Source organism: Stegostoma tigrinum, chromosome 12 (genome assembly GCF_030684315.1).
Source record: "Stegostoma tigrinum isolate sSteTig4 chromosome 12, sSteTig4.hap1, whole genome shotgun sequence".
Taxonomy (NCBI): Eukaryota; Metazoa; Chordata; class Chondrichthyes; order Orectolobiformes; family Stegostomatidae; genus Stegostoma; species Stegostoma tigrinum.
The window spans coordinates 75,201,060-75,273,148 of NC_081365.1; the positions used below are offsets into that span (position 1 = coordinate 75,201,060).

The 72,089-nt window shown below is 41.3% G+C and overlaps 1 protein-coding gene across 1 annotated transcript; it reads right to left on the reverse strand.

Annotated features, from left to right (window-relative positions):
• Nucleotides 1-6,869: 6,869 nt before the first annotated feature.
• Nucleotides 6,870-55,215, reverse strand: LOC125456801 (coiled-coil domain-containing protein 122-like). The gene is made up of 5 exons (XM_048540208.1): nt 55,112-55,215; nt 48,087-48,205; nt 34,550-34,948; nt 32,482-32,598; nt 6,870-7,019 (listed from the first exon to the last, which is right to left on the reverse strand). The coding sequence occupies exons 1-5, from the start codon at nt 55,164-55,166 to the stop codon at nt 6,870-6,872; spliced, it is 840 nt and encodes a 279-aa protein (XP_048396165.1). The 5' UTR covers nt 55,167-55,215.
• Between the last annotated feature and the right edge of the window lie 16,874 nt (nt 55,216-72,089).

Sequence of the window (72,089 nt, forward strand, 5' to 3'; positions counted from 1 at the left end):
CAATTTTGGTGGATGTGGGAACTTCAAGATCTTCACAAATCCTGAATAACACATTGTGCAATAAGTGCTTCCACTGGTTCAAACATGAGCCCTGGGTGTCACATCTAGTGATACAGCTGGAATAAGTGTAGGACATAGGAAGGCTGAGTGTTTCCTGTACCCCATATCCTAGGAGATGGTTACTTTGAGCTGTAGAAACTTCAGGAGGGTAGTGAATTAGTGGCTGTGTGGCTACGAAGATGCAAATCAGCAATCCTTTAGGACTGTGGCACTCATAAAAATTGTTTTCAGTGCTGGATATTGATGAGGGTGACAATATCTCAGAAAGGTGCAGTCTAGAATCCATGGGACTGCGAGGTGAATTCCTGCACAGGTAGGTACAGCAAAGTGTAAAGATGCAATGCTGACATGGGATTCAATACACAATAGGAATTGATGGATTCCCCCTTGCTCCTTGACAAGGACAACAAATGCTGGTTGACCTGTTATTATATTAACCATCTTAACGTGCAAACTCATCAACTTCTCCTACATACCACCTCATTGAAGTCCTACATTTCCTGTAGCAGAACTTATCAACAACAACAACAAAAACAAAGCCGCTGGAAAAGCTCTACAGGTGTGGCAGCATCTGTGAAAGGACGAAACAGAGTTAACGTTTCGGGTCTGGTGACCTGTCCTCAGAAGGGTTTTGCGGAAGGGTCACTGGACCCGAAACGTCAACTCTGTTTTCTCCTTCACAGATGCTGCCAGACCGGCTCAGCTTTGCCAGCAACTTTGTTTTATTTACAGCATCTGCAGTTCTTTTGGTTTTTATCTAAAACAATGTCTTTTAGACAGCTGGCACCAAGACCTGGATAAGAAGACATTTGACTTCCTAACTAGCAAATGAAATTGCATCTTAACCTTAAGAGAATCCTGAAGTTTTGTGAAGTCTTTTCCCATTTAGAAAATAATCTACACCTCTGTTTTTCCTACCAAAGTGCTCTGGAATGATCAGTGCTAGGACCTCTATTGTTTGTAATATGTCAATCATTTGGATGAAAATGTAGGCATTCAGATTAGTAATTTTGCTGGTAGCATGAATTTTGGAGGACTTGTGAATAGTAAGGAATATTATCAAAGTATGCAACACAGTATAGAGCAATTGGAAGATTGAGTGGATAAATGGCAGAAGGCATTTGATCCAGACAAGTGAAAAGCGATGCATCTTGAAAGGTCAAATGCAAGAGGAAAATACACAGTGAATGGCAGGACCTTGGGTGTATTTATATACAAAGGGTTTAGAAAGCAGTAACATAAGTGGATAAGGTGGTAGACAAGATGGATGGCATGCTTGCCTTCATCAGTTGCAGCATTGAGTATAAAGGTTGGCAAGTCATGTTGCAGCTTTATCAGACTTCAAATTGCCCATTAGTTGGGTATTCTGTACAATTCTGCTCACCATGCTCTAGGATAGATTTGGAGGATTTGGTGAGGTTGCAAAAGAGGTTTACCGGGATGTTGTCTAGATTGGAGTGTATTAGCTGTTAGGAGAGGTTGGACAAACTTGGATTTTATTTGCTAGAGAATCAGGGGCTGAAGGGTGCCATGACAGAAGTGTATAAAAGTATGAAGAGTGTTTTTTTTTCCCCCAAGGGTAGAAATGCCAAATACTTGGGCTGTACCAGTTGGCACAGAAATGGTGGCTCAAAGGGCCTGCCCCTGCGCTGTACTGATCTATTCTATGATTGTTCCCCATTGATACTTCAACCACTTTCCCAGCTTCATTGCCTAAAATTAAGTCCACAATTTCCCATCTCTGTATGGCCTCTATTTACTGGCTTTAAAAGCTCTCCTCGATACATATTAAGAATTCTGCTGCCTCTAAACTTTTCACACTATTATGGTTTCCCCACTTAATGTTGGGGAAGTTGAAATGCCCTCTATCATATGCCTATTACTTCAGTTCTTCTCTGAAATTTGCCTTTATAACTGCTCTACTATTTCTCTCAGGCTATTTCAGCACCTATAGTACACACCCAGCAATGCAATTGCTCCTTGCTGATTTTAAGTAATAACCATATAACTTATTTGATGAGAGATAATGGGAACTGCATCCTGGGCCTCCTGCAGTGCCACAATGATGCCACCCGAAGGTTGCAGGAACAGCATCTCATTCTGCTTGGGAACCCTGCAGCCCAATGGTATCAATGTGGATTTCACCAGCTTCAAAATCTCCCCTCCCCTGACTGCATCCCAAAACCAGCCCAGCTTGTCCCCGCCTCCCTAACCTGTTCTTCCTCCCACCTATCCCCTCCTCCCACCTCAAGCCGCACCTCCATTTCCTACCTACTAACCTCATCCTGCTCCCTTGACCTGCCGTCCTCCCCGGACTGACCTATCCCCTCCCTACCTCTCCCACCCATACTCTCCTCTCCACCTATCTTTTCCTCTTTGATCCACCTCCACCTCTCTCCCTATTTATTTCAGAACCCTCTCCCCATCCCTCACTTTTCTGATGAAGGGTCTAGGCCCGAAACGTCAGCTTTTGTGCTCCTGAGATGCTGCTTGGCCTGCTGTGTTCATCCAGTCTCACATTTTATTATCTAAGAAGTCATTGTCCCTGGTTCTTCTTCTGTTTCTGAGCCACCTTATTCCCAAATCTCCAAACTTTAACCCTCCCTTTCACATGCTTAGGGTGCTTGGAATTGGGAACCTTGGTGCTCTTTGTAGCAGTTTTATACAACTGAATGCTTTGTTAGTATATTTCAGAGTGTCAGTCATTTGCTGTGGGTTTGGAATCCCATTTAAGTTGACAGGTAAGGATGAAAGTTTTCTCCCCCAAAGAGATTTAGTAATGCTGACGCACTTTTATTGAAATCTGGTCATTTCAAAGTCATCACTTCTGCCAATCTATAGTTCTTTTCAAGATTTATTTAAATACTGAATATAATTTCTCCAGTTCTTATGGTACAATTTGAACTCTTGTCTCCAGTTCAAACGTCTGAATTAATAATCCAAAACACAATCTAAGAACACTCTAGGGGTGTGTACCACAGTCAGGAAATTTACTGGTTCTGGAGAAAATGCCTCTAAATACAATACTTTTGTTCCAGGGTGGTGGCTGTTTTGGAGTCAGGCCTGCAACTGTTGGAAAGAGTTTGGTGAGCGACTGCTAGGTGGACAGTGGGCTGTTTAAAGAAGATAACAAAGTGTGGAGCTGGATGAGCACAGCAGGCCAAACAGCATCTCAGGAGCACAAAAGCTGACGTTGCGGGCCTAGACCCTTCATCAGAGAGCCTGTTTAAAAAGCTTGTCTCAGTGTTCTGGTACTTTGCCTCAGTTGTAGTGAAAACAATGGAAGAGAAAACAACCTATAGTCTTTACTGCTCTGCCACTCCATGTGTGCTCTCTACTGCAAATTTATGCCCTCCAGCCACCCTAATAGTCCTTCAATACCTTCCGTGTGAACCCGTCTTGATTCAATAACGCAAAAGCCCTTACAAACTCCATGCCAAACTATACTCCTCCAGCCACAATCCCTGGTCCTTATATATTCCATGCTAATCCATGCCCCTCTGGGTCACAACCATGGCCCCCTTCACACCCTCCATGCCAAACTATGGCATTTTAATGCCGATCATCCAGAATATACTCTCAACAGAACCAATGGGCCTAAATTAAAAATGCCATGTGTGAAAAAGCTTTTAAGAAGTCATTCATTTACAACTTGTGTAAAAAAAATTATTTTACTACAAATTCACAAAAATGTCAATCAACAGCCCTGTAATGTTTCAATAAATTGCAAAGCACTTGACATCTTTCTTTCGTGTAAAAAAATGTTGAGCAATTGAGAAATCAATCTTAGGGACAAAGCTTTCAAATCAAGCAATGTTTTATCTTAGGTGCAACTGCTTGAACATACAAATGGACATCTCAGCTTGCCACATAATGAGGTCTTCTGTCTTCATCCTTTAGCCAAAATAATCCAATTTTCATTTGTTAAATATTAAGCTAAGGGAAGAGTCAAACAGAAAGAGAGAAAAATAAAGGCAATTGGAGAGAAAGATATAGTTTGCATCACTTGAACCTGATTTCCTAAAAATGAATAAACTGAATGGTGAAAATAAATCAAGTCCCAACAAGGGAACCAGAGAAAAAAAAGCAGACTAAGAGAAGAGGAGGAATGAATTTCACTGAGTGTGAATAGACTTCTTGTTTCTTGGCATCCACTTATAATAGGAGGGTGAAAGAATACTAGTAAATACAATAGAGCCAAAAGAAGAATAAGCTTAAGGTTTTGAAGATGTAACTCCAACATGACAGTGATAGGAGTGAAGGGAATGGAAGGAATGAGAATAGGTAGTGGAACTGCTAATGGGCAAGGAAAATACTGGGGAGAAAGGAATGAAAGAACTACAGATGTTTAGAGGAGGAGTGAGCAAACAGTTGTTGAGGATAACATTTTCACTTCAATGTTTGAAACAACTCCACAGAGGCTGGTGTCCCATCACCAAGTCACCCTTTATTTACACATGAATAGTTCTTGACTATAGTATTGCCTCATACAGAGTCAGGCACCAGGGTGTCAGTGTCCATTTTACATCAGCCAGCGCTCCATCATTGGACCAGGTTAACTTCCCCAATCAGAGAACTTATTGTATGAGGCCCAGTTGATTACAATTACTACAATGTTCACCTGAAATGCATCTCCTTTACACGCTACATTATATAACATAGTTCAATACCTACCACCTGAAATGCCTGAGAAGATGATGGGTACAGACAGAAAGAGAAGTAAACAGTGATAAAGGTACAGAAGCAATGGAGGAAAGAAAGAGAGGCAGATATAATAAAAAGAAATACAAACTGACATAATACCAGACAGTTTGATGCATGTTTATTAAAATTATAAACTATGTAAAGGATAGTCATGGTCTGATTAGAGATAATTAGCATGGATTGTACACAGGAAGTCACATCTGACAAATCTTATAGAGTTTTTCGAAGAGGTAACCATGAGAAGGGTAGGGCAGTAGATGTTGTCTATATAGACTTTAGTAAGGGCTTTGATAAGGTCCCGCATGGCAGGCTAGTCATGAGAGTTAGGTCGCATGGGATCCAGGGACAGCTAGCTAATTGGATTCAAAATCGGCTCGACAGTACGAAGCAGAGGGTGATGGTTGAAGGTTGTTTCTTGAACAGGAGACCTGTGACTAATGGTGTGCCAAAGGGGTCTGTGCTGGGACCTTTGTTATTTATAATTATAAATGATCTGGATGTGAATGTAGAAGGCATGATCAGTAAGTTTGTGGATGATAAAAAATTAGAAGGTATCATTTATAGCGAAGAAGGTTATCAAAAATTACTGAGGGATTTTGAACATATGGGAAGTGGGCTGAGGATTGGCAAATGCAGATCAATACAGATAAGTGTGAGGTTTTGCACTATGGAAAGTCAAACCAAGGTAGGACTTATACTGTAAATGGTAATGTCCTGAGCAGTGTTGTGGAACAGAGGGACCTAGGAGTACAAATACATAATTCTTTGAAAGCAGCATCACAGGTAGACATGGTGGTGAAGAAGGCATTTAGCATGCTGGCCTTCTTTGGTTGAGACACTGAGTATAGGAGTTGGGACGTTATGTTACAGCTGCATAAGTTGTTGGCGAGGCCGGACTTGGAGTATTCTGTACAGTTTTGGTCACCCTGTTATAGCAAAGATATAGTTAAACTGGAAAGTGTGCAAAGAAGATTTACAAGGATATTGTCAGGACTAGTAGCCTGAGTTATAGGGAGAAGTCGGCCAGGATAGGACTTTACTGCTTGGAACGTAGGAGAATGAGGGGTGACCTTATTGAAGTGTATAAAATCATGAAGGGCATAGATAGGATGAATGCATATAGTCTTTTTCACAGAGATGGGGAGTTGTAAAATCGAGGGTATAGGTTAAGGTGAGGTGAGCAACTGCTGGGTGGACAGTGGGCTGTTTAAAAAGCTTGTCTCAGTGCTCTGGTACTTTGTCTCAGTTATAATGAAAACAATGAAAGAGAAAACAACCCAATAGCCCTTACTGCTCCACTACTCCCCGTGTGCTCTCTACTGCAAATTTATGCCGTCCAGCCCTTTCATGCAGAGAGTGGCGTGTACATAGAATGGGCTGCCAGAGAAAGTGGTTGAGGCAGGTACACTAGCAACATTTAAAAAGCATTTGGATGGGTACACGGATGGGAAGGGTTTAGAAGGATATGGAGCAAATGCGGGTAATTGGAACTAGCTGAATGCATATCATGGTCAGTGTGGACCAGCTTGGGCCAAAGGACCAGTTTACATGCTGTATTACTCTATGAGTCTATGTGTTCTTTGAATCTTTTGTTTGAAGACTAATAAAACTGAAACATTTTAACACAAATAATAACAAAATAAAGACACTCTTAGCTAAACACAATGTTGGTGGCATTATTAACTCAGCTCAAGGTTCATAAAATCTAAAATGTACGTGTATTAGCATCAGAACATTAACATCAGATGCCTACTTTTCGAATATTTTAAAGATCTCGTGAAATTTAACAAATTTAAGTTTCAACCAATTTGGCAACAAATTCATTTTTGTAATAATTTCATGCTTTAATTTTTATAAGCATTTCTGAACTGAAACTATTCCATGTAACATTTACGCAGTGAAATTCTGCCACATAAACAATATTACTGTTTTTGTTAAAGTAACTAACAAAGGAACTTTATTTGCCACTAACATTGCCCAGTTTAATTTCTGTCATTTTGAACCTCATTCATAACACCAACTTTATTGTATTAAACAGCATTTATCTCTTGCATTTTATATGTTAAATATAATATAATTTCTAAATTTTCAGTGATGGAAGCTATTTACTCTGTAATTCCAAGACGCTGTCTCAGGTGTGCTGCAGTTTTTTCCATCTGTTGTATATCCCATGTCAACTGCCGTTTGTTCGACTGAACTTTGTTCAATTGACAATATAAACGCTTAAGTATGGCTTCACACCTTTTGTTCTGCACCTGAAAAAATTATTTTTTTTAGACTGACCCAGAACAAGATGAAATAATTAAACGTGTATATCTTCCAAACTCTTGAGAAGTCTGTTAACTGACAAATGACATACATGTGAAGTACTGTTATAAAGTACAGGAATAATTAGATCAAAGCAAAGGATTTAGAAAGAGTTGGAACAAAGATGTAAATACGAGGGACAGGGATGAGACATATGGGGGAAATGGAGAGAGAAAGGGATGAAGGATGGAGCAAGAAGAGTAACAGAGTGAGAAAAGGGAGCTAGAGGCAAGGAGAGGGAGGGTCAAAGCAGGAGAGGCACAGGCTGATATGGTATGGTAAAAATGAGGTAAGATATAGGCTAGTAGAGACAGCAGGCAGAAAATCAGAATGGTGCAGGTTGAACGAATGGAGGGAGACAGAAAATGAGCAAGGAGAAGAAACCGACGGAGTGGACAAAAGGCAGAAAGCATGCAACGGAAGAAAAGGGTAAGTGATGGTGTTGTAGCTACACGTGGCTGAGCGTAACATAAAATGCCGCTTACTTTTTTTAAACTACACAAAATAGTTGAAGAAAACTGCAGCTGATGCAGTATTTCATATAGCTCAAATCATGGCCTTCACAGACAGATAAAAAAACCTCAGGGAATCTCAATAGAGTCTTACTAAGATGGGGTTAGAACACAGACAGTAAGATTCCTCTTTTCTGATAAGGTTAGCTCAGATGGAAATTGTCAGATTCAAAATTTCCTATTTTAATATGGAATAGAAAGGGAAAGCTTAACCCAGTTTAGATGAGGACTTTTAAATAATTCTAATTACATATTAGAGTAGATAGACATATTTGCACAATACTAGTTTTAATGTATTAGACAAAGAGAAATTTAATTAGATTTCTGTAGGCAGTCAGCCTTTGATGCAGCGAATACTTTTGACAAATACCATTGGTAAACCTTGATTAAAAAGCCTTGTAGCAGCTAATTTGAAGTTTGTTACTTTGTAAAGATTAGGAGAAAGTTCTGATCCCACAACAATGAAGGCTTTTTCGGTAATTGTCACCACATATTAAATATATGGGTATGTTAAAATTATAAATGCAACCAACAAACTAACATTAAAGGGATTTAACTGAATTTCCTTTAAATAAATAGCTATAGGCAACAGAGAGAAGTTTTCACTCCACCAGCAGGGAGATCAAAACAACAAAAAAAAGGCAATCATGTAAAAGAGTGCCAAATGACAAATAACATAGCAAGAGGGGTGAAACAATTATGAAACATGGTCATTACGACCTTGAGAGAATAAACAATCATAGCTTCATAACCTAACAAACAGCCTAAAGAACAAGAGAAGAATGACAGAGAAAAATGATAAGGCAAGGCTGAGAAAGAACCTTAAAGAATCCAAATAAGCTTCTTGCAACTACTTGATAAATCTGTAAGAGCGATGAATTTCATTCCTAAAGATCAAATTTGAATAGGTGCTACCTCATTTAGTAAACAGAATTAGTATGAAAAGTATTTAAAGTAATAACAATGTTCATCCTGGTATTAAACTTCTGTTTTAAACCATCTCATAGCATGCAAATTGAAGAAACTATAAATGACAGAGAGACTGTTTATTTGACATTTTAAAGTCAAGTGAAAAGGGAGCTGCTCCTGAAATTGTCAGATTTGTACCATTAGATGTAATTACGTACAACTTTATAAGTAACTTTATGTTAGAGATGATATAATAAACTTTATAATAATTGGTAGAAATTAACATCCTTTCTAATCTTCTGTACTAAGGTTAGTGAAGAATATAAGTTACAAAACAAAATTTGAAAAGTCATTAGTAATAAGCAAGTATACAATGCTACTGGCAAATTTCTGGGAAGGGGCATAGTAGTAAGTATTGGAATGTGCAAGTATTTAAGGCAAGGTGATAGGGGATCTGGCAAATATCACAAGTTGCTGGGAGGTCCTAGGGTTGGCCACAAAGTTATCCATCACTAACTGTGTATTCATAGGATTGGATGCGTAGGTCAGAGGGGAAGTGGCAAACACTGATGTCAATGTTGCATGTAACCATTGTGATGTGGTATGTATAAAAACTCCATATTTTATTGGGAAAGGTAGTGTCCTAGAGACCTCTTCCATGCTGCATTGGTAAAGAACTCTGAATAAGGACTGATTTGTGCTGCTGAACACAGGACTCCTCTTTGAAAACCATTTCCAATAGATGGGAAGATGGAAAATGTGTGAAAAGGGTAAAAGATGGTAGGGGGAAGGAGGAATAGAAATGACAGACGGACAGCGGATAAGAATAGGAGAAGGGAGGAAGAGGGCAGAAGGTGAGGAAGATAGTGAGGAGGGAACTAAGTGAAAACGTGTGAAGAGGAGTGTTACAGAATGGTAGGTGGTTGTAGATATTGTAAATGTGACAGAAACTGGGAAAAAGGATGAGAAGGACATATTGTAACTTTGGTGGGGTTAGATGAGAAAAAAAAGCTCGGGAACTCTGATGTTTAGATTAAGGCCCACCACAAAGGCTCTCTTTAGGAGTGGGAATCAATAGCATATTGTCTGCTTCAGTAGGGCCTGGGAGCCATAAGTCACCAAGGCTTTAGGCAGAAAGGCAGAGAAGGAAAATAATCTCGCAAAAGCCATTGATTTCTACCTCAAGAAAAACAGCAGACCAGTAAGCTCTGGGATGAATTAGTAGTCAGAGTTACAAGGTTATATGTATACCTGGTGCTCTTGTGGCACAGTGGTAGTATCCCTATCTCTGAACCAGGAGGCTCAGGCTCAAGTCCCATTTGCTCCAGAGATGTGAAAAAAATCCCTGAAGGGCTGATTAGAAAATAACTGTGCATTCCTCGATTCTTGTCCACAACCCCCAATCTCTCAACATCTAAATCTGTCAAAACTTACAGCTCCCCATGACTAAATCAAACATTAAAAAAACTGAGATAAAATCGGGTTCAGTAATGCATTTCTAGAGACTGTGCAGTCAAAGTGCCAAAATGGAGGCATGAAGGACAGGGGCACATTTTAGATATGAATTAATAAATGAGTGCACAGACCATGTGTTCACTGGCACTATGCAGGGTATGCAGGTAATGACATCAAGTCATATATCTGTATTGTTTCAGGGTTTCTTCAAAGAGATGAATCTTCAGCAGGTCACAAGATTAAACACTTGTGGCTTCTGTTTCTGGAGGTAAATTTATTTTACTGACAAACTTAAAGTTTTGGAAACGGGTTTTGACGATTAAAGACTTTAAAATTTGCATCTTCTTAAAGCAAAGATGGTATAGCCTTAGTGTTGCTTCTGTCTGTAGTTTTCAATGTTTTCTTGCAGCCTGCCTAAGTCTTTTCTGTGTTTTTAGGGCAAAACCTGTCAGGCTTAATTTGTTTTAGCCAAGTGTGAATTTGTGTCAAGTAGTTGTTCACAGTGAGGCTTAGCCCATTTTCTCAACCTATCTTACCAAACATGTCTCATTAATGAGCTATTTTGCTCTTAAAAGGCACCCTTCCCATCCAGTTCCAGCTCTACCTTACCACGTGTTGTTCTCAGAACAATTCACAACTGCTGGGATATCCTGGAATTAACTGGCATCCTTGTCCCCATTACTATCTTTAAACACTCATTGTGCACCTGGGCAACCACTGCTAATCCAGACCTGCCCTGTACAATACCTAACATCTACCTTGGTCATTACTGATAGGGGTAAATTGTTGACCCGCTTTGTGGGCAGATACCTGGAGGTCCTGTGGGATAGGACGGTGCACAGGTGGGACTTCCTCTTCTCCCAGGACCAGCAGGGGAAGCCACAACACTAGGGTTTGGCAACCTGGTCTGAGGTTGCCTCTCAGGTCAGAGCAGCCTCAGTTTACTGGAGGAGACCCCAGCTTCTCAATTTCACCAGCATAAATGTCACCATCTTGCCACCAATATCCCCCATGCACTCTATCTATTGCACCTAACTCTCAACAAGGATCATGCTCTACGACTCTATTTTCTGCACCATCTTCTCTCACTTGCTGTCACTTACTCCAACTCTATCTGGTAAGATAGCGGTGGCGTACAATACTCCGGCTGGGGCTCCTCTGTTCCACCCTTTCTTTTGTTTTCCCTCTCATCTCTCTGTTCTCTCAGCCTCAGTCACCTGACTCCTGCCTCTGACTCCCAACCTCTGACGTGGGGTTGGTGGAGGCATCAGTGGCTGGAGTGGGGACACCAGTGACCAGTGTGGAGCAGGGCAGCAGTGGCCCAGTGACAGTGTGGCAGCAGCCAGCAGTCAGACCATGTGGAGGCCCTCTGTCTTCGTCAGCTGAGGAGAGTCTCTGGAGAGAGACTGTGATATTTGTCTTTTTAACATTGATTCTTGTTTTTTCTGACGTATGGTCATACTGTGTACAGCTGGAATGTAACTTTTTTTTCTTCATTTCTCTATTCTGTAACTAACGGTTGTACTGCTGAACCCAAGATGGCAAAGTGGCAACTTATAAACTTTTCATTATACTCACTTGAGTACATGACAATAAAGCTAATTCAATTCAATGTCACTGTGTGCTCTTTGAGCTGCCTAGTCTAATTGCTTGGGATGCCTCTACATCTACACCAACAGTCACTGCTGTGCTATCCAATTTCATCTCCTGTACTACCTGCCTTATTCTTACTAGCCCAAGAGGACAGAAAGAATCATGCTGGGTGGTGGGCTGTCCGGCAATGAGCTCCACACCCCTTATGTAGACAGCATCCTTACTTTGATCGCCTACTGTGGCTGACTGACTGTATTCTATTGTTCTTGGACAGATATCGGGGTTTGCCCTTTACTTTGCACCAGGGCCCCCACAATAAAGGCTATCCTCTGCAACTTGCCTGAGGTCTGCTGACAACCATGTCAAGTTTCTTGCCTACGTTTAGGAACCAAATGGCACATCTTGACAACACTAATATGAGCTGGGTAGCTCTGGCTAAGGGGGCATAGTGCACAAAGACAAGGCACTGCAAGACAAATGCTGTGGACATCCAGATAGGCTCAGAGTAAGTGAGAGTCAAGGCAGTGAGTGAAAAGCCTGCAGGTGCATGAGTTAGATATGTTCCTGAACACACAGTATCTTTGCTGCAGCATTAAAATTATAGTTGCCACTACAGTCCGAGAAACAGCATTAAAATACATAAGCATCCTCTGTGGATTCTAGATGATTCATGAGGTTTGAGAGGCTAGCATGCATCAGATCTCATTGTCTGTGGACATGGAGTGCCTGTGGCTGGTGTCGATGAAGCATGCCATGAAATGTTGGTGTCTGGTGTCCAACATAAAGGCCCTTCAGAGTATGCAGCAAACTGAACAAACTAGGTATGCACTCTGATTTCCACGTTGAGATAACCTAATGTCCAGCTTATTTGGCATGTTTTGTAAGCGAGGAAGCTACTATTAGTGAGACAAGTTAAAAGGGATTTACCAGGCAATAAACACCCCTAAATGGCACTCACCGTTGCCGAACAAGAAATTCACCACACTGCTTGTCAAATCATAAGATGTATTGCAAAATGTTCCTGACATTGAGCTAAGTCTCAAAGTCTCACATAATTATGCGGCAAATCTCACCATAACCATGCTGTTTAGACACTCAAAAAATTCTACCCATAGTTCTCAGGCAATTCTGGTCACATGGACAATACTGCTAAATATAACTAGAGTGGTTTAGAAGACCAAAGTCAGCACTACACAACAGAAGATACCTGGTGGTTTTGCTCTGTTATTCTGTAGATAGCTAGCCTCTTTAGCTTTCTTTTGTGAAACAGTAATCATTGATGCAAGAAATGTAGAGATCTATTGATTGTGTTTGAGGTGGACTTCGCATTTTGGCAGGTATGGATTCCATATTGATATTTGGATTGGAATGTCCATTTTAGGAGAGATTCCCACTCATGTGATTGAACAAAAATTTTCTGGGGGTTTGAGATAGTCTATGCACTATTAAGCAAAGTTTTCCTCACAGGAGGCAGCCATTTCAACCATTCGTTGATGCATATTTTAAAATATAAAAGTCACTTTCAGTTCCAGGTGTGAAGCTGGGAATTTGGTGAATGAGGGAATCCAATGAAGAGGGGGAAGAGGTCCTTTGTTCTTTTTCTAATTTGTTCCCCTTCAGAAGAGTGGGAGTTAAAAAAATGGCATGAGCAAGAAAAAAGGGCTAGAGGGAGTTATATCCGTAAAATGCCCCACTGCACTTGGAGAAAAATAGAAAGTGACATCAAAGCGAAGCAGGTAAGTGATTAGTTGGTAGGTACTTTACTATTTTGCTCAGCCTTCTCCTAAAGTTCAGGAACTGTATTAGTAATTGTAAAATTATATTAATAAGGTTTACTCACAGTAATAAAACTTGAGTGATGGGTTTATTAATTGCAAATTAATTAATAAAATTGAAGATATCACATAATAAAAGTGGCCAAACAGCCGATGTGTTTTCTAACTACAGCATGTTGGAACTCCTGCACGCCAATGTAACTTAGGGCAAATATGTCAGCAATAAGCTTCTGCAACTTGAGGAGCTTGTCTCAGAGTTTATGAGTTGCTGGCTGAGCTACTTTTTGACTAGATGAGTGTGACCACAGATCAGGTGAAAGGGTTCAAAAATAGCAAAACAACAGAACTAAAGCCTCTTTATTTGAATGGATACAACACTGATACTAAAACCAATGAATTGACAACACAAAAATAAATATTAATGTATAATCTGGTTTCAATACAGAGAATGTGGCTACATGATGAGAAAGACTGGGACCAGATGGTCTATCTGGTTTCATTTCTTTGTCGGCACTTCACAGGATTTAATACAACTAAGTGGCTTGTTAGGCCATTTCAGAGGGCAGTTGAGAATCGACCACATTACTGGAGTCACATGCGTGCCAGATAACATGAGGATGACAGATATCCTTCTCTGAAGGATATTAGTGAGCCAGATAAGCTTTTCTGTCAATTGATAATCTCATAATTAGATATTCTTAATTGCAAGATTTTTATTTTATGGAATACAAATTCTGCCATCTGCTGTGGCGTGACTCAAACTCTGGTCCCCCAGAACACTAGCTGAGTTTCTAGATTAATAGTCAACTGATAATACCATCACCTCCCCTTCACCATCTTCTCTGTCTTTTGATAATATCATGGTTGAACTGATTATAACCTCAAATCCACATTCAAGCCTAGCCTGAAAACCTAACACCACTTTTCTTACCAAGAATTTATCCAACTTGGCCTTAAAAAATTCAAAGACTTTGCTTCCACACTTTTATACAAAAGAGTTCCAAAGTCTTACAACCCTCTGAAAGAAAAAAATTCATCTCTACTCAGCTTTAAATGTGTGACCACTCATTTTTAAACAGTGACCTCCTACTTCTAGATTTTTTAATTACAGGAAACATACACTCCACATCTTACCTGTCAAGACTATTTAGGATCTCACATATTTCAATCAAGTTGCTTCCAACTCTTCTAAACTCCAGCAGGTACAAGTCTAACTCATCAATCTTTCCTTACAAGACTGTCTGCCTTTTCCAGATAAAATCTTAATTAATTCTCACTCTAGAACTAAAGTCAAGTCTCTTCACTACACCAATTCTATCCTTAATTAACAGAACTACACTATCCATATTTTCCCAGCTTCCTGTTTTTTTGAAATATCATGTATCTGTGATACTCAGTCTTTAGTAGTTCCAGGCCATCTCCATACATGCCCTGTACACAAAAAGCAGACAAATCCAACCCAGCCAATTACTGCCCAATCAGTATACCTTCAATCAGTAAAGTGATGTCAAGCAGCAACCTGCTTGGCAATAACTTGTTGGCTAACGCCAGTTTGGGTAACTCCATGATTGGATTTGGGTGAGCTCCTGACCTCACTCCAGCATGGGTGCAAACACTGACAATTATCTTGAATACAAGAGGTTAGGTGAAATTGATAGCCCTTGACATCAAGGCAGCATTCAACTGTGTGGCATGAAAGAGGCCTATCAAAATTTGAATCAAGGGAAATCAGGAGGCAAACTCTCCACTCGTAGTCATAATTGGTGCATAAGAATTGGTCATGGTTGTTGAAGGTCTGACATCTTAATTCCAGAACATCTCAGCTGGAGTTCCTCGGGGTTGTCCTAGGCAGAATTATCTTTGCTGCTTCATCAATTACATTCCTTCCATCATAAGGTCTGAAGTGGGGACAATGACTGATGATTGCACAATGTTCAGCAGCATTCATGACTCCTCAGATATAGAAGCATTCCATGTTCAAATGCAGGATGATCTGGACATTATCCAGGCTTGGGCTGACAAGTGGAAACTAATATTTGCACTACACAACTGGCAGGCAACAACTATCTCCAGCAAGAGATGATCTAATGTCAACACCCCTTGACATTCAACAGTGTTACCATCACGGAGTCTCCCACTATCAACACCCTGGGGTTATGTTGACCAGAAACTCAACTGGACTCGCCTGTTCACTTTTACAAAGCACCATGTTAGGAGTGTGATGGGATACTCTCTTATTGTCTGGATGGGTGCAGATCCAACAACACTCAAAATGCCTGACACCATACAGGACAAAGCAGTCGACTTGATTGGTACCACATCCACAAACTTCCATTCCCTCCAGCACCAATGCTCATGAGTAGTAGTGTGTACTATCTACAAGATGCACTGCAGAAATCCACCAAAGATCCTTAGCACCTTCCAAACACATGACCACTTCCATCTGGAAGGACAGAGCAGCAGATACATGAAAACACTATCACCTACAAGTTCTCTTCTAAGCCACTCACCATCCTGACTTGGAAATATATCGCTGTTACTTCGCTATCACTGGATGAAAATGCTTCAATTCTCTTCCCAAGAGCATTGTGGGTTTGTGGGCTCACTAAGTCTGTACTGTGTGAGAAAATGGTAGAAATGGGGAGTAAGTGATTCTCCCGATATTAAAAAGGAAAAGAGTAATTAAAGTGTACATTGGTTCTCTAGAGAGTGAGTCTGAGGAATTAGTGATGTAAAGTAAGGAAAGTCAGATGAATTGAGCAGAAATAAAAGTGAATCAGAATATGAAAAGACGTGAGGTACGTAAAACAATTAAAATTACTAGTGGAAGTGTACTGAGAAGATTATCAGCAATAAAATTGGATAGGTTACCTTTATCCTAGCATGTTAATGTGTTTGCTGAAATAACAGATGCCATTGATTTTACATTTCCAAAATTCACTTAATTCTGCAAAGGTTCATTTGATCGATACCTGGGATGGACAGGTTATCTTATGAGGAAATGTTGGGCAGACTAGGCATTTGGTTGGCAAGATTGAACGGTTATGCTGTTGAGACATAGAAGATCCTGACAGGTTGTGACAAGGTAGTTGAAGAGGGGCTGAATGGCCCATTCCTTTGCTAATTTGTATGTTTTCACTGGTTACGACCCATAGCTGTACATACCCTTAACTTCAAGATGAGATTCTTTGCTACCCCCAACCACCAGTGTGACTTTAAGAGACTAACAACTGCATACAGGTTTGTTGCTGGTTTATTTCTTCCAGTAGCTGCAGCAATTCTAGATGCTTGAACAAGGTGTTGGAAAAGGGCTGTGGACGAAGGGCACAAAGATTCTTAGCAGGAGGCCAAATCTACAGGAAATGTTTAGTATGCTGATTTATTGACAAGAACAGATTGCATGAGTGCTGTGATGACTGCGAAGTCTTTTATACAATGGTATTTTCAGCCATGTTGCAGTAATTTGAGGTTCAATGCAGCAAGCTGAGATTACATGATAGGAGTCAGAGTGCAACTGCAGGTTGAAGATGAGATCACCAACCTCAGAAGCAGAGAGTTGCTAGCTTTAGGGAGAGTGGTGCAGTGATAGTGTTCCTACCTCTGAGCCAGGTTCAAGTCCTGCCTGTTCCAGCGGTATGTCATAAATAATACCTCTGAACAAGTTGCTTAGAAAATTTAGAATGAACTTGCAGCATGATATTAAACCTAGACCAATCACGCATTAGCTCAACAGGAGCTTCTATTGACTTTGGCAATATGCCTACCCACTTCTGCAGCTTTAAATAAGTTAGTAGCTAAGAAGTTAAAAATGTGGTCACTGCAACAACCATGGGTCAAACAAAACCACATGGCCAAGTGGATTACAGCCACTGCTGTTAGATGTTGCACAGGGCTATAGCAGCGTCTCTGAAATGTATAGTTCCCTGTGCTCTGCTCCTCATTTTATTCCAGGCATGTGACTCAAGGAGTATAGACCCTCTGATGAAGGGTCTAGGCCCGAAACATCAGCTTTTGTGCTCCTGAGATGCTGCTTGGCCTGCTGTGTTCATCCAGCCTCACATTTTATCATCTTGACTCAAGGAGTATAATCGCTATTGGCTGGGGAAAGCTTATGGGCAGTCCCCCGATGGATGGTTCACTAAGAGATCCAACAATAGTTTCTTGGAACTCCAAAGCCTGGCGCTCTTTCAGCTCTGTTTATTTAACCAGACTACTGCCATTAGGATAGCATTCATCTTCAGCTCTGAGCTTTCTCAGGGTGCATAGGGAGAATAATGTTCAAAGAAACAATCTCCAAAGTTCCCTGTGAAAATGCAAACAATGTAAAAGTGACAACTGGTTCAGCAAATAGATACCAATGATTTGAGATTTTACAGGGAATATCTACCACTTCTTATCACTGTTTGAAGCTGTTCCGTCCAATACTGCCGAATGGGTCTAGTCCTGCCCAGTATTTCCATTCTGACAAGTTAAAATGAAGTTTAGAGTCTGCTGTAGACTGCTGTTTGCTTCAGGTAAATCCCTTGGTCACCCTTCAAATTTCTGTTCTAACACAGGGATAGGTACAAAATGAGTACAGCAGTAAATTGATCACTGTGATTTTGAAGTCACTCTTTACTCACTTCCACCAGCAGAGGGAAAACAGTATAACATTTCTAATTAAAAGAATAAATCATACTGCCAATGTATTGTTAAAGCCTTTTACTTGATAAAGTTATCTGCCGCGAAATAAACTTTACATGGAATTTGTGATTTCTGATGGAGTGATAGAGATATACAGTATGGAAACAGAGCCTTCAGTACAACTTGTCCACGCCAACCAGATACCTGAGGTTAATCTAGTCCCATTTGCCAGCATTTGGTCTATATGTCTATAAACCCTTTCTAATCATATACCCATCCAGATGCCTATTAAATGTTGTAATTGTACAAACCTCCTCTGCGTGAAAAGGTTGCCCCTTAGATCCCTTTTAAATCTTTCCTCTCTCATCTAAACCTATGCCCTCTAGTTACCCTGGGGAAAAAACCTCAGCTCTTTACCATTTCCATGTGCCTCATGATTTGTAAACCCTTATAAGGTCACCCCTCAGCCTCTGATGCTCTAGAGAAAATAACCCCTGCCTATTCGGCCTCTCCCTATAGCTCAAACCCTCCAACCCTTGAAACATCCTTGCAAATCTTCTCTGAACCCTTTCAAGTTTCACAAAATCCTTCCTATAGCAGGGAGACCAGAATTAAATGCAGTATTTCAAAAGTATCCTACCAACGTCCTGCACAGCTGCACCATGACGTCCCAACAATTATACTTAATGCACTGACCAATAAAGGCAGGCATACCAAATACCTTCTTCACTCTCCTATCTACCTGTGACTCCACTTTCAAGGAACTATTAACCTGCCCTCCAAGGTCTCTTTGTTCAGCAACCCCTCCCAGGATCTTACCATTCAGAGTTTAAGTCCTGCCCTGATTCACCTCTCCAAAATGCAGTACCTCACTTTTATCTAAATTAAACTCCATCTGCCACTCCTCGGTCTGTTAGCCCATCTGATCAAGATCCTGTTGTACTTCTAGGTAACCTTCTTCACTGTCCACTACATCTCTAATTTTGGTGTTATCTGCAAACTTACTAACTATACCTCCTGTGTTCACATCCAAATCATTTATATAAATAACAAATTACAGCGGACCTAGCACTGATACCTGAGGCACACTGCTGGTCCTAGGCCTCCAGTTTGAAAAGCAACCCTCCACCACCACCCTTTGTTTTTTACCTTTGAGCCAGTTCTGTATCCAAATGGCTACTTCTCCCTGTATTCCGTGTGAATGTTGCATTTTGAATTTTGTCCCCCCCAAGACAGACAGGTATTTCACAATAAAACATTTACAAGGTATGTGTGCTATACAACAATTATAAATTCTGGTCTTTTTCTTTCTTTTTATTAAATCTGAATTTTTAACATAATTTCTAGTTTTCTTCCCACCACCTGTTGGCAAACCTTATCATTCATGTTATGTTTTACACTGATTACGGGGACACTGCTCAAACAATAACAAATATTTTCATGTGGGTGTTGATTAAATATCCAATTAAATAGAGTCCCTGTAGTATGGGAACAGGCAATTCAGCCCAACAGGTCCAAATCACCCCTCAAAACAGAATTCCACCCACACCCATTCCCCACGTGTAACTCACCTAACCTAACATCCCTGGACACTATGGGCAATTTAGCATGGCCAGTCCACCTACCCTGCACTTCTTTGGACTGTGGGAAGAAATTGCACACCCAGAGGAAACCCATGTAAATACAAGGAGAATCTGCAAACTCCACACAGTCACCTGAGGGTGGAATTGAACCTGGGTTCCTGGCACTGTGAGGCAGCAATGCTAACCATTGAGCCACTGTACCATCCTAAATATGGGAAGATTGAAGCTAATATTTTGGTCTCCACTCCAAGTACCATTCCACAGCTTTCACCATCATTTCTCTCCTTCCCTGGGACGAAACAAGTCAGTTTGTTACCCTGGAGTCACATTTGACCTGTGATAAACTTCTGACCACATATTATCACATCATCAAGACAACCTATTTCCACCTCTGTAACACTATTCGACTTCACTTTTTGGTTCATCTGCCAAATCCCTCAGTTATTCCATTATCACCTGTATATTTGACTATTTCAATTTACAGCTTGTTAATTTCCCACCTCACTCTTTGCAAACTTTGATTATTCAAAATCCTTATCATGCGTCAAGTCCTGTTCACTAACCTTCATCAATATCCAATAAGGCTACACTTTGATAACAGAATTCATTTTTTTGTCTCAATCCATGACATAGTTCTTATGTCTGATAACCCCACTAAGCCTTTCAATTTGAGATGTCTGTGCCTATCTAATTTTGATCTCTTCATTAATTTCCATTTAGCATAGCTAGATGTGCCTTCAGCTAACTTGTTCCTAAGCTTTAGGATTTCTGGCCTTCATCTCTCCTTCACTCTACCTCATTTTTTTTTCTTTAAGACATTCCTTAAAAATGATCTTTATGACCAAATCTTTGGTTACCTGACTGAATATCTTTTTTTGTGGCTCAAAGACATATTTTGTTTTATAAGGCGCATGCAAAGGAACTCAGGACATCTTATTATATTACAAGGTGTTATATAAATCTAAATTTTGTTGATTGTACTTTTGTATATGCACAAAATATCTGATTCACAGTCTTCATATGCCATCTGGTGGTTGTTTGTAAAAGTTTTGCTGGAGTTTTGGACTGCGTTTCCCTACATGTTCTGGAGTTTTAATTTCACAATGAGCTCGGTTTTGACAGGATAATTGCGAGGAAGTCAGCTAGAAGGATATGTGGATTGTGACACAGCCAAGAAAAGCCGTGACTGAGCTAACCAAGAAATGTTGTAATTTGCAAGTGGGGGTCACAGCTCTATGCCAAGCAAAACAACAGAATAAAAATCACACTGCACATCTCTCAATGTGCCAATGTGAGATTAATAGATCAAAGTCCCAGTTTGCAGACCAGAATAGGATAATGTGCACCTTTAGGGCCAGGGGCAGAAGAAGAGAAAGAGACTTGGTGAAGTTGGGGAAGGGGGTGTTGCAGGGAGCATAGAGGAGGAAGCATGTTGGTATGCTGAGAATCATGAGGGTAGGGAACCCTCATCCCAGAGGAACCCCTGCTCCCAGAGCTCCCAACACTCTTAGCAACCCCACTCTGCTGTCCTCCTCAAAACAACTCGAGTCCCAGACAACCACGGAGCCCTGGCCGCTATGAACCCACTAACCACAATTGGCTGAAATAGTGAAGGGACTGTGAATATCACAAATACCACCCCATTCATGGTGGCACAACTGGCAGAAACAGCCAAAAAAGTCACTGCATTTGTATCCACCTAGGACCTCTATTTATTTTTTACTAACTCCCACCAAGAGGGACTTTTGTATGGGCTGGAAGACCCTGAGGGCATCAAGCTAATATTAATGTGCTTGAGCCCTGCAGTGTTCTTTGCTTCGGTCCATCCACAAAACATGGGCAGAGGGGAACTCAAGGACATGAAAATTACAATTTTAGCTGCATTCGGTTATAATTGAAGAGCTAAATTACTGTTGACAAAAGGGGACACCAGACCATATTCACCAGGTGTTTATGGATGCATTTTACTGCTGTCTTTCTGCAGCCGGAGAGGCCCTGCTCATTGTGCAGAACAGGATCCAGTCTCTTATGCTACCAAAGACAGTAGGGAGGTCTGCGATAATTTTGATCCTTCCAATGATACAGACAGAGTTGTAGATGCTCTGGTGAATGGGAAAAGTACAGGGTTCGAACCAGGGGTCAGAAATAGTCAGGTCCAGCAAGGGTGGGAAGATGAACCGGGTAGGGTAAATCCCAAACCTGGCCCAGTACAAAAGATGGGAATAGAAAGGTCAGCTACAGAGGTATCCTGCTCCCACAGGGAAAGGTTGGGATCCACCGCCACAGGGGAGTGCCACAATTCTAGTCAGATGGGCCATTATACCAGGGAGTGCAAAGCACCCCACCCACAAGCACACGGAACAAACCAGAGATATCCTATCATGCCTCTAGACAGACCAGCGATACAAGTGGTGATAACTCCATAGGAGATGCTGGAGACCCTTCTAACCTATGCTCCCAGTCAGACACAAAGGTCCACAGCATGGCGGTGTCAGACCTAACTTAAATGGGTCTGCGGTGCCAGATGGGGTAGCGTAGGATGACTCTTGGTAGATGGAGAGGTCGGAGGCTGCCACATCGAGTTCCTACAGCATGTTAGAACTTCTCATAAAACCCTGAATCTATGCTGAGACGTCGACAGGTCCTGGCACACCTGCAAAAAGGTTATCCTGAGCGGATTCACATGGCATTTACAGAAAGGGTCAAAGACCGAATAATTATGATTTACACCGGGCAACGCTACCTGCCTTTATCTGGTCATATTAGTCAACCGCCACCCAGAGGCAGAATACATCCTGAGCTTGGATTTGACGCAGAAATGCAATCTATTGTTTGACTGAAGACTGCTATATATGGCAGATTCTCAATAAGCTCGAGGCCCTAATGAATGTTTCCATGGGGAGACATGTAGACAGGATTTTCACCTTGGGAGAACTGTTTAAGCCTGCAGAAATGGCCAGTGACCCAGAAGCACAGGGGATTCTTGCAAGGCACACTTAAGCCTTCAGAGACAACAAAGATGACTGTGGCAGACTGATGGGGTAGGAAGTTATAGATAGTCTCACCCTGAAACTTCAGAAACAGCATAGGTTCCCCAAGCAGACTGAGGGGCAAGTTGTCATGGTTCTAAACAGCCTTATTACAACTGGGGTCCTGTGCCCAGAAGTCTCCACCAATAGTTCCCCAATCTGGCTGGTTAGGAAACCGAATGGCAACCAACTGACTACTGGGAGCTTCACAAATAAACACCCATCACAGCACCAACAACAACATTGAATTGCGAGCTGACTCTGACCCTGTGGTTCATCTCGCAAGTACAGTACCTGAGTAAAATGAGCTTTTTTAGTAACTAGGGTTGAAACATCCAAACCACGGACAACACAACTCCACCATAACTATCCAGCTCTAGTATTTAATGCCTTGTCTAATAAAAGGCAAGTATCCCATATGCCTCCTTAATCACCTTAATCTAGCTATCTTGCTGTCTTCATGGATCTATGGGCATGCACATCTAATCCTCTGTAGTTCCTAGGGTCCTACCAATCACTGTGTACTAGTTGTTACTTCTCCCAAAATACATCACCTCACCCTTGTCAGGATTAAATTCCATTGGCCTCTGTTCAGCTAGACCACCTGTCTATATTGTCCCAGAGTTTAAGGATTTTCTCCTTGTTATTCACCACAAATCAATTTTCATGTCTTCTGTGAAGTTACTGAATATACCTCATATATTCAAATCCAGATCACTAACGTACACAATAAACAGCAAAGTACCTAAGGGTCTAGGCCCGAAATGTCCGTTTTACAGCTCCTCTGATGCTGCTTGGCCTGTTGTGTTCATCCAGCTCTACACCTTATTATCTCTGGTATGCCACAGGGTACAGGTTTTCCTCACAAAAAAACACCTTCATCCAAGACCCACTGCTTTCCTGCCACTTAGCCAATTTTGGATCTAATTGGACAAACTACCCTTGATCCTATGGCTCTTTACTTTTTAACCAGTTCACCATGCAAGACCTATCAAAAGCCTTCTTGAAGTCAATGTAAACTACATTAACTGTGCAACCCTCAAATACACATCCAGTCACCTCCCAAAAAAATTCAATCACATTTGTTAGGCATGATCATCTACTTAGAAAGCCATGCTGAGTATCCTTGATTCATCTTTGCCTCTCCAAGTGGAGATTAATTCTCTCCTTACCACAGATATTAGACTCAGCAGCCTGTAGTTTCCTGGTCTATTTCTACCACCATTCCTGAAAATAGTACATTAGTTGTCCTCCAGCCCACTGGCACCCATCCCATGTTTTGCAGCAATGATGTACTTTTTGAACTATTGACTCTACTGTAATGTAAGAAAAAAGGAAGTGATACTGTCACTGGGATAGTAATCCAGAACCCTGAGTTAATGTTCTAGGGGTATGGGTTTAAATCCTACCAAGGCAGATAACGAAATTTGATTTAATTAGGTTTAAGGTCACCATGTAACGCGGTTGGTTGTCATAAAAATCCATCTAGTTCACTAATATCCTTTAGACAAAGAAATTTACAATCCTTACTTGATCTGGTCATATGTAACTCTAGACTGACTCCTAACTTGCTTCTGGGCATTTGGGGATAGGCAATAAATGCTGGCCTACGAAGCCCACATCCCATGAGCAAATATTAAACCAAAGCCAAGTTGCACCAGGTAAGGCTAAAATGAGTTGTGAATTTGGTAAAGCTACAAAACAGGACCACTTGCATGCTAAACAGTTGAAACATATAGCCAGAGCTAAATGATTCCACAGCAAATAGATCAGATTTAAACTCTAATTCTGCCATGTCTAGTTGTGAATGGTGGACAATTGAACAACTAATTGGAGGTGAGATTTTCACCAAGCAAGACGCTACCAAAACCCTTCTTGAAGTCAATGTAAACTACATTAACTGTGCAACCCTCAAATACACATGTAGTCACCTCCCCAAAAAATTCAGTCACATTTATTAGACATGATCGCCTGCTTAGAAAGCCATGCTGAGTATCCTTGGTTCATCCTTGCCTCTCCAAGTGGAGATTAATTATCTGCCTATCACAGATATTAGACTTAGCAACCTTGGTGTTTCAAGGTATTTAAATTCACAAGCACTTCATATTGCCAAAAAAAAAATCAGTCAGCTTGACTGCTTGCAATTTCAGTTGATGGTTTCTGGCATAAGAACAGAAGTTTTCATTATAGAGTTGTCGGAACAATTCTACAAGCTATTGTAATCACATTGGGGTTCTGTAAGTTCATAGTTTGATTAACTGAGTCAAGTGGTTATAATATCTTTGATGTACGGCTATGAATATAAATGGTTGTTTTCATTAGGCAATAAGCGCGTTAAAAAATTTACATGAAACAATATCTCTCAATCTACATTATTCAGGTGAGTCACGACTTTAAGCAGCCCTCTCAAATCTCCTTGTAACCTACTTCTATCATCTTTAAAAGGACTGTCAGTCCAGAACTGCCTTACTTTGTTAGTGACATTTGCCTTCTGTGCAGCAAGAAGGGGCAAACTGGCATCCTACTCTGAAAACAGGCACCTGGAAGTCCAGATGGATACAGTGGTGCAGAGCAGGGACCCTTCCCTCGAATTGGCAGAGGATTCCCTACCAGATCCTGTCAGACTGGTCTGAAGTTGTTACCTGGGATATTGCAGTCTTAGCCATCTGGAGGAGTGTCTACCAATAAAGGGAGAAGATCAATGACTTTGACCACTTGCTAGGGTAAAGACACCATCTTCTTTCTGTTACTTCACCCTCATTCCATCTCTGCTTCTGCATCCACCCCCAACCAAGGTCAATCCTCCTAATCCTGCATGGCTTCTGCGCTGTCTATTCACTTGCTCAGGGCACCTTATCACCTTAACCCCAAAAGCACCAACACCAACAGCTGTGCCACACATTTTTAATTCACTTAATCCCTCCCCTTCTCTCATTTCAGGAAAAATAGCCCAGAATAGGACAGAAAGAGCCCAGTCGGGCAGTGGGCTGCTCTAGACTTTACTCCTCATCCATTATGAGCCCAAACCTCTAGACCGAAACTGGAGGCTGCTCTTGACATATCCTACCAGATTCCCTGACTGACCACTGTCTCTCTTGATATGACTGAGGACTGGTGACAGCCATGTGTCTATGCTAAATGGTAATGCAAATTAGCCTGGTCCAATTTGTGAATTGGGTGCCTGTCAGTTATTTACAAGAATGATTCCAGGAATGAGAAACTTCAGTTATGAGGATAAATTGAAATGGTTGAGACTATCTTCCTTGGAGAGAAGAAGTCTGACAGGAGATATGACACAAATTTACAAATCATGAGTGGGCTGGATAGAGTTGATAGAGAGAAGAAAATTCCCTCTTACAAGAAATAAGAATGATAAAACATAAACTTAAAGTTATGTGCAAAGAGCAAGGGTAATGTGAGAAAAAGACTTTTTCACTCAGTAGTTAGGATATGGAATTCATTGCCTGCAAGAGTGGTGGAGGCAGATTCAATTTAAACATTTAAGAGGGCATTAGATAATTATTTCGACAGAAATAGTGTGCAAGATGTGGGTAAAAGCAGGAAATCTGTACTAGGCAATGTTGCTTGTTTGAAGAGCTGATGCAGGCATAATGGACCAAATGACCTTTTTTGCCCCATAACAATTCTGTGACTGCGTGCAAACAGTCTTGGTAGCAACATATCAATGCTAGTTGTTGGTGTGTCCCAAAGTTCAACTTTAGAGTGCAGAAATATCCTAGTGATTGGCAAGGTGTTATGAGGGTCCTGAGAGGCTGGCAGATGTCATATGCCAGCATCCATAGATGGGGGATGAGTAGAGCATATGCCCTGGAGGGTGACATTGTTGTTGGGCATCCAAGAATACAGTCTGGGGAGCAAGTAGCAAAGTGAAGTTGCCAGGCACCTGCTTTGACTATCATGATGGGAATTGTTGATGATTCTGTCCTGAGGAATGGTTACCAGACCCGAAGTGTTAACTCTGATTTTTCTTTTTGGCTGCCAAACCTGCTGAGCTTTTCCAGCAACTTCTGTTTTTGTTCCTGATTGACAGCATCTGCAGTTCTTTTGGTTTCTGTTCAGGCCACTATAGCATTTCACCCAACTTTCCAATTGAGAATAAACCAGTTTTACAAAGGTTCAGAATAACTTACTTGCTTGATCAGTTTGATGAATGGAGAAACTGAATGAGTTGAATGGCCTAGTTCTGATCCTACGATTTTTGTACTTTATGATTCTAATTGGAAATCCCCGAATTCCATATGTCAATTAGGCACTTTCTCAACTTGTTCTACATAGTCATTGATTTATGCACATATGCTCCTGTTTCTGTGCTGCTGTAGCCATTTTGGAATTTTATCCTTTATTTTCTATTGACTCTCTTCATTCTTAATACCAAAATGCAACACATCAATGCTATTTGAAACTGATACATGATTAAACATGAAAAAGGAAGCAGAATGTCATGAAGGTGAACAAGATAAGACATTAAGCACAATACTGCCAGAAAGAAGAGAATTCCATCAAGTGGGCAATCCCTTGTCTATCACATTAGCTATTTCCTTAAAAAGATTCAGCTGCATTCATTAGATATGATTTAACCTTTGCAGTCCTCTCAAAATTGAGGAACTTATTTTTGCTAGGAAACCAGCTAACTCCCTCCCCAGTTACCAATGCAAACATTCTGTTTAATCTGATTTAGCAATTTGTATGCAATACCACAAAATAAAGGGTTTTTGGGTTTCCCGCCATTCAGTAAGTGTTCTGCACCCTGACGGGTTATATCTGAACAATTAACCTGTATTTTCGCTTTACAAATGCTAATAAAACTGCTGTGCATTTCATCAATTTCTATTTTGCTTCTTCTCATTCTGTGCCTAGTCTATGCTCTGTTCCCTTTGCTCTGTGCAAATATTAGAATAGATTTACAACATGCCATAGGGGCATAAAACTGCTGCTGCAGATCAGTTATTTTTACAGAAACTGAGCTGATCTCCATTTCTATTGATCTGATTGATAATGACTGGCCAAATGTACGGTTTTTACGTCTAGGTGATAAATTGTAAAATCTCCCAGGATGCGTCCCTTATTTGATTGATATTGTGTACTGTATAATGGCAAAGCGGACAGATGCCCCTGTGATGATTTGGGAGGATTCTCTGGTATAAGAGCTTAAAGCTGTCATAAACTTCACTGTTATCTATAGGCTAGTCTAGAGCAAATGTAATTACTCTTATTGTTTCCCTTGTGAATTGGATTCACTGAACATAGGTTAGCTGACAAAACCAGAATGCCATGTGCCAGGTAATAAATCAGACATTAAAGCTCATATTCTGATGTTAACTGGGATTTACATGTGTAATTTTAATAGTCATTGCTGGTTTGGTAGTTAGTAACTGGTGGTTTTCCTGTATGTCTGAAGTTAATAATTAACTTGTAAGCATTTCTGCAATCATGGCAATTTCTTTAAAAACATTTTTGAAGCCTGATTTTAGAGCAAATAGGTTTTGTGCATTAATGAGTTTTATTTTTGACCAAGTGTGATAAATAATGGGGCCTCAAAGGTTTGGTAGGGAGTTCTGGAATCTTTTTTTTACAGCTTAAGAGAAACACCTTAGCTGAATTAGAGAAGCTTTTAGTTTCTTTGGGTACAGTTAACTCTGTAAAGAACTTGGAACAGAATAGCTGTATGCAGCAGTGCTCCTGAGAAAGGAATGACAGAGATAGTTAATCAATTAACTTGGGGTGAAGAGTTAAGAGTCAGTCCTAGACCAGAAACATTGCGATAAAAACCCTGAAAAGGTACATGGTATTTCCAGGAAGAAGTTCCAGTTGAAGCTGCAGGTGACTTAAACCTATTATTAGGCACAAGAACTCTCGTGTGAGTATGAAATTAGTGGTGTTTTTTGTACAATACAAAAGTTGGTTTGTTTCTTCTTTATTTATAAAGTATGTTTTGGGATTAAAGGGGTTATACTTTTGCTCTCCATTTAAAATCTTTACATTTATATCCTTGTTTCTTTTGTCCTAAACCTCCATCTTACTGTTAAAGCTAAACTGACAGCATTGCAAACTTATTTTTCAATGAGAGATCACTTCGCTAAAAATTGAAATAAATAAAACTATGAACTATCAAACTGGGGAACACACCTTTCATCTCATAATTCCAAACATTATTAATTAAATAGCTCTTGGTATGGCTCTCTAATAGTTGAACATATTTTCAATGACTTGTGCATGGAAATGGTGGAAAGCTGTTTTTCAGGGATTGTGAGATGACAAGGTGTACAGCTGGATGAACACAGCAGGCCAAGCAGCATCAGAGGAGCAGGAAAGCTAAATAAGACGTTTTGGGCCTTCTTTAGAAATGGGGGAGGGGAAGGGGTTTCTGAAATAAATCGGGAGAGAGGGGGAGGCAGATAGAAGATGAATAGAGGAGAAGATAGGTGGAGAGGAGACAGACAGGTCAAAGAGGCGGGGATGGAGCCAGTAAAGGTGAGTGTAGGTGGGGAGGTAGGGAGGAGATAGGTCAGTCCAGGGAGGACGGACAGGTCAAGGCGGCAGGATGAGGTTAGTAGGTAGGAGATGGGGGTGGGGCTTGAGGTGGGAGGAGGGGATAGGTGGGAGGAAGGACAGATTAGGGAGGCGGGGACGAGCTGGGCTGGTTTTGGATTGTGGTCAGGGAGGGGATATTTCGAAGCTTGTGAAGTCGACATTGATACCATTGGGCTGCAGGGTTCCCAAGCAGAATAAGAGTTGCTGTTCCTGGAACCTTCAGGTAGCATTGTTGTGGCACTGCAGGAGGCCCAAGATGGACATGTCGTCTGAGGAATGGGAGGGGGAGTTGAAATGGTTTGCGACTGGGAGGTGCAGTTGTTTGCTGCGAACCAAGCGTAGGTGTTCTGCAAAGTGGTCCCCAAGCCTCTGCTTGGCTTCCCTGATGTAGAAGGGGCCACAACGGGAACAGCGGATGCAGTATACCACATTAGCAGATGAGCAGGTGAACATCTGCTTGACGTGCAAAGTGTTCTTGGCGCCTGGGATGGTGGTGGGGGTGGAAGTGTACGGGCAGGTGTAGCACTTGCTGCAGTTGCAGGGAAAAGTGCCAGGTGTGGTGGGGCTGGAGGGTAGTGTGGAGTGGGCAAGGGTGTCCCGGAGAGAGTGGTCCCTCCTGAAAGCAGATAAGCGTGGCGAAGGGAAAAATGTCTTTGGTGGTGGGGTCGGACTGCAGATGGGACAAGTGGCGGAGGATGATGCGTTGGATCCAGAGGTTGGTGGTGTGGTACGTGAGGATGAGGGGGATTCTGTTTTGGCTGTTATTGCGGGGAGAGGGTGTGAAGGATGAGTTGTGGGAAATACGGGAGACACGGTCAAGGGAGTTCTCGGCCACTGGCGGGGGAGGAGGGGGGGAGAATTGCGATCCTTGAAAAATGAGGACATCTGAGATGTACGGGAGTAGAATGCCTCATCCTGGGAGCAGATGTAGTGGAAGCGAAGGAGTTGGGAATAGGGGATGGCATTTTTGCAGGAAGCTGGGTGGCAGGAGATGTATTCTACGTAGCTGTGGGAGTTGATGGGCTTGAAATGGGTATCGGTTTCTTGGTGGTTGCCACAGTTGGAGACAGAGAGGTCCAGGAAGGAGAAAGAGGTTTGGAGATGGTCCAGGTGAACGTGATGCTGCTTGATCTGCTGTGTTCATCCAGCTCTACACCTTGTTATCTCAGATTCTCCAGCATCTGCAGTTCCTGCTATTTCTAGGATTGATGTGGCTTTTCCTCCAAAACTAAGGGACTGAAGTGAAAAGCTGTTAAAATTTGTCTACAGGCTGGCTACTTTCTTATTTCCAAAATTCTTTCATATGATATGAGGGTCACTGACAAGGCTACCATTTGTTGTCCATCCTGTGTGCATTTGCAAGATTGGTGGTGAGATGCATTCTTCAACTGCCCCTGTCCATCTGGTGTAGGCATACCCACAGTTCTTTTTTTATCCTGTAGTAATGAAGGAATGTTGATCTAGTTGTGATTCAAGGTGGTACATGGCTTGGATTGGAACTCACAGGTGGTAATGCTTCCATGCACCTGCTGCTCTTGCCCTTCTAGGCATTATAGATTACAATATTTGGAAGTTGTTAATGAAGGAGCCTTGGTGAGGCGATGCAGTACATCTTGTAAATGTACATTTTGCCACCACGCTGTGCAGGTAATCCAGGGTGTGAAAGTTTAAGGTGTTTTATCTTGGATCGTGTTGAGTTTGAAAGTTGATAGAACTGCCCTCATCCCGGCAAGGGAACAGAATTTAAACATACTCCTGATTTGTGACTTGTAGATGATGGACAATATCAGGAAAGTTCAAAACAAATTTATTCACCATAGAGTTCCCAGCCTCTGATCTGCTGCATAAGTTGATGTTGTAGAGATTCACTGCTGATTAACATTAAATGGAGGTGGTTATTGGAAATGGTCACTCCCTAGCACTTATGTAGGGTGAATTATAATTCTATTTGTTAGCCCGAGAACCTTTGAATGTGGGGTTGGACTGCTTCAGTATCTGAGGAGTTGGTAGCGGTACCGAGCACTTTGCCATCATCAGTGAATGTTCTCACTTCTGACCGAATGATGGAGAGAAGACACTGATGAAGCAGCTGAAGATGACTGGATCCGGAACACTACTGAGAAAGACCTGCAGTAATGTCACAGGCCAGAGATAATTGGTCTCTGACAGCCACAAATCATCTCCCTTTGTGCTAGTTATGATACTAATTCTAATTAGCTGGGGGGAGGGGTTTACTCCCCCAGTACACTTGGGCTGACGGTTTGTTGATACTCTAATGAATTTAGTAGAAAATATGTTAAGGATTAATGCCAATACTCAAGATGCCAAATTCAGAAAATATTATTTCAATTTATGTTTGATTTGAGCACTTATTTAAATGAAGATTACAAAATAATCTGATTAAAGCTGTTAAGTTTAATATTGCATCTTATTTGGGTTCTTCAGATAAATAAGCCCCAATAATTATTGCAAGCTGGGGAGGGAGTGGCAGGGAAAATAGTGAAATTCTGTGAATGTAGAATTCCTGCCAAGCTTATTGGTGGGACTTAATGACCATGTTATGATCATCTTTCCTCACTGGCTGCTGGCCAGATTGATAGCTTGGAGCATTTTCCATTAGAAAAGTCAGCATAAAAGGATGCAGAGAAGGACCAATGGAGATTCCAGTAATCAGAAAAGACTAAAGCTTGGTAGGTAAAAGAGTTGGAATGTTGGCATGAGGGACTGGGGAAAGCTTCTCTGTTTCTCCTTGCCCAGAAGCAGTGCTACAAAAATACTTAGCTCATTGATTCAGCATCTCCTATCTCCATTTAGCTCTTAGGTTAAACATCAGCACTGCTATCCAACAGCACCGGGTACCTGGGCTTGATTCAAGCCTCAGGCGACTGTTTGTATGCAGTTTTCATTTTCTCCCCACATCTGTGTGGGTTTCCTCTGGGTGTTCAGGTTTCTTCCCACAGTCCAAAGATGCGCAGGTTAGACAGATTGACCATTCTAAATTGCCTGTAGTGTCCAGAGATGTACAGTCTAGGTGGATTAGCCATGGGAATTGCATGGTTAGGAGGGTATGTCTGCATGGGATGCTCTTCAGAGATTTGATGTGGACCTGCTGGGGTAAATGCCCTGCTTCCACAATGTAGGTATTCTATGACTCTACGAAATTAAAATCAAGTTCCCAACTGCATTATGGAAACCACATTTACATAATACAACGAAGGGCCCTAGTTATTGAAAAGAAGATGTACACAGCAAAACTGTCAATTAAAAAAAATGTCAGCTGGCATTTGTACTGCAGGTTGCAGGTTACATTTCACAGTTTCAAAGTTTTAATTCCACTCCAGCACCACTAATATCAAGTTCGCAAACACAGATTCATTACCTCTATCTCTTTCTGAAGTTGAACATGACGCTCTTGTTCCTTGATTAACAGAACTGATTTTTCATTAATTGCTTCTCTTATTTCTGAGATTTTGGCTTTTAATTCTGTAATTTTTCCCTGTTTAAACAATAAAATATATTTTAATTCTTTTCAGTACGAAAGTCATTGCTCACAGAACACTTGAAGCATCTCAATTTCTTTTAGCATTGGAGTGAGGGAAAATTTACACATTAATAAAGACTAATTGTGTCCAGTTCTGGTTGCCTCACTATAGAAAAGATGTGGAGGCATTGGAAAAGGTGCAGAGGAGATTTACCAGGATGTTGCCTGGAAAGGAGAGGAGGTCTTATCAGGAAAGGTTGAGAGAGCTAGGGCTTCTCTCTTTAGAACAATGAAGGATGAGAGGTGACTTGATGGAGATATACAAAATAATCAGAGGTACAAAGAACAAAGAAAATTACAGCACAGGAACAGGCCTTTCGGCCCTCCAAGCCTGCGGCGATCAAGGTCCTCTGTCTAACCTGTCATCTATTTTCTAACGGTCTGTGTCCATTTGCTCCCTGCCCATCCATGTACCTGTCCAAATATATCTTAAAAGACACTAACGTGTCTGCATCTACCACCTCCGCTGGCAACGCGTTCCAGGCGCCCACCACCCTCTGTGTAAAGAACTTTCCATGCGCATCTCCCTTAAACTTTCCTCCTCTCACTTTGAACTCATGGCCCCTAGTAATTGAGTCCCCCACTCTGGGAAAAAGCGTTTTGCTATCCACCCTGTCTATACCCCTCATGATTTTGTAGACCTCAATCAGGTACCCCCTCAATCTCCGTCTTTCTAATGAAAATAATCCTAATCTACTCAACCTCTCTTCATAGCTAGCACCCTCCATACCAGGCAACATCCTGGTAAACCTCCTCTGCACCCTCTCCAAAGCATCCACATCCTTTTGGTAATTTGGGTAAATACAGACAGGGTGGACAGCCAGAGGCTTTTTCCTAGAGTGGAGGTAGCTATTACGAGGGGGCATATTTTTAAAGTGAGTGGAGGTAGATACAGGGGAGGCGTCAGAGGTAGGTTCTTTACTCAGAGAGTGGTCGGGGCATGGAATGCATTGCCGGAGAGGGTAGTGGAGTCAGCCACATTAGGGGCATTTAAGCAGCTATTAGACAGGATGGATGAATGACAGTATAAGATAGGGGCGGAGGTTAGACTTAGATTACTTACTTAGATTAGGGTCAAAGTTCGGCACAAGATCGTGGGCCAAAGGGCTGTACTGTTCTATGTTCTAATGAACCTCAATCTTCAGTTATTAACAGAATGGGTAAGGGGAGCAGGTAAAACTTCAAACATCCTGCCCACCCTTAGGCTTATCGAGACTCTCAAATTAACTGCTACGTAAAGGCCTCAATCCAACTGTACTTCACCTTTTTGGGCTGCCTTGGAAAGTGGGGTCAAAGCAAGTAGCCCAACATTTTTGACTACTTGGGCAACTGTCAGGCAAGAAGTAGGTATGTCCCAGAAGGGTCCAGGGGGTTCCTCAAATGAAGTAAGCATCCTCTCCCCAAGTCTCTCCAATTCAATCACCTACTCCTCTCAACCTTTCAGCCAGCTTACCTAAGAAATCTAGACTTAAATCCTTCTGGGAGACATTCCACTTTGGGACAGTTTATTTAAGAGTGCTCTCTTCTGAAACTGCTGGATAATCAGGTTGGCTGGCAGTTTTCTATGTCAAGACATAGACATAGAGATAGGACATTCTGGCTTTGTTAAGAACGTGCCCAATGCAATATCATGACCAAGCAGCTGCATTTCTGGTCATCAGAGTATCGACTAACCTTTTAGTTTGGGGTTATGGCTTAGGTATTCTGTCTCTTCTGGAAAACTAACCCAAAAACTACAAAGAAATAAATCATGCTTTCAGAAGTATGGGCAGTTGGGGCTAACCATAAAGTAATATGTGGGCATGAAAGTCAAGATAATGGAGCATAATATTGTTAAAAATGTTTTAAATCCAGAACATTAAGTAAATCCAGGGCATTAAATAATAACATGGAAAATGTTTCAAACCTGTACTTGTTTAGTTATATTTCCTTCAGGATTCATAAGATCTGCCATCAATTCTTCTTTCTTTATCTTTAATTCTTTGAGCATGAGCATTTTTTCTTCAAGTTGCATCATTATTGGATTTCTACTCTCTACCTGATTAGTCACCTCTTTATGAGCCAATATTTTCTTTCGATATTTATCATACTCAGACAGCAACTTCAAATATTTTTCTTCTTCTTGTTGTATAGCATACTGGAGTTGCAAATTGCTTGTATTAAGATTCCACAGCTGGGCCTCCAGATCAGCACAAAACTGTCGCTGATTTTCCGATTCATTCTCTAAATGGTAAATCTCTTTCTCAGTTTTTCTAATTTCCTGCAAAATGACTTTATTTTCCTTTTCCAGTTCAAATAATTTGGCCTGTAAATAAAATTAGATTCATTTTAATATTGAACTGTCATTCATTCTAATTAGACACCAAAAAGAAAAACAGTGCTTTAGATTTCAACAGTATTGCCACACATTCAGGTATTTAATTCAAAGGTAGATCATTACTGGTCGAAGTGAAAAATATTAATATATCCTCATGTCATTAATATAATCAAGTCCAATATTTCAAATGTTGGAGAAGTCATAATCTAACAGTTGGATAAGACATACTCCAGTTAATTTTTATCATTGATGACATGCATCGATTTAAGAGAAAGTTGGAATTTGAAAATGAATTGTTAGACTTGGAAGAAATTTTATCCAGCACATAACAATATGAATTCTGCTCCAATACACCATGATGTGGAGGTGCTGGTGTTGGACTCGGGTGGATAAAGTCAGAAATCACAAGACACTAGATTATAGTCCAATACAAACTTTCAGAGTCTCACTCCTTGTTCAGGTGTTAGTGAGAGAGGTAGTGTCAGAAACAGAATTTATAAGGAAAAGATCAAAGGATCACACCACTGATGAGGATGTATTAAACAAATCTAAGAAGGTGTTAATTGTATACGTGAATCCCCAAATTCCTTTCAAGTCACGGTCCTGAGAGAAGTAAAGGTATTATCAGTGTAAAGAAGGGGTGACATTTTAGGTCGGACAATGTATGTTAGGTGTGAGGCCTTGTTTAGAATCTGCGTGATTTGGTCAGACTGGTTTTATTACTAAGGTAGGAATTTAAAAAACACCACATTGATCTGACTGTCTATAAATTGTGTGCTTTTTGAACAAAATAGTCTGTATCTGCAAATACAAATTCAACCTATAGATTCAGGCGTGTATGCGCGTGTGTGAGGGAGAGAGAATGTGTGCTTGCGAGGGAGGGGGAGAGAGACAACATCTGTGCTTGTGTGTGGGTGGGTGGGGGTGAGCGAGAGACAGTAAAAGCATGTGTGTGGGGAGAGAGAGTGTGTGTCTGTGTGTGTGCGCGTGCATGCACGCGTGCATGTGAGTGGGGGAGAGTATGTGTCTGTGTGTGTATGCTTGAGAGATAGTGTGTGTATGAGAGAATTTGTGTGAATATGTTTGGGAGAGAGACAGTGTGTGTCTGGGAGAGGATTTGTGTGAGTGTGTGTGTGTGAGAGAGAGTGTGTGTGTGAAAGAGGATCTGTGTGAGAGTGTGTGTGTGTGTGTGTGAGAGAGAGATTGTGTTTGTGTGAGTGAGTGTGTGCAGGTATGCCATTGTGTATAGTGTGGTGGGGTCACCTGTAGTGTGATATGAACCCAAGATCCCAGCTGAGCCCATCCTCATGGATACTGAACTTGGCTATCAGCCTCTGTTTGGCGACTCTGCGTTGCTGCGTATCCCAAAGTCCGCCTTGGAGGACATTTACCTGAAGATCTGAGGCCAAATGTTCATGACCGCTGAAGTGTTTCCCCACTGGGAGGGATCATTCCTGTTTGGCGATTGTTGTGCTGTGACCATTGTCATAGGATTTTAATAAATTAAAACCTTTAACTGTTTAAAGATTTAACAGAATCGTAAGCTTGTTTAATACATCCTCATCAGTGGTGTGAACCTTTGATCTTTTGTTTGTAAATTCTGTGTCTAATACTACTTGTGTCACTAACACCTGAATAAGGAGTGAGGCTCCAAAAACTTGAGTTTTCAAATAAATCTGTGGCACAATAACCTGGTGTTGTGTGATTTCTGACCCAATGCACCATCACACAGTTCTATATGCTTGATAAATAAATTTATTATCTTCTAAAATAACCGAATGTACTTAATGTCATTTTTAAATTACAACTGAAAAGTGCCACGCTGGCTTCCAGATGACAATAACCAATTGAAGTTACATTCTGAAAGATTTTTACTGTTATGCTGGATGGAACCTTCCTGGTGCCTCTATAACATGGGCAACGATGAGGCAATTAGTAATACATGGCAAGAACAGAAAAAAATCGATTCTCAACTGAGAAAAAAAAGTCTGATTTTACACCCCAGATGAGAATCTTGCTAGTTAGTGACGAGACACCTATTTGCATACATGAACGTCTTTTTATGTAATCTCACCAAATTCATACACAGTTTGCTAATTTCCCATATCATGCTGAGCAATTGCTAACATGGAAGACTGAGCAAGAGCTACCAGTTGCAACTCACTGATGCCTTCTCTGGGTATCCAGCTTGGCCAGCATTCCCCAACGTCTCAGGAAAAGCTCCAGGGGTAGCACAGAGGTTGGGTAAGCAACAAACTAGTTTCACAACATCTTTAGGGCATACTAGGAATCATTTTTAATACAACTTAACACTTTAATGTGCACTTTGGAGTCAGTGGCACTTTATATTGTGATGCTGCCACCAGGTTGGTTTGTGCACAGAGACAAGCACCCATGGACTATTTTCTAAATGGTGAGGAAATTCGTAAAGCAGAAGTACAAAGGGATCTGGGAGTGTTGGTCCAGGATTCTCTAAAGGTTAACTTGCAGGTAGAGTCCGTGATTAAGAAAGCGAATGTAATGTTGTTGTTTATCTCAAGAGGGTTGGAATATAAAAGCAGCGATGTGCTTCTGAGGCTTTATAAATCTCTAGTTAGGCCCCACTTAGAATACTGTGTCCAATTTTGGGCCCGGCACCTCTGGAAGGACATACTAGCCCTGGAGCGTGTCCAGCAGAGATTCACACGGATGGTCCCTGGAATGGTAGGTTTAACGTATGATGAACGGCTAAGGATCCTGGGATTGTACTCATAAGAGTTTAGAAGGTTGAGGGGAGATCTAATAGAAATTTACAAGATAATGTATGGTTTAGAAGGGGTGGACACTAGGAAGTTGTTTCCATTAGGTGGGGAGACTAGGACCCATGGGCACAGCCTTAAAATTAGAGGGGGTAAATTTAAAACTGTAATGAGATGACATTTCTTTAGCCAGAGAGTGGTGGGCTTGTGGAATTCATTGCCACCGAGTGCAGTGGAGGCTGGGACGTTGGATGCCTTCAAGGCAGAGATCGACAAATTCTTGATCTTAGAAGGAATCCAGGGCTATGGGGAGAGTGCAGGGAAGTGGAGTTGAAATGCCCATCAGCCATGATTTAAATGGCGGAATGGCCTTACTTCCACTCCTATGTCTTATGGTCTTAACTGGCCAGAATTGACTGGGAGAGGAGCCTGGCAGGAAAGACAGTGGAACGGCAATGGTAGGAGTTTCCGGATATAATTTAGGAGACACAGCAAAAATTCAATGCTAGGACAAAGAAGCATACGAAAGGGAGGAAGAAGCAATCACGGCTGACAAGGGAAGTCAGGGACAGTGTAAAAGCAAAAGAGAAAGCATATGACGCAGCAAAAGGCAGCAGAAGCCAAGAGATTGGGAAGCCTACAAAGATCAACATAGGACAGCTAAGAAAGAAATATGGAGGGAGAAAATTAAATATAAGGGTAAGCTATCCAGTAATATAAAAGAAGACTGCAGAAGTTTCTTTCGATATATATTGGCAAAAGAGGATATTGGGTTGCTGGAATATGATATGGGAGAAGTAGTACTAGGGAACAAAGAAATGGAGGAGGAACTGAATGAGTACTTAATGTCTGTTTTCACGGTGGAAGACACGAATAACATCTCAAAGTTTCAAGAGAGTCAGTGGTGGTGGGGGTGGGGAGGGGAGGGGAGGGGGAGTATGGTGGCTATTGAGAAAGGAGGTGTGAGAAAAACTGAAAGGCCTGAAGGTGGATAAATCACTTTGTCCACATGGACTATACCCCAGATTTCTGAAGGAGATAGCTTAAGAGATAGTCGAAGCATTAGTGGTGATCTTTCAGGAATCACTAGCGTCAAGAGGGTCCCAGAGAACTGGAAAACTGCTAATGTAAGGCACCCCCCAATCTTTTAAGAAGGGAGTAAGGCAAATGACAGGAAATTACAGATTGATTAGCCTGATGTCAGTCCTTGGTAAAACGTTGGAGTCCGTTGTGAAGGATGAGATTTCTGAATTCTTGGAAGTGCATGGTAAAATAAGGCAAAGTCAACATGATTTCATCAAGGAGAGGTCATGCCTGACAAGTCTGTTGGAATTTTTTGAAGAGGTAACAAGTAGGCTAGAAAAAGGAGAAACAATGGATGTGATCTACTTGGTCTTCCAGAAGGCCTTTGACAATGTGCTGCACAGGAGGCTGCAGAGTAAGATAAGGGCCCATGGTGTTAGAAACAAGGAACTAGCATGGATAGAAGATTGGCTGTCTGGCAGGAAGCAGACAGTGTGGATAAAAGCGTCCTCCTCAGGATGGCAGCCAATGACTAGTAGTTTTTGCAAGGGTCAGTGTTGGGATCACAACTTTTCACTTTATACATTAATGATCTAGATATAAGAACTGAGGGCATTCTGGCTAAGTTTGCAGATTATACAAAGATAGGTGGAGTGTCAGGTTGTATTGGCGAGGTGAGGAGGCTGCAGAAGGATTTTGACAGATTAAGAGAGTGGACAAAGAAGTGGCAGATGAAATACAACATGATAAAATGTGAGGTCTTGCACTTTGGTAGGAAGAATAGAGGCATAGACCATTTTCTAAATGGGGAAAAAATCTGATGTACAAAGAGCTTTGGGAGTCCTAGTCCAGGATTCTCAGAAGGTTGAGTTGGTAGTTAGGAAGGGAAATACAATGTTGACATTTATTTCAAGAGGACTAAAATATAAAAGCAGGGATATACTTGAGGCTTTACAAGGCTCTTGTCAGACGACATTTAGGACATTGTGAGCAATTTTAAGCCACATATCTCTGGGAGGATGCACTGGTCCTGGAGCAGGTCCAGAGGAGGTTTAGGAGAATGATCCCAGGAATGAAAAGCTTAACGTATGAGGAACATTTGAGGGCTCTGGGTCTATACTCAATGGGGTTGATCAGGATCAGGGTATCTAACTGAAACTTATAGAACACTGAAAAGCCTGGATAGAGTGGATGTTGGGAAAATGTTTCCATTAGTAGGAGAGGCTAGGCCCCGAGGGCACAGCCTTAGAGTAAAGGGAAGACCCTTTAGAGATGAGGAGAAACTTCTACAGCCAGGCAATGGTGAATCTTTGGAATTCATTGTCATGTCATTGCGTATATTTAGGACATAAATAGATAGAGTGTTGATTGTTAGCGGGATCAAAGGTTACAGAGAGAAGGCGGGAGAATGGGGTTGAGAAACTTACCAACTTAGAGGGATATGGATCAAATGCTGGCAAATGGGACTAGATTAATTTTAGGGTATCTGGTTGGCATGGATGAGTTGGACCAAAGGGTCTGTTTACTTGCTGTTGAACTATATGACTTTATGATTGAATGACAGAATAGAGTCTATGGGCCAAATAGCCTAATTTCTGCTCCTATGTCTTATGGTCTAAAGGGTTAAGTCATTTGGCAGGATTAAGTGAGCAAGAACTCCTGAGTCAAAAGCCTGCATGCTGTGTTGAAAATGGTAGATCATGAGACTTGGTAGGAGGTGGGTGCATTGGCAGAGTTAGAGTGAGCATGAGATATCAGGGAGAAGAGTGACGCAGCTACCCTTGCTGAATAGAGAAGGTCATTAACCTTCTTGGTCATTGTTGTGCATTACCCTACACTGTGGACATTACTCTGGCCTGGGTGACTACTTAAGGCCAAGCTGACAGTGTGTAATATCGTAAGCAGCTGGAGCCTAAAAATGGAGATCAAGGCACATACATTGGTAAGCCCTGGCACCAGAAAGCATTTCATGCTGCTGAGCACAGCTGTGCCGTAGAGGCATGGGGCATATTTAATAAGGTGAGTAGCGGAGAACTGAATGGAAGAACTCACAGTGCTCTGGGAAATAAACTATTTGTTAAATACCCCAAAATTGACATTTAGTTGTTTTTGGGTAAAATTCAGCTTCTTATGTGTTACTACCCACTCCTATATGTCTAAAATATTGCAATTAAATGTTAGGTTTTTGAAACAAAGTATATTTTCAGAACTTAAATAGAACAGCATTGAATTAAGTAGAGGTTAAAATGTTAATAAGTACTGAAATCATCTCCCCCAAGACCAAAAACAGTAAGGAGCTTGTAAAATTGCAACAAAAACTGATAATGCTAGAAATACACAGCACTCTCAGAAACTTAGCAGGTCCAGAAGCCTCTCTGGGGAATGTTCTACTGGGTTTGAAATATTAACTCTGTTTTTCTCTCCACAGATGCTGCCAGACCTGCTGAGTTTCTCCAGTATTCTTTGTGTTTATTTCAGCTTTCCAGCATCTTGGTTTTATATGTGTGTTTAATTCACCACCATTTCCTTTTTAGGTATGTCCACCTTGAAGAAATTCTGCTCTTCTCTCCAATGGAATTAGTTTTAATCTTTTGGCTTGTTCACCTTCATTGCTTTCTAACTCCCTCCTAGTGCTGGCTTTTACACTGGGGATCCACTACCTTTATCATAGGTATGAAGAAAAAAATGTTTTTTGAAGTAATATCGAATTCAAAACATTAACTCTGTTTCTCTCTCCACAGATGCTGCCTGACCTGCTGCGTTTCTCCATCATTCTCTGTGCTTTTTTCAGATTTCCATCATTTACATTATTTTATTGTTATATAAAACTTCAGCTTTGCTGCTGGTTATTTTTAAATTGGAGCACAATTAAAAATAGCTAAAAGGGGATAAACAAATGAAATAAATTTCAGATCACTGACCACTCTGCAAATAAATCTCGTGTGATTGTGACAGTATGAAACCCACACTGATCCTAATTTTGTCGAAAATGAGGAATATTCTTTGTTTGAACCCTACTCTGTCCTTTCCCTCACTCATATTTTCAAATATAATGACAACCGTATCTGTGCTGTCTCTTGCTGTCACTCTAAGCTGGAGAATCTCAATGAATTTGCTTTCAGTTTCACCCTTCCTTTCACACAGAGCACCTATGTTTCTTCCCAACCTTGACTTCTGCGGCTCCTTTCCTGGGGATAAGTTATCAGCATTATCAATAGAAGCCCACAGAGGCATGCATCAACTTTAACTATACTTCCTGATACCCACTTCCTATAAAGAAATACAGTAGTCTGCTTTGTCAAAAAGCTAATCATCATTGCTCACAAATACTCAATAGTTGTGTATGATGGTAATTTTAGTGGGGATGCTAGTTTGATGACATGATTTACATCTACAACACTGCATTAACAAGGGTTCAACAATGCATTCAGGATAGAAAAATGGGGTGCAGATTTTATGGGAGTAATTCTGCTTCTGTAAGCGAAATGTATGTTATATTTTATTTTGCACAATGCACCCGGCTACATTTGTGCAATGAAATTGGTTTATATTATCCACAACATTGCAAATGGATAAAACATGAAAATGTAATAATCAGCTTTATGGAAAGGCATATAAAAAAGCCAAGATGTGGTAAAACCACAATTGGGAGTACTATTCGCAACTTTGGGTTACATGCTACTGTAAAAGTTAGGCAAGGAATGATACTTTGCTGCTATATGGACTTAGGCCAGATTGGATTGAACAGGATGGTCTCCTGATACCATCACCAGGAAAAAAGATGTCTCTTTCAGTGACCCCATCTAGCAGCATCACTAAACCCTAGCTACCAGTGTCTGCTTGTTTGCAAGTATTTGTTGGCTGCTAGGACCAGCCATCACACGGACTTGGGAAGTTTACAGCCAATGGAGTAGTGCCCAGCTGTCTTTTAAATATAGCTTGCAAACATCCGTACCAAGAAGATCCCATGAGGGGCGAAAGCCTCCTTCTTAATGAACTAAGAAATAGCGAAAGCGTGCAGCTGAACACTTGGCTACAGAGCTGGTGTAGGAGGGGGGGCTTCCATTATGCAGATAATTGGAGCACATTCTGGTGAAGGTGGGACCTGTACAGTAAGGACAGGTTGCACCTGAACCGGAAGGGCAAAAATATCCTGGGAGGGAGGTTTGCTAGAGCTGTACAGGATGGTTTGAACTAGTTTGGCAGGAGGTAGGAAACCGGATTTATAATTCAGAGGATGTGATATTCCGCCTTCCAACAGACTCAACAGGGAGTGAGGTGCTTTATAAAGAAATGCAGTCGATGGAGCGTAATGCGGACTCCGAGATGGTTTGAGGTGTGTATACTTCAATGCAAGAAGTATCAGAAGTAAAGTGGATGAGCTTAGATCATGGGTCGGTGCTTGGAACTATGATGTTGTGGTCACTACAGAAACTTGGCTAACTCAGGGAGAGGAATGGATGTTGGAAGTTCCAGGTTTAGATGCTTTAAAAGAAATAGGGAGGGTGGTAAAAGAGGCAGGCAAGCGGCATTGCTAGTCAGGGCGATAATAGCAGCTACTGAAAGGCAGTTCGAGAATGATATGTCTACCAAGTCAAGTCAAGCCTGCTGTGTTCATCCAACCTCACATTTTATCATCTTGGAATTCTCCAGCATCTGCAGTTCCCATTATCTCTGTCTACCAAGTCAGTTTGGGTTGAGGTCAGGAACAAGAAAGGAGCAGCCACTTTGTTGTTTTCTTTTTACAGATCCCCTAATAGTTGCATAGAAGTAGAGGAGCAGATTGGGAGGCAGATGCTCGAAAGCTGCAGAAGTCACAGGGTTGTAGTCATTGGTGACTTCAACTTTCCAAATATTGATTGGAAACATTTTAGTTGTAATAGTTCAGATGGAGCAGATTTTGTCCAGTGTGTTCAGGAAGGACTCCTGACCACAGTTTGTAGATAGATCAACACAAGGAGAGGACAATTTGGATTTGGTGCTTGGCAACGAACTGGGCCAAGTGTTAGACCTGTTGGTAGGAGAGCATTTTGGTGGTAGTGATCATAACTCTGTTTCTTTCAGGATAGTCATTGGTTAAGGATAGGTACATACAGCAAGGTGAAGTTTATAATTGGGGGGGAAGGGTAATTACAATTCAGTTAGGGAAGAACTGGGTAACATAAATTGGGAACAGATGCTGTCAAGGAAGAGCACCACAGAAATGTGGAGATTGTTCAAGGAATGCATACTGCATGTGCTGGGTACGTTTCTTGCAGGCAGAGAAGATGTGGTCGAGTGAGGGAGTCATGGTTCTCGAGAGAGGTCGAATGACTGGTTAAGAGGAAGAAGGAGGCCTATGTAAGGTTTAGGAAAAGAGGAACAGAAAAGGCTCTAGAGGGATACAAGTTAGCCAGGAAGGAGCTGAAGAAAGGGCTTAGGAGAGCTATAAGGGGGCATGAGAAAACCTTGGTGGATAGGATCAAGGAAAACTCCAAGGCTTTATACACGGATGTGCAGAACAAGAGAATGACCAGACAAAGGGTAGGGCCAATCAAGGATTGTAAAGGGACTTTGTGCACAAAGCCTAAAGAGACTGGAGAGGTCCTTAATGAATACTCTTCTTCAGTATTCACAACTGAGAGGGACTTAGTTGTACAGGAGGATGTTGTGAAACAGGCAGGTAGGCTAGAGGAGGTTGATGTTAGTAAATAAGATTGTGCTAGGAATTCTGAGGAAGTTGAAGTTAGATAAGTCCCCCAGGCCTGATGGGATTTATCCAAGGATTCTATGGGAAGCAAGGGACGAGATCGCAGGGCCTTTAGTGATGATCTCTTCGTCCTCACTGTCCACGGGTATAATGCCGGAAGATTGGAAAGAGGCAAACATCATTCCCTTGTTCAAAAAAGGGAACAGGGATAACCTTGGAAATTACAGGTCAGTTAGTCTTACGTTAGTGGCGGGCAAATTATTGGAAAGGGCTCTGAGAGGCAGGATTTGTGATCACTTGGAAAGGCACAGTTTGATTCATGATAGTCAGCATGGATTTGTGAAGGTTAGATTATGCCTCACAAAACGTACTGAATTCTTTGAAGAGGTAACCAAACAGTGGGTGAGGGTGGAGCAGTGGATTTAAGTAGGGCATTTGATAAGGTTTCCCATGGTAGGCTCATGCAGAAGGTAAGGAGGCATGGGATGGGGGAAATGTGGCAGATTGGATTCAGAATTGGCTGACCTTTAGAAGACAAAGGGTGGTAGTGGATGGAAAATATTCAACATGGTGCTCTGTTACAAGTGGTGTACCATAAGGATCTGTACTGGGTCCTCTTCTATTTGTGATTTTTGTAAATGATTTGGATGAAGGAGTGGACGGGTGGATGATACGAAGGTGGGTCACGTTGTGGACAGTGCGGAGAGCTGTTCTAGGTTACAAAGGGACCTTGATAGAATGCGGAGCTCGGCTGAGAAGTGGCAGATGGAGTTTACGCCTGATAAGTGTGAGGTGATTCATTTTGGAAGGACAAACTTGAAAGCAGAATACAGGGTTAACGGAAAGATTCTTGGCAGTGTGGAGGAGCAGAGGGATCTTAGGATTCATGTTCACAGTTCTCTGAAAGCTGCCACCCAGGTGGATAGCGTTGTTAAGAAGGCAGATGGAGTGTTAGCTTTCATTAATAGAGGGATTGTGTTCAAGAGTGAAGTTATGTTCCAGCTATACAAAAGCCTGGTTCGGTGACATCTGGAGTATTGTGTCCAGTTCTGGTCACCTCATTACAGGAAAAATGTGGAAGCGTTGAAAACATACAGAGGAGATTTACCAGGATGTTGCCTGGCATGGAGGGAAGGCCTTATGAGGAAAGGGTGAGGGAGCGAGGGCTTTTTGCTTTAGAACAACGAAAGATGAGAGATGACTTGATAGAGGTATACAAAATGATCAGAGGTATAGATAGAGTAGACAGCCAGAGACTTTTCCCTAGGGTGGAGGTAGCTTTTATGAGGGAGCATAGTTTTAAAGTGAAAGGAGGTATATATTGGGGAGACGTCAGACGTAGGTTCCTTACGCCGAGAGTGGTCGGGGCGTGGAATGCATTGACGGAGAGGGAAGTGGAGTTGGCCTCTTTAGGGGTATTTAAACGGCTATTAGATAGGCATATGGATGATAGTATTAGGTAGGGGTGGAGGTTAGATCGACCTTAGATTTAGGATAAAAGTTCGACACAACATCGTGGGCCAAAGGGCCCGTACAGTGCTGTACTGTTCTATGTTGTCTGTGTTGCTTGCCGAAGCATAGCATCTCACATACATATATAATGAGGTGAAGATAACATGTACTGGGCACGAGCAGATATGACATATTTAAGACACTCATTGCAATACTTTAGCACCAAAATAGAGGATCTTAAACAATGACTGAACTAGGCACAAACTCAATCTTCTCTTCCTCCTTCCCTAAAAACCTATTCAAGGGTTTCCCAAATTGTGCATCACAGTTTGTCCCCAGTGGTGCTGCCTTATAAAATTCGGGGATTGCAACTCACAATTCCCATAATGGCAGCCAAGTAGTACAACCACACCCTGAGGAGCAATTACAGAAGTGCTAAACAGTGAGTTTTGGCACATTGTCCAATTATCCCATCAATCAGAAGTACAGAAACCCAAAACTGCTAATCCAATGTAAACTACCTCGATTGGTAAACCAAATAACCAGTGATGTTTCTTGTTCTGAACAACAGCAGTCATTTGTCTATTAAGACATACAGAATCGCCAGTTGTTAAAATCCCTTGTTTCTTCTTTCCTGCCAGTCTTGTATCATTGACGTTTCTGCTGAACATGTCCTGGTTGGTGAGTTTAACATTGCTGGTAATAGCATCTTTCCTCTCCTCTCAAACCCCTGACTGAGGCTTATAGCCTGACCACTCTGCCTGATGATGATTGCTAGGCCCATCATTGAAGCCAGTGGCTCCTTCGCTGACAATTCCTAGCTCATGCTCCACATGGATTCCTGAGGCCCACTCCCTGGCCCAACCTCTAAAAAGGAATGTGGGACAGTGACTGAGTCTGAGAGAAGGTGAGTGTGGATTGTGGGTCGGATGTGGTCGATTTTGTTTTGGGGTGTGATGATCTATTAAGCTGGTTGGGGTAGTGATTAAGAGATGGAAGGAGACAATGCCTGATGGCAGCTTTGTTTATTAAACGTGGGTTGTGAGGAGAAATTCTGCTCATCCTAGCATCCTGTTCCACACTCTTGCTTACCTACAATCTCTTTCTGGTGATGACTCATGTGGAGAGATCATACAGGTGTTAGCGCCCTTATTTGCACAGACATCAATCTGGATCCAAGCCCGTTGGTGAAACAGAAACCAAGATAAAAGTTTATTAACTACTCAGTCTTCCAGTTCCTTCTACACATCAGTCCCTCTTTTTTATATATATTTAAACTCCAGGTTTAGGTTAAAATTTCCAACTTTTCATTTATCTGCTGACAACTAAAGCCTAGAGCTTGGTTTGCTTTTTTTTTGAAAGGCTGTGACACAATTCCCAATGATTGATGTAATTTGTACTCCAAGATCTCAACATTATTCTACCCAAAGTATTTTCTGCATTTAAATCTACCAAACATTTCGATTAGTTCTGTTGAGCAAAGCCAGGACTTATATATTCTTTCACAGTATTTAGCACCAGGAGTGTTACAATGTTTGTCCAATTTTACAGTTTTGCTATATGAAATAATTCTACGAAGGCCAGTATCCCATCACCAATTCACCCTTTATTTACATGTGCACAGTGCGTGAAACTGACCCAGGTAGCAGAGAGCCAACTCCTACTGTGAGCAGAACCTGAAACTCCTGTTTATTTTTTTTTCTCTTGTGACACAATAAAAAAGATACCATTGTGCAAAGAATTTATTCTATATTTTTCAACTACCAAGAAAACACCCAAGTGGCTAGTGAACAATAACAAACCAGTCCCTCTTTATATCTACACAGTCAATTAATCAATCAATTAATCTCAATCACCTTCTTAACTACTCGCTATATCAGTGATCTCTGACAGTTCTGTATTTAAAACAGTATTCTTTCGCTTTGAGCATCAACAATGGAAGCTATTAAGTTGTTCAACGGAAGGAATTACACGCTGTCTTCACGTATTAACCAAAAAAGTCTGTACCACAGTACAGATTTTTGATTACAGTTCAATTAGTTGTAAATAATGAAAGCTCTCTTTCATTTCATCTTTGCAAATTAAGTCACTAATACCAGGTTTACACCTCAGCATATATTTTTGAGTATTTAAATTTGTAAGATCCTACCTGCAGAACAGCATGGATAGTACACCAAAACTAACTTGAAATCATGTTTTCTCAATGTAATATAAATCAGTTTACCTGCAAATTACTAAGATAATTCTTGTTTTTTTCTGCTTCTACATTCTGTTGATGCTGTTGTTGTGCTACTTCTTTAACTATGTCGGAAAGCGAAAGTTGTGAGCTTTGTCCAGTCATGTCTCAAAAAGCAAGCAAAAAACCAAATATGATTAGTATGTCAATGATAGAGTATCAGATTTATTCTACATAAAGGAACCTTATCCAGCTCAATGGACTCCAGAGTTTAAAAACCAGGCGGGAAAACACACTGACGCTTTATCGGAGCCTGCACTGATGATGTTAACCAGCAGGGTAATGAAATGTCTGCGGAACAACAAACCAGCTCAGCGAGCCAACCAACCTCAACACCCACAACCTGTGTTACAAATCTATTCCAAAACCTTAAAGGAACTTAACATGGTGTGCTACAAATAAGATTTATAAGTGTGAATTTCCTCAAATACAGGGATTATATGGGAGTAGTTTAGTTTGGTGTTTGTTGGTGGCATGGTGGACCGAAAGGCCTGTTTCTATGCTGTATGACTCAGACTACTTTTCATGCACTTATGACGCTTAAACAGCACATAAATCTACAAGTGAAGAAATTCAAGTAGGAGTTCTTTCTGTCACTTTTGTCTGTTTAAAATACTACTGGCTAAACTTCTTCTTCGATTTTGAATCTTCTGTGATTTCTGAGTACCTTGTAGCTTTGGTTGGATATGTAAGTGTGAGGGGCATTTGATAGCAGTTGCAGTTCCTTCAGTTTCCATTTCAAATGTACTCTGGGCAACACAGACTAAGATTCATGAGGAATAACTACTACCAGGATAACTTGGTATAAGGAGGAATGAGATGTATTTGATACTGATTCCGAATTCAGATTTTTGCAGTTACAAAATGCTTTTCAACATTTTTTTTACCATTCCCTACAAACACATGGACTTGGTCCTCAAAGTATCAGACTGCTGCCAGCTTGTTGAATCCCCCTTCATTGTGAGTTAAGCAGCATTTATTGCAAGAGTTGTCTCAATACGTGTCAGGAGTGAAATCTTCCATTCTATGTATAAACTCTACTTATGAAACACAACCTTACTTTTTTGTACCCATTATGTGAAAACAATCAATGCACCATATAATAATACATTAACACTCTTTGCTCCTACATGTCCATATCAGTCATCATCATTTCAATGAAAATAACATCACCACAGATTGCATCTCTTCCATATTTCTCTAACATCCATCAATAACAAAGAATTACGTCTGTGCATTATCTATTTCATTACAGAGAACATGTCCTCTAATTGTCTTTTGTAATGCATGATCAATTTGTGTAAGTGTACAGGAGTTTGTTCACAGAAAATTTAAAGAGGCCAACATGTATGCTGCTTGCATGGGAATTTTGGGTTGCTGCACAGCCACAGAGCTTAGAGGGAAAAATGGTGTCTCATGGCAACTTGGTCCTGGCAGGGATGCGCTGGTGTCCACACATTTGGAACATGCTCCTAAAAAAATGGGCTTTTCTACCTTCCTTCCAATGCCACGGTGTTCTAAGGAGGAAGGCTAGAAGCTTGACAGACAATGCTACCTTCAGAGATGGTATTATGGCAGGGTGGGCTCCTTTTAAATAAGGCATGGATCAATAACTCAAGATGGCTGGTCTGATGGCAGCCATCAGAAGTGAGGTACAGCAGTTACCATGATATAGAAGAAATAATTCACGTCGTGCTGCATTCTGTTCCCTACTGTATGCTGCAATTCTGACATAAAGATGGAGGTACCAAGTGATCTTCGTACACTTCTTGGTTATCTACTGAAGAATAAAATTAAGCTGCCACTTGCTCTATTGACTCCTACAAAGGATTTTTTTTAATGATGTTACTGCAGAAATGGTTATGTTACATTTGTTCAGATAGAAACATAGGAATTAGGAGCAGGAATAGGTCATTTGGCCCTGCCATTCAATATGATCAAGGCTGATTACCCAACTCAGTACCCTGTTCTTGCTTTCGCTCATGGCCTTTGAAGCTTTTACCCTAAGAACTGTATCTAACTCCTTCTTGAAAATATTCAATGTTTTGGTCTTAACTGCTTTCTGTGGCAGGGAACTCACAGGCTCATTGTTTGCTGGGTGAAGAAATTTCTTATCTCAGGCCTCAATGGCCTACCCTGTATCCTTAAACTGTGAATTAGATTTAGATTTGGACTTAGGTTTTGGCTCTGTAATTTTTGCTAATTTTCAAATATTAATTTCAGAAACTGAAAATACAAGTTCCATGAATTCTGGGACTTGTGACTCCAAAACTATTGAGTCCTCTCCTTTCAAATAAAAAAAATGTCATCTGCTCTCTGGGTTCACTTCCTGCTCTGTGAATTACTGAGTGCCACATCCTCACTATCACTATCTAACTTCCCCCTCAGCGAATGTCTCAAGGTTGATGCTTGAGGCAGAGGAAGCAAATATCACAGAACATTGGTTGGAATGGATTGCAATGGAATAAACTAGGCACATGGAACTTGTGTAATTGATGGATGATCTAATCCCTGTTTTTTGTACTGTATATCATTTCCTCTTCATCCTGCTTCTAGAACAAAGAACATAGAACAGCACAGCACAGTAGAGGCCCTTCGGCCCACAATGTTGTGCCGACCTATTATCCTACTCTAAGATCAAACTACCCTGCATACTCTACATTTTACTATCATCCATGTGCCCACCCAAGAGTAACTTAAATGTTCCTAATGTATCTGACTCCAGTACCACTGTCGGCGGTGCATTCTATGCACCTACCACTCTCTGTGTAGAGAACCTACCTCTGACATCTCCCCTATATCTTCCTCCAATCACCTTAAAATTACGCTCCATCATAATAGTAATTTCTGCCCCGGGAAAACGTCTCTGGCTATCCACTGTATCTATGCCTCTCATCATCTTGTGCACCTCTATCAGGTCGCCTATCATCCTTCGCTCCAATGAGAGAAGCCCTAGCTCCCTCAACCTTTTCTCATAAGATCAGCCGTCCAGTCCAGGCAGCATCCTGGTAAATCTCCTCTGCACCCTCTCTGAAGCTTCCACATCCTTCTTATAATGAGACGACCAGAACTGAACACAATATTCCAAGTGTGGTATATCCAGGGTTTTATACAGCTGCAGTATAATCTTGCGGCTCTTATACTCTCTTTCCCCTCCAAAGAAAGCCAAAACACCATTTGCCTTTTTAACAACCCTATCGACTTGAGTGGAACTTTGAAGGATCTATGGATGTGGGCCCCAAGATCTGTCTGTTCCTCCACACTGCCAAGAATCTTGCCATTAACAGTGTCCTGAATCTGTAGGATAGGAGGGTATAAGTTAAAAATGTAGGCTAATTATCTCTGTGAAATCAAGGATTTGAAGAAAGGGACCAGAAAGCTCCATCTGTGTGCTACGTTGTGTTGTGACAATTACTAACTATTGATGTTGCCAATAGTACCTTCTTCCATGAGTGCTAAGTCCCAATGAGCCACATGACCTCGCCCTGGAAGGTACCATGTGGATACTCTCTTTAGTGGTCTGTTTTATGTGGACAAAGTCAAAAATCACACAACACCAGGTTGTAGTCCAACAGGTTTATTTGACAACATAAGCTTTCAGAGCCTCAGTCCTTCTTGTTAACACCTGAAGAAGGACTAAGTCTCTGAAAGCTTGCGTTGTAAAAATAACCTGTTGGTCTATAACCTGGGGTCATGTGAGTTCTGACCTTGTACGTCCCAGGCAAACACTGGCACCTCTGCATTACTACTTTATGTTGGCATCACACGCGAGTTTGATTTTGAAAGAATTTAAATAAAATAAGGTAAAGTTAGTATTTCAGAAATGTGTTTCCCTTTGGTACCCTCACCTTGACCTGAACCCATGCCTTTTCCAACTTTCTCTTCCATCTCACTTTGCCCGTGAAAGTCAGCTCTTTCTCTTTTCACCCCATCTCCAATACCCTGCTGACCAATACCCAAATAACTCCTTGATTCTCACGCTTCAGGTGGTGTCCCAATAGTGTTCAAGTCTGTGGTCACCTCTTCTCAAAAAATTCCCCTTCATCCTTCATCATTGCAAAGTTCCAGGCCATCTCTAATCTTGTTTTTCTCTCCAAAACCCTTCAATGTGTTGTCATTTCTATTATCTATGTCCATCATTCCCAATTAACAGCTCCTGCCATGGGTACCAAAAGTGACTTCAACAAAGTTGCAAACAACATCCAATGTGGCTTTGACAAAGGTAACCCATAACACCCTCTGCCCCCTCGCTCCCCCCACCAAAAAAAAAATGAATTCTCTTGACTTGTCCGCAGTCTCTGGTATGATTGACTACACCATCATTCTCCATGTCCCTCAATTATCATCCAGTTGGATGAAGCTACACTCTCTTGGTTCCATTCTTCTCTAGTTGAACATGGCCAGAGGCGCACCTGCAATGAATTCTCTTCTTGCTCCATTTATTGTCCTGAAGGATTATCCTTGCCCCCTTACTGCTCCTCATCTATATGCTGCCCTAAATTCAAAGCATTAGAATAGTTTCCAAAAGATGTTTGATGACATCAACCATCACCTTCTTGACCACTCCATTTTTTCCCAATTGACCAAGTGCTTGTCATCTAGTTGTGGATAAATAGAGATAACTAAGTGTGAAGCTGGAGGAACACAGCCAGGCCAGGAAGGATCAGAGGAACAGGAAAGCTGACGTTTTGAGTTGGGGCCCTTTTTCAGAAATCTTATCTCTGACTCCAGCATCTGCAGTTCTTACTATCTCAGTGGATAACCAGAACATTTTCTCCCGATAAATATTGGAAAGACAGTTGCCATTGTCTCTAGATTTTTCCACAAACTCTACTCCCTGGCGAATGCAACCCCTCTCACTGTCAACTAATTGAGATTGAAATGGACTATTTGGAACCTCTGTGCCATAAGTAAATTCAGATTGAGCGTTTGACCACACATTTGTTTCTTCACTAATACCATCTATTTGCACATTTGTGACATGACTTTACTCCACCCCTTAACAGCTGCTGAGATCCTCATCAATGTCTCTGTTGCCTGTAGACCCAACTAGTATTTTTGAAGTTATCCTCAACCTGATGTCATCCAAAACACTTTATCCTAACTTGCACCAAGCCCAATCAACCATCAACCCTGAGCTTAAAAATCAACAATGGCTCCTGGTTCTCAGTTTTGTAGTAACAGAACATAGCATGGGTATTGCATTCCAGTGGGTGTCCTCTACTTGTTCTGAGACTGTAAACTCAAAATCTGGATTTCCAAGCCAGCATTTGATTAACAGACATAAATAATCGTTACTAAAAGGGATGTGATGATGATCATTTAATGTAGATTTAGGGCTGCATTTTCTGAGGAGTGGTTGTGTCACACAGATTGCGAGTCTGCCTCTTGAGAGAGTGCAACATTTTCAATAAGAGATACAATCAGGGCTCCTTCAAAAATTCAGGAAGGCAAACACCTTGCTTTACAGCATTCAACTGCAGTATTCTCAAATTTAAAGGTCCAGAATTACAGATATTCACGATGTTGGTATGGGGATTGTTTGCGTGAAGGATAGAACAGGTTCTGATGGGAGGAGTGGGGGTGTTGTCCAGTGCAGGGCAGGAGTGTCAGTTCTGGGGGGCGGGGGGGGGGAGAGTTGTCAGGTCAGGATTTGGTGGTGTCATGGGTCTGGGGGTGGTATAGTGTGAGATAACTGTAAGGTCAGTTGAATGGTTATCCAGGTGTTAGATATGCTTGACAGTCTAAATTTTCTTCAGAAACTATTTACTAAATTTCAGTTGGAACCCTTCAAATTCTCCAAGTTAATGGAGTCTTTCAGGGATCCAGGTGTAGGGGCATTGGCCAGCAGATTCTTGAATTTCCCAGGAAATTTCTTTGGAGTCTTCTACATTGGAGATTCCGAAGGAACTCTGTATGCAACTCCCAGGATCAATGGGAATATTGACTGATGACCATCAGAAAATCCAGGCTTAAACTTCATGTGGTAAGTTTTGTAGGACAATCATGTACATGTTTTTTTTTAAATTTATTCATTCAGGGGACGAGTGTGTTGCTGGCTAGGCCCATCCTCAATTGCCTAGAGGGCAGTTATGAGTCAACCACACTGCTCATGGTCTGGAGTCACATGTAAGCCAGACCGGTAAGGATAGCAGTTTCCTTCCCTAAAGGGTATTAATGAACCTGATTGGCTTTTCCAACAACTGTCAATGGACATCATTAGATTCTTACTTCCGGACATTTTATTTAATTCAAATTCCACCATCTGCCAAGGTAGGATTCAAAGCCTGGTATCCAGAACATTACCTGGGTCTCTGGATTAACAGTCCAGTGACAATATCACTAGGCTATTACCTCCCACATGGGCAACATCCTCAGGAAAATTGTAGGCAAGATAAGAAGAGATGCCAGTTTTGTGAAACTAACAATGAAGTAGCACAAATTGACTGGTAGATTTTGCACTAATAATGCCATGTTCCCTTTTACTCACTTGCTTGCTTTCTGTTCTTAAATATGGGGGTATAGTGGATCATTTAACCTCAGCACAGCAATGAGCCAATTATGCCACATGCAAAATGCTCTTTGTGGCAATAAGACACAACTCCTGAAGGACTGCAAAAGCAAAAAAAACAAGAATGTAAGTGGTGAAGAAATGTGCCAACTATCTTTCAACTTCAATAACTTCCAGAGTTTGAGTTTCTGCTCTGATGAATGTGCTCTCTGCCCTAAGAGAACAAGGAAGCCCCAACTCAAACTCTGCACAACGGAGGGGACACTAAAATAGTGCTAGGTGGGGTGAATTAAAAACACTCTGAGGCATTAACACGGCGGAAAGGCTTGGTGTGGTGCCAACCTCTTTTCCTTCCTCCCCTGCAGGGCACAGCGACCTCAGAAAACCGGTTGCCCCCTCACTGCGGCTTTCATTCCACCCCACTGTGTTTCCGATTTTAACTGAACATCTCACGCCAATTTTTTGTTGTTTTTTTTTCAGGAAATAAGGCAAGATAGCTTACCTTTGATGTTTTCTTGGGACATGATGCAGCCTGTCAGGTGATAATTTGGCTGCATGTTTAGCACCTTTCCGTGTCCCTCTCGATGTCTGTCACGCAGCCCCGGCCTCGCGAGGAGGCTCGAAGCCGTTAACCGCCGATCCGCGAGCCGCACCTTTTCCCGCCCAAATCCCAACCACCGGTCATGGCCATGGAGGAGCTGCATGACAGAGAGTGAGTACCAGCAACTGCCCTTCAGTCTTAATAAAAGTGACCACAACCCATTCTCGAACCCCACAAACGCAGACTGTCTCCTCTCAAAAGAGGCTTCTGCGGAAGGTTCGCTGAACCCGAAACATTTTAACTCTGATTTCTCTCCACAGATGCTGCCGGACCTGCTGAGCTTTTCCAGCAATTTCTGTTTTTGTGTTTCCTTTCAGCATTGCTTCATGCTAAGGCATGTTTATTATTGCATGAGAGCATTTTTCTACTACCCGTCATAGTAATTCACCCATATTCTCCAATTTTTTGAATACATTATCGTCTTCTGTTTGTCTTATATGGAAAGTTGTTTATTTTCCAATTTCCTCCTCCTCCAAAGCCAAACACAATCTTACATGTTGAACAAACCCAGATGTCAATCAACCTCTGAAGAAGGGTCCCGACCCGAAACGTCAAGCTTTCCTGCTCGTCTGATGCTGCTTGGCCTGCTGTGTTCATCCAGTTTCACGCCGTGTTATCTGTCAATCAACCTCGGTGCTCAGCACTTGCGCCTGGGTCCCATCTCGCTTACTGGCGAGAAACGCATGTTGCACATTGTCAAGAGTTACCTGTCTCCAAGTGTACTGGCTAAATATTTCTTCCTCAGCTAAGATCGCCAAAATAAAAAAGTTTGACTTGCTCATATTAAATTACGGGATCTTACTATTTACAACTGTTTGAACGTTTCCTAACATTTCAACAGTGATAACACTTCAAGACAAAATGTGCTATTAAAATACAAATATCAAAATATTTTCTTTACTATCTGTAACTTTCGAGTTGTTAAATTGAAATTATATTAACAAAATATCACAGTGGTGAGCACACTTTAACAAATCAGTAGGAGTCAGCTGTGGATATCTGAGAATGTAACATTCATTTTTAGAATAAGAGGCTTGATGAAGGAAATGTTACGATTGATCTTTTTGAAAACTTGAGGATTTGTATACTGTAAACTAGAAATCTAGCAAATACTAACCAAGTTGACACAGTCAGAAGTACTTACAAGCCAAAAATAATCCTGAATATGTGTTACTACAGGCTGCCGTTTTTCAAAATATAGTGCACTGAACAGTGTGGTTGGTTTCCAAGAGAATACTCAAATGCATTTGTATAATTGCTTTGATCCAAGTTTCCCCAACAAAACTAGCCCCATTTGCCAGCTTTTGGCCCATATCCCACTAAACCTTGCATATCCATATACCTGTTCAAATTACTTTTAAACGTTGTAATTATAGCCACCTCTAACATTTCCTCTGGCAGTTCATTCCATATTTGAACCATCCTCTGTGCAAAAAAGTCATCCCTCAGGTTCCTTTAAATCTTTACCCTCTCACCATAAAATTATGCCCTTCTAGTCTTGAACTTCCCATACCCTAGAGAAAACATAAGGTTGTCTTATCTATGCCCCTCATGATTTTATAAATCTATAATAAGATCACCTCGTAATCTCCTACACTCGAGGTCAAGATGCAGGTGAAGTGGACTACTGTGAGCAGTTTTGGTCCTTTTATTTAAGAAAGATGTTATTTTCTTGGAGGTACTTCAGAGAAGGTTCGCTAGGACGGTCCCTGGTGTGAAGGAATTTTCTAATGAGCAAAGGTTAAACAGGTTGGGATTGTATTCGCTGGAGCTTAGAAGAATGTGAGCTAACCTCATTGAAACATATAGGATTCTTAAGGGGCTAGACAGGATATATGCTGAGGGGATGCTTCTCCTCTAGGACCAGAGGGTATATCCTCAGAATTAAAGGGTGCCTATTTAAGACTGAGTGAGGAGGAATTTCTTTTCTCAGAAAGTTAAAAGGTGTTGGAACTTAGGCATTGTCCTTGTACATATTTAAGGCTGAGGTAGATAGCTTCTTGATCAGTAGGCAGAAATCATAGGAGTTGGAACGTCATGTTGCAGATATTGGTGGGGCCTGTTTTGGAATATTGTGTACAATTCTGGTTGCCCTGCTATATCAAAGATATTGTAAAATTGGAAAGGGTGCAGAAAAGATTTACAAGGATGATACCGGGATTGGAGGGTTTTAGTTTTAAGGAAAGGCTGGATAGGCTGAGACTTTTTTCCTGGAGCATAAAAAGTGCTCTTAATGTCACACCTCATATTTCCTAGGGGTTGGCCAATTTCTCCACAGGGATAAAATTTATGTAGGGAATAGTGTGAAGTTTGAAAAGCTCAGACCATTCAGCCAGAACCTGATCAGTTCTCTGTGTGCATTCTTTATTACAGCATTATGGCTGCCGTATATAGTATTGTATGTGGCTTCCTTCAAGCCTGAAGTGGACTGGTGTGGATTAGGATGCTCACCTTTCTGGCCTATCTGAAAAAACCTTGTTGAGTTAAACAATATGAAGTTTATTGTATTAATGATACTGTTGATAAGTCACATGAATATGATCTATATTATTACAGAGAATATTGGGCGCACATTAGCTTCAGGTCTATTTCATACCGGCTCCTTCTTTATTCTGATCAAGTTCTCATGATAATATTACAGTGAGTGACGCTTACTTCATGCAATCGATTATTAACCCTTTCAAACCATTAAGACACACATTCAGCTTCCCTCCCAAGTCCGTATCCCTCATATTTTAATGCTGTTATAATTTGTTGATAGTATTTTCATTTACTCTGCATGTTTCCTCCAGAGTTTTCGAATTTATATGTTCAGATGATTTAGCATTTTCACCAATCTCACTATATATGTTTTTTTATGAGATTAGATTCCCTACAGTGTGGAAACAGGCCCTTCGGCCCAACAAGCCCACACCGCCACTTGAATCATCCCACCCAGACCCATCCCCCTATAACCCTATAACCCACACACCCCTGAACACTACGAGCAATTTAGCATGGCCGTTCCACCTAACCTGCACATCTTTGGACTGTGAGAGGAAACCGGAGCACCCAGAGGAAACCCATGTAGACACAGGGAGAATGTTTAAACTCCACACAGACAGTCACCCGAGGCTGGAATTGAACCCGGGTCCCTGGCGCTGTGAGGCTGCAGTGCTAACCACTGAGCCACCGTGCTGCCCCTAATATATGTTCTCTTTAAATTTTCAAGAATGACAGATTCTTGTGTAGAAGGTAGTTGACTTGGATTGTCTTACTGACATCTGTGATCCTGTCTTGAACTGGAGGGTCTTTAATCTCTTGTATTTCTTTTGTGTAGAACATCTGTGATGTACGTCTATTCTTCATAGCTATTGATGTGGTCCCTGCAATAGCAGACAATTTTTTCTGAGCTTATTGTTCACCTCTTCTTAGTGGTGTCTTCTGTGGCATTGAATACACCACATATTCAATTTTGTTCTTATTCCTCCTGAAAATCTGTGCTGAAATAGGTATTGTTTTAGCTTCTTAAACATTTAGACTTTCTCCTTTCCTCTCTATGAATAAATGATTGTAAAAGTCAGCTTGTCCACTTGTTCACGTGTTACTTGATGGCTCATTCTTAGTTTATGTGAAATCCATATTATTCTGGAGGATTCTTCTTTGGGAGGTGGAGAGGTCAGATATTTTTGTTGAACTCATCACATCTTAATCACCTCAACATCTAATGTCAGGTTTGAATTTGAGTAAATAGTTGTTCGATGCTGCTTTGCAATCTGACTTAACTCGGTCTTAGGTACTTATAATGTCTGTCCATCACTATATACACTTGAGTTTTGTAGATGGTTTAGCTGTTGGATTTTTGTTTGCACTTTGTTTTGAATTTTGTTGCAAGTTGAAATCTGAACTCTCATCATTTTGATAGTATCACAAAATCGTAGAATCCCTATAGCATGGAAGCAGGCTATTCAACCCATGGAATTCATACTGACTCTCTGAGGAGAATTCCACCCAGACCCACGCCCTTAATCCATCCTTGTAACCCTGCATTTTCCATGGCTAATCCATCTAGCCTGCACATCCCTGGATACTTATGGCCAGTTTAGTATGACCAATCCACCGAACTTGCACATCATGGGACTGTACTTAAAAACATTTCACCTTTCACCATCTCCTTTGATGGAATGAAAGAAACTTTTCACTCCAGCATAACTGATCTCACGACATTCTGATTTTTGTTTTGCTTCATTCCCTGAAAGATATTAGCAAACCAGACGAATATTTACCACATAGGATAACAAAGTGTGAAGCTGGATGAACACAGCAGGCCAAGCAGCATCTCAGGAGCACAAAAGCTGAGGTTTCGGGCCGAGACCCTTCGAAATGTCAGCTTTTGTGCTCCTGAGATGCTGCTTGGCCTGCTGTGTTCATCCAGCTTCACACTTTGTTATCTTGGATTCTCCAGCATTTGCAGTTCCCATTATCACTGATCAGAATATTTACGACAATCAACAGTCTCCTTTAGACTAGCCTTTAATTTCCAGATTTTATTTAATTCACATTTCACCAAGTGCCATGGAGGGATTCAAACCCTTGCCGACTCAGTGTCATTATTCTGTGGTTCTGGATTTCTAAACAGAAAAAATCCAAAGAACTGCAGATGCTGAAAATCAGAAACAAAATGTGATCTGAAAAAGGGTCACTGGACCTGAAACGTTAACTCTGATTTCTCGTCACAGATGTTGCCTAATCTGCTTCAGTTTTACCAACAAATTCTGTTACTGTTTTTGGGGTCTAGGCCCGAAACGTCAGCTTTTGTGCTCCTGAGATGCTGCTTGGCCTGCTGTGTTCATCCAGCTTCACACTTTGATATCTTGGATTCTCCAGCATCTGTAGTTCCCATTATCACTGATCAGAATATTTACAACAATCAACAGTCTCCTTTAGACTAGCTTTTAATTCCAGGTTTTATTTAATTCACATTTCACCAAGTGCCATGGAGGGATTCAAACCCTTGCCGACTCAGTGTCATCATTCTGTGGTTCTGGATTTCTAAACAGAAAAAATCCAAAGAACTGCACATGCTGAAAATCAGAAACAAAAATGTGATCTGAAAATGGTCACTGGACCTGAACGTTAACTCTGATTTCTCATCACTGATGTTGCCTGATCTGCTAAGTTTTACCAACAAATTCTGTTTTTGTTTCTGGATTGCTAGTCCAGTCACATTACTGCAATGCCTCTGCCTCCCCGATGTTGGAGTTGCTTGTAGTATATTCTGAACATTAAAAGTATAATGCCTTTAGGTCCACATAGCTGAACTGTCAGCTGTATACAATGTTTTAATAAACCATGGCCGTCTATCTGATAATTCTGTGACACTTGTCTCACTTGAAATTCATGAAAGCCTACTTGATATAAATGTCTGCATGCCAAAATGTTTGATCTGGGTCACTGATTTTTCATAGGAAACTTTGGATTTATCTTTTACTGGAGACTTTTCTGTGTCATTTATCTCTCAAGCTCTATAAGAGCGTAAGAAATAGTAGGAAGGTTAGGACATTTGTCCCCTCAACCTTTCTAGAAAATTATGGTTGACCTGCCCCAGACCTTAACTTCCCTTTCATGCCAGCTCCTCACAGCCTTTAATGCCTTGGTATTTCAAAAATCTCTCTCCTTTTTTAAATTCTTTCAGTTATCCAACTCTCAAGACTATGTCTCATTATCCTCTGAGAGGAGAAGTCCCTTCACATCTCTATTTTAATTGACTGTCCCTTTATTCTGAAATTTCCCCACTTAGGCTGCGAGGATTAGCTATGATAAATGCGGGGTTCGGGGATAGGGTGGGTTGTGAATCTGGGTGGGATGTTCTTTGGAGGGTTGGTGCACATCCGATAGGCCAAATAGTCTTCCTGCACTATAGGGATTCTGTTATTCATACCTGGATGAGGCGGGGCTGCAAATCTTAAATTGATTCTGTTAGTTGTGGAATTGGTTACCCCTGTTAATTGTATACAGCCTCACATGCAAGTAGTATTATTTTGTAGTGTCACCAGATTGGCATTTTGTTTTCAGTTATACCTGGTGCTGCTCCTGATAAACCTCCTGCGCTCTTTTTGTGCCACTCCTTATTTGGGCAAAATAACAGCTTCTCTAGTGGTGCAATCATGCAGTTTAGTGAGTTACTTCTGCCCTGGCACTTGTGCAAATGTGTTTGATGTCCCCAGATCGCTTCTCTGTTCTAACCCCTCAAATATACAGTGTCAGTCTCTGAATATGAGTTTATGACTGAATGACAACATCTTCTTCCCAATTCTGTTCCTCTTTCTCCACTGTCTGACCAGGTTACTGTTCGAGGACATTTGAAATGATGAAAAATCAAGGGTTAGGGGGTCTTTAGAGAAGAAGGAAGAAAAATATGAACTGTGCACTTGCATGATCCATACCTTGTGAGTCAAGAAATTGTGGGATGAGAAAGAGAGGAGAGAAGAGAGATTGATTAGATATGCAGATTCTCTCATTGTTGATCCCGTCAGGCCACCAGTGAGTATGGCCATATGATGTTCTTTCCTCTGATGACTAACACTCTCAATGAAAGTGCAAATGTCCTCCTCCCAGTATTTCCTGCTCCCTGTTGTTATGCCACAATTATTCCATGAGGAAAATGAGCAGCCTGAAATAAGTTAGAATGATATGGCTGCCATAATTGAAATTCTGGTAACATGCATCTGGCAGCATGATTGGTTGCAGGTGTGAGGCTTGAATCAGTGCTTAGTCTGTTAGGATGTCGTAGGCATTTAACTATTAGAGTTGAATACTTTATTAATAAAGATTGCTGTTAGGACAAATTAGGAGTTTCATGAATTGAGCAGTGTATTAAGCTACTTTTGCAGTTGGTGGCATATGCCATTTGATGATTAACTATTCACCTTGTCAACTCCTGTGAGATGATTACACTTATTCCTATTCTAGCTTTCATGTTCTTCAACTTTCCTGACTACTTCTGCCGGTTTCCTCTGACCAAATTTACAGGTCGCCTCTTTCCTCCCCGGCCTTCTAACCAAGGCTTGCACTGTATCTTCCAGACTGAAAATTTTGGAAATTCACTGTATCACATTTTCAGCCATAATTCAATTTGTCACGGACCAGCTTTCAAAAAGCTGCACCAATTCTTGTAGCCGTAATGTATCTCCCACTTGTGAGATGTAGGCTGTCTTCAAGTCACACCAGCACTAGTTATGTGTACAACTAGCGTATGATGCAGGTAATGTTTGTTTATGGAGCCCACTCATTAGATATCACAATTTAACACATTACCTTCAAATCATTGAATAGCCAGAGGCTAATCATGTGCCTTGATTCCTATACTTATTTTCAGAGTTAACCAATTTAACCATTTTATACTAGTATTTGAAAGTCTTACTACACAAATACTACCAGTATAGAAAGTATATTTTATTAATATTTAACAACTCACATAATGTGCAATTAGTTTATTAAATGCAGTAGAATAGACTAATTTGATTATCTGTTTTGTATAGTCTTTCAAAACTTAATTCAAACAACCGAGTTTGCTGTTGATAAATCTGCTGGATAAATACAGTACATTTGGCTTCACTGCCTGTTGCTGGTATATATATTCTGATATTACCCTGAAATAACTGTGTCACATGAATTTTGCTCATTAATGGTTATTTGTTCCACAGCTTGAATCTTTTTTGCTGTTGTTTTTAAAATTCCTTACCATACAATTGCATGACACAGAAAGCTGCATCTATGAAGTGAAACAGCTGTGTGTTGTAGCCTTAAGTAAGACAAAATATAATTGAATAATGCTTGCATGGAGCTAAAGAGCAAACTAAAACATAAAAAGTAGAATCCCAAAGTATAGGCTTTGCAAATTTACTGGTGGGGTGCTGTCTGAGTATCATCGCCAAAATCTAATTCACAATAATTGTCTGAGTAATTGGAGTTAACTCTTTAGAGCATTGTAGAGTTATTGGAACTCAAGTCAATGTGCAGGAGGGTGTGCTGGTCTCCCACTGAAGTACAGTAAAAGTGATTTGTCCAAGGCCAAGTCCAATTTATTTTTTTCTCTTCAGTTGTTTGTAGGAACCTCCCATTTTTCAACTTCATTGGAATGTATCTGCTATTAATCTTTAGCCTCTGTGACTGATATGGACTGTATTAGTTCATTTGCAATATCTAATAAGTGAAATGTTAGAGCAAAGTCGCATATGTTTCTGTAGAAAAGCTTGCAGATCTTGGTACACAGGAGTGGAATAGACAGAAATCTTCGATAATATTGCATTTTAAACTTGCAAACCCATAATTATTACTTATTTCTGAATAGATTTGAGTTTGTGAAGGAACCTGGGAAGTCTGTTCTGGACCACACAACACTGATTGCAGGCTTTTATCCATTCGCTTTTTTTCCATATGGATAAATATTAATAATTATCGTGCCTACACATACAGAAGTGCTATATTACAGTTAAAGTGGCATAATCAATTCAGTAAATAAAAACAAATGATGAGGTTAAATTTAAAGCAAAAGCAATCTTCACAAGAGAAAAACAGACTACCGAGTGATGCCTCAGCCATGATTACTATTGCAGAGCTGAAATCCAGTCATTGCAATAGAGAGCTGTCAGCCGAAAACATCACTTTCATTATAAAGCAATAGAGCGAGAAGACAGATTTAATCTATCTCCAGTGGAGGAATAACATGTTTTTCAACAAAAAAAAATTGTGTTATTTTAGAACCTGCTTAAGGAACTTGTTCCACTGAGAAATATACAAACGTGAAGTCATCATTTTGTGTCATTGGCTTATTTTATGGTTCATAATGTCTTTTTTTTAAGAAGATACTTGTTTTGTGGATTTTCGCATTATTTTACATGTTAGTCAATTGAATAAATAACTTGTAAAATTTAAGATAATGGAACAAATTAGTACAACCTACTGCTTCTTTTGTTGAATAACAAGTAGAATTTTAATCAAACTTCAAACTGATTTTATTTCTTTTCTATCCTATTGACTGAATGTCTTCTGGATGTGTATTGGCCTTGACTCCCTTCCTGTTTTCATTAAAATTACAGAGTAAGTGCAAGCTGGCTCAGTATAGTATTATTTAAATTTTCATAGCCCATCCAACACAATTAAAATTCCCTTTGCACCTTCTAAACCAGGAAGAGTTTGCAGTGATTGTAAGAATGGACCTCATATACTATTGAGTTCTCTGGTAAGAGGAAGAGAGAGAGAGTATGTATGTGTGCGTAAGTGGAGGCAGGGGATACCTTGGAATTTGAGATGGACACGGTGGATGTCGGTACTTCAACGCATTTGCTGCCTGAAGAAGAGAATGAATTTTGTCTACGATGCTCCAAGTGCAAGAAGTGAGCTACAGTGCATTACATGCCAACCACACCAGAAGGCAGTGGTGAAGGAACCTGACATGATGTTCCAGGAGGAGCTAAAAAAAGGACCAGCCTATGTCTTTGGACTCAGAGGCAGTTGGATGTAGTGATTGTAATGAGGTCAGCCAGCTGGAAATCATAGAATATGAGTTCCCTGATTGGGGCTATTTATCTAGTCCGATCCAGGGTGCCCTGGCTGACAGATATAAATAAGAGTGTCAGACGTCCTGTTCACTCTGGGTGGTTGGATCAGTGTCAAGGGTTCTCTACATGTAAATGAAGGATAGCTTTGTGACAGGATACCAGCTCTGTGGAGTTAATTCAGTGTCAGTGAAAAAATTTAATTTAACTTTTATAATATTGGTACTGAGCACTAACTTAAAAAAAATCAAAATCACCCTTACTTAAGAATGAAGGCTCAAAATTGCATTGTTTAAAATAGCAGATTTGTTATTATTTAAGCGTCAAACAAAGCAAACATTACAGAATCAAAGAAAGTTAAATATCAATTGACAGACAATTGTGGTTCATTATAAACTATAAATTAACTATTAAATGAGAAATACAACTCAGACAGCTCTAACTCAACAGTCTGCTTGACTTTTATATCATCAACCTTCTTCAAACATTCCTTTAAAACTCTGTCCTCTTGATGAAGAAGTCCAAAACCTAAACTGGAATTTAACCTGCTCCCAAGCCATCTGAAACGCGCCACCATGGGACTGGAATTCAAAATTGTTACATGTCTGAAAACCCTGATCATCTGTTTATAACCACCGACTTCCACAGCTACCTAGAATATACCTCCTCCCACCCACCTCCCTGCAAAAATGCCATCCCCTATTCCCAATCCCTTCGCCTCTGCTGCATCTGCTCCCAGAATGAGGCATTCCACTCCCGAACATCTCAGATGTCCTTGTTTTTCAAGGACCTCAAGTTCCTCCACTCAGTGGTCAAGAACGCCCTCGATCGTGTCTCCCGCATTCCCTGCAACTTATCCCTCGCACCCTCCTCCGCAATAACAACCAAAACAGAATCCCCCTCGTCCTCATGTACCACCCCACCAGCCTCCTGATCCAACGCACCATCTTCCGACATTTCCGCCCTCTGCAATCCAACCCCACCACCAAAGACATTGATCCCTCCCCACCCTTATCTGCTTTCTGGAGGGACAGCTCTCTCTGTCACTCCTTTGTCTGCTCCACACTCTCCTCCAGCCCCACCACATCTGGCACTTTTCCCCTGCAACCGCAGGAAGTGTTACACCTGCCCCTACACCTCTCCCCTCACCCCCATTCCAGGACCCAAGAAGACCTTCCATACCAAGCAGATGTTCACCTGCACATCTGCTAATGTGGTATACTGCATCCGCGGTTCTAGATGTGGCCTCCTCTACATTGGGAAAACCAAACGCAGGCTTGGGGACCACTTTGCAAAACACCTATGCTTCGCACTAAACAGCTGCACCTCCCAGTCGCGAACCATTTCAACTCCCCCTCCCATTCCTCAGACAACATGCCCATCCTGGGTCTCCTGCAGTGCCACAATGATGCCACCCGAAGGTTACGGGAACAGCACCTCATATTTTGTTTAGGAACCCTGTGGCCCAATGGTATCAATGTGGACTTCACAAGCTTCAAAATCTCCCCTCCCTTGACTGCATCCCAAAACCAGCCCATCTTGTCCCTGCCTCCCCAACCTGTCCTTCTTCCCACCTATTCCTTCCTCCCATCTCAAGCCCCACCGCCATCTCCTACCTTCTAGCCTTATCCTGCCCCCTTGACAAGCCCGTCCTCCGTGGACTGACCTATCACCTCCCTAAGTCCCCACCTACACTCACCTTTACTGGCTCCATCCCCGCCTCATTGACCTATCTGTCTCCTCTCCACCATCCATCTTCTATCTGCTTCCCCCTCTCTCCCTATTTATTTCAGAATCCCCTTCCCCTCTTCCATTTCTGAAGAAGGGTCTCGGCCCAAAACGTCAGCTTTCCTGCTCCTCTGATACTGCTTGGCCTGCTGTGTTCATGTAGCTCTACACCTTGTCATCTGTTTATAACAGTCTGGATGGTAGAGTTTCATCAATATAATAAGGTGTAGAGCTGGATGAACTCAGCAGGCCAAGCAGCATCATGATCCTGCTCCTGTGATGCTGCTTTGCCTGCTGTGTTCATCCAGGTTACCACCTTGTTATCTCGGATTCTTCAGCATCTGCAGTTCCTATTATCTCTGATACAAGAGTTCTTCAAGAAGCAAAAACAGCTGCACCAACAGTATATTTGCTTACTTTGATTTCTGAACCTAACATGAGTCCTTTTTGGTCTGGCAGTGTTGCATGACTGGAATTATCATCATGGACCAAACTTAGTGGCTTTGTGTCGTTTTTTTTTAACATTTAATCAGTTTTAAACTTACCAGATGTTTTAACTTCAAATCTTAGTTTCAGTCTTATTTTACTTTAGAAAGTGGGAGATTATTTTCATTTCATAGATTCCTTTTCCATTTAAGGTCACTCCCAACAAGCATAAACTTTGAAACTCCTGTTTGAACACACTAAAACATGCAGAAAGTCAAATAAGGAGAAGGAAAGTAAGAAAACGTTGAGAAAGAGAGGGAGAGATAATAGAGGCTTTGAAAACAAACAGCTTTTTAATTTTAAGAGAATATTCTGCAATCATTGAACCTGTAGAAGTGTGACTCCCCAGTCCTAAAGATTTATTTACAGTGCCAGAGAGACTAATTAAGACAACGTATCATTAAAAATTCACTTACACTTGGATGAACAAGTTCTAACATTTTCTGGCATGTTTCAATGCTGCAGCTGTTGCCAAAGTCTCATTGTAGACCAGGTTGTGGAGGAGCAGGGTTAATTGGGCAACAGATTTCCACTTTTATCGAACATTATCTTGTTGCAGCTCTATAAAACTTTGGTTAGACCGCACTTGGAATACTGCGTCCAGTTCTGGGCGCCGTATTATAGGAAAGATGTGGATGCTTTGGAGAGGGTTCAGAGGAGGTTTACCAGGATGCTGCCTGGACTGGAGGGCTTATCTTATGAAGAGAGGTTGACTGAGCTCGGTCTCTTTTCATTGGAGAAAAGGAGGAGGAGAGGGGACCTAATTGAGGTATACAAGATAATGAGAGGCATAGATAGAGTTGATAGCCAGAGACTATTTCCCAGGGCAGAAATGGCTAGTACAAGGGGTCATAGTTTTAAGCTGGTTGGTGGAAAGTATAGAGGGGATGTCAGAGGCAGGTTCTTTACGCAGAGAGTTGTGAGAGCATGGAATGCGTTGCCAGCAGCAGTTGTGGAAGCAAGGTCATTGGGATCATTTAAGAGACTGCTGGACATGTATATGGTCACAGAAATTTGAGGGTGCATACATGAGGATCAATGGTCGGCACAACATTGTGGGCTGAAGGGCCTGTTCTGTGCTGTACTGTTCTGTGTTCTATGTATCGACGCCAGAAGGCACTGTCCAATTTGCTCCTCAGTAATGGTCAGCACAGAGAGCCTAATCATTGCTTAATAAAAGTGTTAATTTATTTCAGATGTAGTTACTAATTCCCTTGTTATCAAGGGCTGTCCTCACTTCTGGAATTTAGCTTTCTTGTACATGTTTGGACCAAGACTGTAATCAGGTCAACAGGTGTGTCCTGACAAAGTCAAACACAAGTCGTAAATAGGTTGTTCTTGAGTAAGTGTCATATGCTAGCAATGTAGACAAATCCTCCATCACTTTGCTGATGACCAATAGTGGACTAATGTGGCAGTAATCAATTGGATATGTTGTTTCCTGTGGGTCAGTACATTTCCAGTCAATTTTCTACTTGGCATGTAGATGCAACAATTGTAGTTGCAATGATTCATTGAGCCGTATAACACGGAACCAGACCCTTCAGGCCAATTTGTCTGTGCTGAGCAGACATCCCAAACTGACCTAGCCACATTTGTCAGCATTTGGCCCATATTCCTCTAAACCTTTCCTATTCATATCCTATCCAGGTGTCTTTTAAATGTTATACCCATCTCCATCACTTCCTCTGGCAGCTCGATCCATCCACGCATACTCTGCATGAAAAAGGTACCACTCAGGTCCCTTTTAAATCCTTCCCCTCTCACTTTAAACCTATGCCCTCTGGTTTTCGACAGCCCCACCCTAGGAAAAAGACCTTGGCTATTCACCCTATCCACACTCCTCACTATTTTACGAACCTCTGTCAGGCCACCCCTCAGCCTCCAAAGCCCCAGCCTCTTAAGGTTTTGAAGTAGAATGAAGGCTCAAAATTCCATCATTTAAAACAGCAATGTCCCGAAATTACATAAACAGAAGTACCCCTTAGACCCATCATCTGTCTACCAGGCACGCCATCACACAGATGAGCCAAGGAACTACAAAGGACGATAAGGCACCTGATCAACAAGCCACCCCATTCATACCACACAGCCCAAGAATTCCTCAATTCCATCAAAGACATAAAGATAGATGATAAGGAGACCATGATATCATTTGATGTCACTGCCCTATTCACATCAATAGACACACCACTAGCAAGGGAAACAATGACAGTACTGCTAGAACAAGAACAAGACCGCAATGAAACCATCTCCACAGACAACATGCTGAAGCTACTGGACCCCCTCACTGCCCACTTCACTTTCAATGGCCAAACATACGAACAGATCAATGGGACACCCATGGGATCACCTATTTCCGGACTTATAGCCGAGGCAGTGATACAAAGACTGGAAAGGATGGCCCTTCTGCTAATCCAAACAAAATTGTGGATACGCTACGTGGACGAAGCCTTTGTCATCATTAAACAGACCAAACTAGAGGAGACACACAGACTAATAAACATCACCCTCACTGCAATCAAATCACCAGAGAGGACATGAAGAACCAACAACCCCCATTCCTGGATGTCATGGTAGAGCGCAAGACAAATGGGGAACTCCAAACAAAAGTATACAGAAAAGCCACACACACTGACCAGGTACTGAACTTTAACAGTAACCATCCTAACACACACAAGCGAAACTGCATGTGAGCGCTATTTAAATGGGCAACAACACACTGTAGCAATACAGAACTACGCTGAGAAGAAGAAGAATAACTCTTCCAGGTTTTCAAAGATAATGGATATCCAGAAAAACTGGCTCAGAAGATGCCTACACGAACAACACCAGGAAGATACTACATGCCCCGACACACTCATCGTGCTATCTTACATGAGGAACATATCGGAACTAACCACAAGACTCCTTCGACTGCTGGACATCAGAGTGGCACACAAACCCACATCAACCCTATGACAACTGCTCACCTGATCCAAAGACCCACTTCCCTCTATGGACAGGACCATTGCAATCTACAAGATTCCCTGCAGAGACAGTGACAAACACTACATCGGATGAACAAGAAGGAAACTAACAACAAGGGTACACAAAAGCCAGTTGGCTACAAAAAGACACGACCAATACTCACCCATCTCTAACCCCATGGATAAGGAGAACCACCAGTTTGACTTGGATAACACCCAGATCCTGGGACAAGCAACGCAGAGACAGGCACAGGAATTCCTAGAAGCCTGGTACTTCTTGAAGAAAGCCCTCAACAAACACATAGAACTCAACCCCATATACACTCCACTACAAAGGAAAACCAGAAGTGAGGTTATCCAGGTCAACGGATTCCAGAGTTTAAAAATCAGGTGGAAAACATAACGGCGCTTCATCTGAGGCTGCACTGATAATGTTACTCAGCAGGGTAATGAAATGTCTGCAGAACACCAAACCAGCTCAGTGAACCAACCAACCACAACAGCACCAGCCTATTCAGCCTCTTCCCATAACTCAAACCCTCCAGACCTAGTAACATCCTTGTAAATCTTTTCTGCAGTCTGTCAAGTTTAACTACATATTTCTTATACAAGGGTGACCAGAATTGTAATTGGTATTCTAAAAGTGGCCTCACCAATGTCCTGTACAGCCACAAGAAGACATCCCAACTCACTATTCTGACCAATGAAGGCAAAGATGCCCTATGCCTGGTGAAGACACCACCCTGTCTACCTGCCACTCCACTTTTACGTAAGAATTCACCTCCACCCCAGGTCTCTTTGTTCGACAGCACCCCCTAGAGCCATACTATTAACTGTATAAGTCCTGCCCTGGTTTGCCTTACCACAATGCAACACTCACATTTATCTAAATTAAGCTTCACCTACCACTTCCTTGGCTCATAGGCCCATCTGATCAAGGTCTCATTGTGCTCTGAGATAATCTTCTTCACTGTCCACTGCACCACCTATTTTGGTGTCACCTGCAAAGTAATTAATCATGTCTCCTATATTCACATCGAAATCATTTATATAAATGATGAAAAGCAGTAGATCCAGTGGTACATCTTGTCTAGATGGCAAGCTCTGCAGCAGAACTGGAGCTCTACAGCTGAAATATTTTCAGTAGCCTTTTGCTAGGGATCTCTAGTGCTGCCAAATCTGTACTATTTTGATTCCTGCCCATAAATCATGCTGGCACCTTAGGGTCTCAGAGTTGGGATTTTTATTGAGGCACTAGGCAATCTGATATTTACTGTGTAACTGCTTTTACTGCTTACTTTAGTTGTAATACTCTTGTTTCCTGACTCAAAAATGGCCTAATTGGGGTTTAAAGCCAATTACTAATATTCTTTCTGTGTCAATTCATGATGAGGGCATTAAAAGAGTTAAGCTACAAGTATCAGGGTGTCAAAGTGGATGATAGATTGAGTTGAAGTGTCAATGCCGCGTATGGTGACCGAGGGACATACACAGTTATACCATATCAAAAAAAATCTTTTCAAGTTGATCCTACGATCTTGAATCTTTCTTATTTGGCTGTTGTTGAGAGTGCTGTTGTCTTTTTTGGAAGTCTTGACTGATACAGTTGTCTCAGAAGAGCAAATTTATCAGGCTATAAAGAAGGAAGTTCTGTTTCCTTGAAGAAATCATGTTGTGGAGGTGCCAGACTGAGGTGGACAAGCTCAGAAATCACACAATACCAGTTTATAATACAACAGGTTTATTTGGAAACACAAGCTTCCAGAGTCTCATTCCTGCTTTGGGTGATAGTGAGAAAGGTAATATCAGGCACAGAATCTATAAAGTAAAAGATAAAAGGGTCACACCATTGATGAGGACATATTAAACAAACTTAAGATGATATTAAATCTTTAGTCACTTAGTAGGCCATAATTGATTGATATGTATATGTAAATCCATGAATTCCTGAGCCACTGTCCTGAGGGAACTAAAGGTTTTATCAGTATAAAGAGGAGGTGATGTTTTAGGTCAGATAATGCATGTCAGGTGTGAGGCCTTGTTTAGAATCTGGTTATGTTTTGGTTTTGAGTCAGACTGGTTTTATTTCTAAAGTAGGAATTTACAAAACACCACGTTAACTGACTGTCTATAAATTGTGCGCATTTTGCATAAAAT

Bases quoted from the DNA above. Each gene is read 5' to 3' on its own strand.
- LOC125456801 (XM_048540208.1), bottom strand. From the start codon at position 55,166: ATGCAGCCAAATTATCACCTGACAGGCTGCATCATGTCCCAAGAAAAC. The intron at 34,949-48,086 runs GTAAACTGATTT...TTTTATTTACAG, and splicing joins ATTATCTTAGTAATTTGCAG to GCCAAATTATTTGAACTGGA. The intron at 32,599-34,549 runs GTTTGAAACATT...TTGTTTAAACAG, and splicing joins ATATAACTAAACAAGTACAG to GGAAAAATTACAGAATTAAA.